The following is a 54,369-nucleotide window of genomic DNA, read 5'->3' as shown; positions in this document are numbered from 1 at the left end:
ATTAACTAAAGTGCCTAAACTGATTTAAATTTTATCTCTTTTACTTTTGAGAAATTGCAACACTCTATTTATAACAGCCTCTTCTTCAAAAAGACGTTATGGCAAATTACTTTAAAAAAATGCAATTTTTGTAAAGAACTTGCCACACGTTTGCTTCCCGGGAAAGAAGAGAAAATCAGTTTCTTAACATACTTTAACCCACTTTCCCCTACCTTATCAGAACCAATACATCATGGAAAACGTCTAAGTGGGAATCTTGTAATTTGGCTCATTGTACACTACGCCTCTCCACTACGCTGGATCTTATTTTTAGTTTCCAGCTTAGCTGTTAATTAGTAGTGGCTGTCACTTCTCTGTTTCATTCCCATAAACCCAGAAAAATGGGTGGAGGACCACAGAGATCTTTGGTCCGAATAAAGTCTATTAGATATCATCAACTTTTTCCTCAGGACAATGCAGACCCAGGAAAACGGAGTTTTCCTTTTCCCACATCCCATTCCCGAGCCTGGACTTCGTTCCTCTTCCTTTCAATCTCAATTCGGGCTCCTCGCAGAGTCGGACACGACTGAGCGACTGAACTGAACTGAACTGAACTGAACTGAACTGAACGTTAGCAAAGCAAGTTCTTTAACGAAATCCAGCGTTCCGCTCCTTTGTCTCCAAACGTGGCTAAGAAGGCCTCAGCTGGCTGAGAGAAGGTAGTAGCAGCGATCCACCCTCGCCGGTACACCCACCCATCACATCCCGCCTCTGGTGCCGAAGCCCTGGCGCATGCTCGGGTGTCTTCGGTACCGCGAGGCGCGCGCTCGCCCGGTCACTATCCCTGGGAAGGGGCGGGACCCCAGAGCGCGTGCCGGGACTGCGGCAGGCGGAAGCTGCTGGCGGAGAAGACGGGCGGTTCCCGCCGACAAGGGTGGGGGAAGGGCGGCTGCCACACCCGGAAGTTGGTCTGGAAGTGGGGTTGGGGGGGTAACGTGTGGGGGCGAGGCTTCCGGTAGCGCAAAGGGTATCGGGAGAGGCTTCCTGTAAAGCTTCTCTGGCTTCTGGAGGGACCACCGTTGCGGCGGCTTCGGCTTCGACGATCTGCGTTCGGGCTAAACGGTCACAGCAGACGCCGCTGCCGGTCTCCTTGTGCCTGGTTCTGTCCGTATTCGTTCCCAGGACACCGCCTCGGTTCCGGCAGCGGCTGCGGCCGACATGTTGTGAGGCGGCGGCGCGGGTGTCTGAAGGATGGTTTGGCAGAGGCGGCGGCATCGGCTGCTGGCGGCGGCAGCGGCGGCGGCGGCAGCGGGGGCTCCGGTTCTGTAGAGCCTTGCCCGCTGAGTGTCCGCCCTGTTCCGCGGCCAGACCAGTGCCCCCGGACCTTGCCTCTGCTCCGCGCCGTTGGGGAACGGTTAGACGACAGCGCACGCCCCTCTGAGGAGACACGAAGGGGGTTTTCTAGTGCTCAGATTCCGGACCACCTTGCCTTCCCCTCTCCGACCTGGGCAGTGCTGTCCCCAGAATCCTCAACACCCCCCCCCCCAACTTTGCTCCCAATCTCGCCTTAAATCTTTCACACACACGGGTGTTCCCCTCTCTCTCCAGCCACCCCTGGCCCCTTAATTTTCTGCACGCTCATCTCAGAGGGACTCCTGGATCGCTCTCCGAGGGCGGCCTTTTGAAAAATCGTCGTGGACCAGAGTTAAGGAGTTTTTAAAAGTCGGGGCGCGAGAGAGAAGGTGCGATGGCTTCCTCATCTGGCAACGATGATGATCTCACTATACCCAGAGCTGCTATCAATAAGATGATCAAAGAGACTCTCCCCAATGTCCGGGTGGCCAACGATGCCCGGGAGCTGGTGGTGAACTGCTGCACTGAATTCATTCACCTTATATCTTCTGAAGCCAATGAGATTTGCAACAAATCGGAAAAGAAAACCATCTCGCCAGAGCACGTCATACAAGGTAAGTGGTATTTGTGGGATTTTGTTTCAAAGAGGGGCCGGGGACATCCTGCTGGTCGCGTGACGCGTTCATGTCAAAGCCTTCAGTTCTGTCTCCTGGTTAGTATTGGTAACTGAAAAGCCATTGCGGGCAAGGAGGCAGCCGGTGCCTTCAGACCTCTGTGTAGTATTCTCGTGGTCCTTTCCAAATACCAAATGCAGGTGAGAGTTGCAGGCGATTAAGTCGGCTAACATCCCCCCAAAGAAAGTAGTAGTAGCGGTCTCAGCTTACAGCCAGGTAAACCTAAGCAACAAGAACTTTGCCTGCCTAAATTGAAACCTGGATCATGACAACTGAGGGAGGAAGCCAGAAGTTCTTGGAGAATTAGAATTCAGACAGGAAGTTCAAGCTTGAGTGGAGAGGGCACCCCTTTCCCACCCGACCTTTTTCACCAGTGTAGAAGAAGAGATCAATTTTCAGAACACGAGTAAAAATATTCTTAACGTAAATGTTCACAATTGTAAAGTTTATTAGTGTTGACTGAAGTGTATTTTCTGCTTTAAAAATGGTTTCATGGTCCCTGCCGTTCATCAACAAGTTGCCAAAGCACTCCAGTTCTATTCTGTAAGAAAGAAGCAGTCAGTGTTCTTTAACCTTCCTTCCTTTCTTCCTTCCTTCCATAGCTTGCATTGTGCCTTAGAGGTAGGTTTTTAAAGCTTGGGTTTAAAGACTGTGAGATTTTTTTTTTCGTGGAACATTTCCCTTTTGTTTCCTGCTGTCGTCCCCGTTTAGATGTATACGCTTAAGCGTTTATTGAACACTTCTGAAAGTTTAACAGTTTCTTCTCTTGTATCTTGGAAAGGATTTAGTTCAGTTAATAGGGCTTTGGGGGACCATATTCTGATGGTTTGTTTCAGGAATGGGGAGACATTTACTAGTCATAATGTTTTGGGAAGCACTTTCTGTGACTGGTACATATAATCTTAGGGGAAGGTTGTGGTCAATTTTGAAGTGATAGCTTGCCTTTTATAATAACCCAATTAAAATTCTAACAATTTCTGGATCGCTTTTGAAGTCAGAAAAAAAGATTAATTTTAATTTAATTTTGGTAGGCAGGCAGTTATCTACCATTTTATTGTTATAATTTAACTTTTTAAAAGGTGACTTTCCTGTTATACTGAAGTAGAGGAAACGTCTTCTCATATTCACCATATACAGTATTTTACAGGAATTATTGACAGAAGTATTTTGTCATGAAATGACTTCTGTAATTTCATTTTTGACTCTTATTGCTACATAAAACATACTTTGACATTTCCATTTCAGTACATAAGGAGAAAAAGAAATCCCTAGGAAAAGGTATATTTGACTTTAAAGCTAGTCTTTTACTTGTTTAGAGTACTCTGGCAAGTAAAATGAAAGCCAAGTTGTCTATTTTTCCTTTTGTGTTTTTATTTTTACATTATATGTGCAGTTGTCACAAATCTTTCACAAGATTGTCCAACACAAATAGCTGTAATTTCCTTTTATAATTCATAAAAGAGAAAACAGATCTTTTATCAACATTGCCTTTCTAATGAAAATTGCAAAAGATTTCAAAAGGATCTGCTTAAACATTTGTTTACACCACGGAAGTGGGGATCTTTCCAAAAATCTAATAACGCCTCACAATCTGTCTTCTTGGGTAGAGTTTATTCTTTTCTAGGATATATTTAGATTTCTGATTGACATGATGGAAGAAAAGTGCAGCTGTAGCTAGCAGTATGCTAGTTAAATAGCTCAACTTTGGAATATGCTAAATTCAGTTTAACGTATGAGTCAGAAAGTTCCAGTGAAAGCATTTTCCTTATGTACTGAGGATGATTTATTAACTAAAAAAAATAATGTATTGACCTGTTGCAGCTTTATAAAATTACTTTTGTTTTCTTGTAACATTGCTGTTCTTAAGTGTTAGATAAGGATGTACATTTTAACCCCAAATTCTCCCGTTAGAGGGATGGATAGACTTTATTTATAATCTCATATTGCTTAATCATTTAAAGAAATTTTTGTCTTGAGTGATTAAAATTCTTTAAAAGAAAATCTTAAGGTGTGTATTTTTTTAGGTGTTTAAAGTGTAATTTTATAGACTGACTCTGGAAAGCTGATTATGACATTTTTTTAATGCTCTTTTGTTAATTTGATTATTTAGGAATGTAAGATACATCCAAGTGGAATAATGTACATTTTAAAGTGATTTGATTCTCACATATTTAAGTTTGGATTTTTTTAGTAATAAGTTTAATGAACTAGACTTTGCTTCAGGACATTTCACTTGCCACTTTGCTTTGCCTTCTCAGAGCAAATTTTGAGACAGTTTTGTAAAGTGCAAGCTAAAGTTGAACAAATTTTATTGCCAGTAAATCTGAAATTGTATAACCTAGTTAAAATTTTTTAAAAATTTAATAACATATTTTGCTTGAGTTTAAGAACATGGACTTGGCATTGAAGATAACATACACACAAATAGAGGGAGTTCTACACTTAAAAGATGTTTTTATTTTGTTTCTGGGTTTCTGTGAACACATTCTTAAATGAGTTCTAACATGTTCTGTTGCATTATGGAAAGAACTGACATTGAGTGTTAAGAACTGCAAAGTATACTGTGAAGGGTTTGGCCTTAGGCAAATCTGTTAACTAAGGTTTCCCCATTTATGTATAAATAATACTTAATGGTTTCAGGTATAATTAGCAATTACTGAGAATCAGTCAGAATTGAGAAACTTATGTGAAATACATGCTACAATTATAATTTAAAAACTTTATATGATACTGATTAAAATGTAAAGCTGAAGGTCTGTTATGTTTAACTTTATGTTATGATGCCATTTGTAAAGAGAAAATGGAAATAGGAATATTTTAAATGATATTATTTTTACTTCTGCACTTTAAATCTGTTGCTACTTTTTCTTTCTTACTTTCGTGAGAATTAGTAACTGCAAGTTAGTGAAAGTTTGAAAAAGTCTCTGAGGATTCACTTCAGCAGTTGTATTGCTCCAATCCCTCTCATGCTGATACTTGGTAAAATACAATAAAAATGAATCACTAGAAAAACAAAATGAAAAATTTTGATACTGCATTCGATAGAAATAAAATTGCTTTCAAATTGCTATGAAGTTTCTTTTTTTCCCCAGCTTTTTGAACTATAATTGACATATAACATTGTGTAAGTTTAAAGTTTACAACCTAATGATTTGGTGTGTGTATATGTTATAAATTAATTATTCACAATAAAATTAGTTAACACAGCCATCACTTCACATAGCTACAGTTTTGCTGTGAAAGCTCTTAAAATGCTTAGTTTGAGTTTCCGTACTTAACTCATTACAGACAATTACATGATGATACAGTTATGATACAGATCCACAGACCACACTTTAAATATCCTTGTTCTAAAGCTTCAACCACAGTCTGTTTTGGAAAGTGGATTTGAAGTAGTTTTGCAATCAGGGGATCTGAGTGATTGCAAAGAAGTTGTATTGTAATAATAGTAATAATAATGAGAATAGTATTGTATTGCCTAGATAAGCATCCATACTGATACTTTTTTCCTGAAGGGACACGTGTAATTTGCATTGAACAATTTATCACACACAGGTACTTTTCAAGTTAGGACTTTACTGTCTTCTTTAAAATCAAAATGTTTTTGTTTTTGTTTTTCTTCTGCCACCCAGCAGTTAACTTTTGAATTGGCACTGTGCTAGATACTGCTAAGGATATAAAGATGAATGATATTTGATTCTTACTCTGCCATCCATCTCTCATTGTTGTCCCGGATTCCTAGGAGTGGTGATACCATAGAGAAGGGATTCCCAACCCCTGGTTAGAACTGGGCCACACAACAGGAGGGTGAGCAGTGGATGAGCAGGAAGCTTCATCTGCCACTCACCATCACTTGCATTACCACCATGGAAAAATTGTCTTCCACAAAACTGGTCCCTGATGCTAGAAAGTTTGGGGACCGCTGCCATAGATGACATGAATCTTAAGGGTGTTTGTTAGGCCGTTAAGCCAAGAAATCGCTTTGGCCTCCCTTCTCTTAATGTATTTTAAGTGAACTACAGCACCTCCCTCCCTTAACGCACAAACAAAAGAAAGTAGAGAAATTAGTTTTGTATTTTAGTTTTTTTAAATGAAAAGCATACACTGTATTTGAAGGATAAAATAATTCACACAAATTCATGTTAAAACTTTTGGGGAGTACATCATTACTGTAAAATATAAGATATGCCTGTGTTAAAATTGTTGTTGGGTATACATTTTTACCCTTTTTTTATATATAATATAACTGTCTGTCTTTTAAAGTGAAAAAATATTGCTAAGGGTTTTTTCCCCTCTAATATGCTGTGTGCTTTTCTGGATACAGTTTTAAGGTAGATGTCAGCAGACCTCTAAGAAACAAGTGATATGTGTTTTATCCACAAATTTTAAAATAGATGTACTATTATTCATTTTATTTATTTTTATTGTTTTAGCTTTTACTCTGAGATCCTTAGAGCCAGGGCCATCAGCAGTCCATAAAATCCCTTTGTACAAATTAGAAAAAAAAACTCCTTCCTTGAAAACCTTTATTACCATCTGCCAGAAAAAGTGCCATAATAAGAATTTAAATCTGTGATGTTTACAGTATGATTGGCTCTCCCAGATACGTTGCTGTTGTGCACTGAACAACCTGCACAGCAAAGGTGGTCCTGCTTAGGAGACATTTCCTTTATCCTTTAAGATTCTCCTTTATGTAAAATGGGGGTATTACTACTGCATGATAACAGATTGAAATATCCCTGTTTAGGAAATGCTGTATCCAGTTAATCATATTTGTTAGCCAAAATGTGTTTAAAATTAGGATTAGCCAGTACAGTTTTGAGATTAAATTTATGGCTGCTGTTGTTGAACCATTTTTTTGAGAGTACAGTGTGCTCAGTGTTGAGAGCACAGCTTTTTCAATAAAATTTAATGTTAATCTTGGATTTACTTGCATTTTCTTTTGAAAGCATTGTTCTCAACCTTAATGATTTTTTAAATATAAATTTATTTATTTTGATTGGAGGCTAATTACTTTACAGTATTGTATTGGTTTTGCCATACATCAACATGAATCTGCCACAGGTATACACGTGTTCCCCATCCTGAACCCCCGTCCCACCTACCTCCCCATACCATCCCTCTGGGTCATCCCAGTGCACCAGCCCCAAGCATCCTGTGTCCTGCATCGAACCTGGACTGGCGATTCATTTCACATATGATATTATACGTTTCAATGCCATTCTCCCAAATCATCCCACCCTCGCCCTCTCCCACAGAGTCCAAAAGTCTGTTCTATAAATCTGTGTCTCTTTTGCTGTCTCGCATACAGGGTCAACCTTAATGATTTTAATAGCGATTCTTTTTTTTTTAACCCAGGCCCTCCATGGTTTAAAGTAGATTGGATTGGAGTTTTTAATATCTAATTTTGAACTCATGACATTTTGAAGAGTTGTCTCTCTATTGCATTGATTCGTTAATTTTGTGAATTTAATATACCTGTTTAGCTAGAATTTAATGAGGTGGTAGTAGCTGTGTGGCTTCCCTGGTGGCTCAGTGGTAAAGAACCTTCCTGCCAATGCAAAAGATGGAGGTTCGATCCCTGGGTTGGGAAGATCCCCTGGAGTAGGAAATGGCAACCCACTCCATTATATCTTGTCTGGAGGATCCCATGGACAGAGGAGCCTGGTGGGCTATAGTGCATGGGTTCACAAGGAGTTGGACACAACTGAGTGACTAAACAACAGCAACAGTGCATATCTGTACATTTATTTGGGTCCTGTACACTTACTAGCGTACGCTTTAAAATGTAAGAGAAAAAACATTTAAAAACTGAAGATGAATAATACAAAGTCCAAGTTAGGTAAGGAACTCCTCTGTGTTGGACATTGTGTTAAATGCCTTCAGTTAATTACTTGTTGATTCCTCCAACCCTTAAAGTAATAAAGTACAATAATATAATAATGAATGCTTTATTTTGCTCCTCTGTGGGCCAAACTCTGTTCTTAGCTCTTTGTTTATATTAATTCATTTATTTTTAGTAACAACATGATCTGATGAAATGTAGGTACTGTTATTCTTGTTTTCTAAGAACAGGGGTGAAGGAACATAAGTCACACAGCTAATCTAAGAGCTGGGAGTCAATTCCTGGCAGCCTTAGGGGCTGCATGCTTAACCATTATAGTGCTTCTGATTGTAGGAAGATATTATAAAATAGACACTTCGTTCTCATTTTAGAGATGGAAAATTGAAGCATAGATTAAGCGACATATCCAAGGTTATACAAATACAGTGAGAACGAAGTTTCAAATTCTGTTTTCAAAAGGGGGAGATTACTTCTGTCTAAAAGCAAGAGAATTCCAGAAAAACTTCTATTTCTGGTACATTAAAGCCTTTGACTGTGTGGATCACAATAAACTGTGGACAATTCTTAAAGAGATGGAATTACCAGACTACCTTACCTGCCTCCTGAGAAGTCTGTATGCAGGTCAAAAAGCAACAGTTAGAACCAGACATGGAGCAGCGGACTGGTTCCAAATCAGGAAAGGAGTATGTCAAGGCTGTATGCTGTCACCCTGCTTATTTAACTTATATGCAGAGTACCTCATGCGAAATCCTGGGCTGGATGAAGCACAGGCTGGAATCAAAATTGCTGGGAGAAATATCAATAACCTCAGATACACAGCTGACTCCACCCTTATGGCAGAAAGTGAAGAACTAAAGAGCCTCTTAATAAAAGTGAAAGAGGAGAGTGAAAAAGTTGGCTTAAAACTCAACATTCAAAAAACTAAGATCATGGCATCTGGTCCTATCTCTTCATGTCAAATAGATGGGGAAACAATGGAAGCAGTGAGAGACTTTATTTTCTTGGGCTCCAAAATCACTGCAGATGGTGACTGAAGCCATGAAATTAAAAGACGCTTGCTCCTTGGAAGAAAAGTTATGACCCACCTAAACGGCATATTAAAAAGCAGAGACATTAACTTTGCTAACAAACATCCATCTAGTCAAAGCTATGGTTTTTCCATTTGTCATGTGTGGATGTGAGAGTTGGACTGTAAAGAAAGCTGAGTCCCAAGGAATTGATGCTTTTGAAGTGTGGTGTTGGAGAAGACTCTTCAGAGTCCCCTGGACTGCAGGGAGATCCAACCAGTCCATTCTGAAGGAAATCAACCCTGGATATTCATTGGAAGGACTGACGCTGAAGCTGAAACTCCAATATTTTGGCCACCTGATGTGAAGAACTGACTCATTTGAGAAGACCCTGATGCTGGGAAAGATTGAAGGCAGGAGGAGAAGGGGACGACAGAGGATGAGATGGTTGGATGGCATCACCGACTCAATGGACATGAGTTTGAGCAAGCTCTGGGAGTTGGTGATGGACAAGGAAGCCTGGTAGTGCTACAGTCCATGGGGTCGCAAAGAGTCGGACACTAGTGAGCCACTGAACTGAACTGATTTCTGTCTAGGAGGATCAGGCAAGCTTAATTTGAAGACAGTTTGATCTGGATTGTGAATGAATTACTGTCAGCATGAATATGGGAAACCAGTGCCTATTGGGAAACACTGAGTGGTCAGGTTTAGCAAAGTATTCAGGGATTTAATGGCAGAAGTAAAGCTGGAAAGGTAGCTGGGGCTAGATCCTGGAGGATCTTGTAGGGCTAAGGAAATAAAACTTTTCTTTAGATTGTAGTGGAACACCATAAGTCATTTACTAGTTTCTTTTGATATTATTTCCAGCCAGTATTATTGAAAATATACTACTATGCTTGTGCCTTTAAAAAGAGAAAATACGAATGAAAAGCTTTGGCTTCTAGCATTAACACTTAAAAAATAATGTCTGTCAATTCAAGTAAAAAATTTAGGCTGCCTAGTTTTCACTTAATTTCCTACTGTACTCCCAGGCTCCTTGAGGCGAAGAATTAGGTGGTAGTTAATTTGGTAAATAGAATTCAGAATAATGTCTTATTGAAATTTGGGGAGGGTCAGAAGATGGGATCTCTTAAGTTAAAATTCAAGTAGTAGCAGTCTACTTCTTGACATCAGGTTATTTCTAAAGATGGTTGATGAAAACAGCTTAACATAACGAAATAATTTAAAACTGTAAATCACTCAAGATGCCTTTAAAAACTTCAGCTTACATGGGAATGTACATTTTAAAGGTATATTTGGTTTCTCCCTGAAAAGCAGATTCAGTGAGAACTTAGGGCATCTTTAGGGAGGGAGTCTGGTTCATCATAACTGTTGAAAATCTGTAAAAATAAGTTCATTTACTATGTTTTTTACCACCTGTATTTCATTGTTGGTTCAGAAGGCAAAATATGACTTTGGGGCATTAGTCAACAAATAGAAAACTATATAACTTTAAATACTGTGAACCAAAAGGAAATTTTATGCTTTGTCTTTCTAGATTACAGAGGCATTATTTTCTTATAAATTTTTCTTTCTAAATGTGAAAAAATAGAATATTTTGTTGATGTTTCTTTTATCCTTATCGTCTTTCTTTATCTCAGTTTTTCTGCCACATCACTTTAAATATTTTTGCAGTATTTCTTGTAAGTTTGATTTTCAGGGTCTTTGAATAAATTCCGAATTTTATAAGTTATTTCCAGCAGTATTTCTTAAACGTGGCAGGTTGAGTGTCTTTGCTAAAAATAGTTTCCTGTTGGTATATTAGACAAAAGAACTTAATTCCTCCTATCCTACTGTAAGTTAGATAAAGCTTATATTACCAGCCTACTTTTTCTAAGCCGTTTTATTAACAAATATATTCCAAATATTTCCTTTTTTGTATTCTTTGAGAAAATCACTGACTTAATGATTTATTTACTATGGTATAGGAAAAAATGTTTTCTTGGTAAAACCACATGTTCTTACATTGGGCCTTTTTTTTTCTTTCCTCACAGGAAATGCTTTAGTTTTTAAAAAACTAAAAAGAAAAGGAAAAGTGAAGGCCTGTGCCTTGATATGTTCCTTAAGTTTTAACTAATTTGCAATCTAATATTAAGAAAGCTGATAAAATATTTTGTCTTAGCCATATGGATGATTATTGTGCACCGTAAAATAGGTAAAATTATTGGAAGACAATAGTCTTCCCCTCCAAATACCTCCCTCCACCACCCCCACCACCCCATTGGCAAGCTTCACAAAATATTCTGCTGGTGAAGAAAAAGTGGTGTTTTATCACTTTCTGATATTTTCATATTTTCATTTTCCCAGCACTAGAAAGTTTAGGCTTTGGCTCTTATATCAGTGAAGTAAAAGAAGTCTTACAAGAATGCAAGACAGTAGCATTAAAAAGAAGAAAGGCCAGTTCTCGTTTGGAAAATCTTGGCATTCCTGAAGAAGAATTATTGAGACAGCAACAGGAATTATTTGCAAAAGTAAGTAACACATATTAACTTATTTCATGTGAATCTGACCCTTTTTTGTACACCAAAATCATACTGTTTTCTAAAATAATTTCCCAAGTCAATATGCATGTCCAAAATTTTGTTTTTGTGGCTGATTGTTTGATCATAGAGTCTGATGTTAGATCTGGCCAGTTTGACTCTATTTGGCCGGCTATTTACTTTACATAAAAGTAAATATTGGCAGCAGCCTGTTTTCTGAGGAGAACAACTCCAAGTGACTACTGAGACTTTACTTTGATGTTTTTTTCAGGCAGAATGACCATTTAATAGCATGAAAAGTATACCTTAACATTTGTAAGATTTAAACTGATGGACTGGTGAGAAAAGATATTATCAAATTTTTAGACGAATGGCATATTAAAAAAATCTGACTAACGTTTACTTTTTAGTTAACTTAGGTCTTTACTGCACCTTTAAAACACTCTGATCTTAAAAACTTTGAAGGGCCAGTGGAACAGAGAAAGGCAGAAAATTTTTCTCCTTTTTCGCTTGTTCTAATGTCCAGTCTGTGGAGGATTAGCAACAAGAACTATTTGTTATTTCCCTCTATTTTTAAAGAAAGGAGACCACCGGGAGCTGGAATTGAGTGGAGTTTGTGACTAGCCTCTCAGAATTTCTCCAGTGTTACTGCTCTGCCATCTTCTTGGCCTGCCTTAGCCCATTGTCAGAATCCTGGGTGCCTTCTTCATTCCCTTCCAGGTCCCTTGGTGACAATAGAAACAAGCTCTGTAATATATTTTGGATCATCCCTCTGTGGAAGATCATATTTTCCAAAGATGACCACTATAGTATCTCTTACCCTTTGTCTCCATGACTCACTGTGCCTTCGTATTACAGCAGAGGCAACAAAGGCTGGCAGCCTTCATTATCTGATAAAAATACCTAGGGATGAGGATTAGGAGATGAAGAAGCCCATGCAGCATGCAACATAGTTTCCATGTGGAGTGAATAACCCAACAACCAGTATGCACATATACCCCATGCTGATGCAAAGAAAAAGCTTTCCATCAGTCCTTTCCACTCAGGCATGGGATGCACTGGGCCTGGTCCAGAATACCCACAGGCAAGAGCAAGAAGAAGAAATTGAGAGGGAAAAATTGGCCTTCCCTCCTCCTCTGCCAGGTTCCTTGAAGCTGGGGAGCAGGTAGTTACAGTGTACAACGGTTCTTTTCTTTTAAAAAAAAAAAAGTATTTATTTATTTATGTTTGGCTGTGCTGGGTCTTCATTGGTATGTGAACTTTTCTGTAGTTGCAGTCAGCAGGGGCTACTCTCTAGTTGCAGTGCAGGAGCTTCTCCTTGCGGTGGATTTTCTTGTCATGGAGCTCGAGCTCCAGGGCGCACAGGCTTCAGTAGTTGCAGCTCCTGGGCTCTACAGCACAGGCTCAGTAGTTGTGATACACAGGCTTAACTGTTCTACGGCATGTGGGATCTTTCCGGGTCAAGAATCGAACCCGCGTCTCCTGTGTTGGCAGGCGAATTACCACTGAGCCACGAGGGAAACCCTACAGTGATCCTTGAATGACTGAATATTCACTCCATGTAAGACTGAGAGCTTAATAACCTGGTTGTTAAGAATGCAGATCACTGACCCAGGCTAAACTTATCATCAGGGACTGAGATATCTTAATCATATTTTCACTTGCTCTTCTCTGTACCTTCTTCCTGTTTACCCTACAAAGGCAGGAGCAAGGAATTACAAACTTGAAGATTTACAAGAACAGCTTAAAAAATAGTCCATTCCATTTCTGGGTACTACTGAAATGCTCAGATTGCTCAAGCAGACTGTCTATAAGTACTGTCTATAAGTATAATAAAGCATTGAACTCACTTTCCAGTGGGAAGATCTTGAAAGTTAGACCTAAATCATTGGGTCAGAGGTGATTCTCTGGTAAAGAGGATGTAAAATACAGTGTTTCAGTTCCGTAGAGATACTTATTTCATCATAGGAATAGTGCTTTGTGGTCCTTTATAATTGTCTGTCCCTGCCCTTAGTTTGTAAGCTCGCTGACGGCTGGACCTATTATTAATTGTATCTTTAGAAAATCCCATGGACGGAGGAGCCTGGGGTTGTTGAGGGTTGGACACGACTGAGCAACTTCACTTCCACTTTTCACTTTCATGCATTGGAGAAGGAAATGGCAACCCACTGCAGTGTTCTTGCCTGGAGAATTCCAGGGACGGGGGAGCCTGGTGGGCTGCCGTCTATGGGGTCTCACAGAGTCGGACATGACTGCAGTGACTTAGCAGCAGCAGCAGCACCCATCTAACATGGTAACTAGCACAGGGAGAGTATTCAATAAATATTTGTTGAATAAATGACTGAGTTAAATTGATGAGTCAGGGAAGCACAGAACTCTAGGGGTGGAACAGACTTTTGAAATCATTTACTTTAACCTTGATCTTCTAAATTATGATTCTGAAGTTTGAGGAGGTTCAAGAATCTATTCACCATTATGAAAAAAAAAGGAGGTGGGGAGAAGTGAGGCTGTTTTTTCCCTACAAAGTTCTGGCTTCTCACTTGAAAATGGAAGACAGATTTGGTTTGAATAGAAGAGGTGAGAATTGCTACAAGTTACTATAATTACTATTAGAACTAGGAAATACCATTTTAGGTCTTTTCCAGATTAGCTCCATAACTGATGTCTTTATAGTCATTAACAACCAGTTTGGTTTAAGTATTTAAATTTTAAGTTATCAAACACTAGACACCAGATACCATTTAAACTGATAAGGAAGATAAAGCTTACCAATGTTTATTGAGTTCTAACTATGTGTTAATCATGTGCCAAGTGATTTACCAGTATTATTTAATCCTCACAACACAGAAAACAGGTACTTAAGTAGAAAAGCCTTTGAGGCAGGCACGACCACATGCAAACAGTGTTGTAATCCATATGAATAGGAGGTACCAATGGAGGATTGAAAGTTTTTTTAAAAAGCTAGTGGCTATTATTTATTGAGTCTCTACTATGGGAGATCACCTACAGGGTGCCAACGTAAATATTTGATAAAGGGAAAGATGCTCTGCTAAATACTTTATATACTTTGCAGAGTTTTTAATGAACAAAACAAATTTTACTGTACCCATTTACACTTTAAGAAACAGACTCAGAGATGGAGAGACTTTCATGAGATCATTTGTTCTACAGATATTTATTATTAAAGTCTTCACTATTTACCAGATACAGTGCTAGTTGCTAATCTTATAATAGTGTAAAAAAAAGACGGGGTTATGTCATCATGAAGCTTAGTTTACTGGGAAGGATTGACTTAGACAAATGAAATGGGTAAATATCTTCTGACTTCAAAACCTGTGCTCTTTCTACAATACTGTGCTAATACTCTAGCCACCATTTTGTTTACTTAAATTTTATTTTGGAACTTTTAAGTGGAATGAATGTACTTTATCATTTCTATGACAAAAAATTGAATGAAGGAAATAATCTACTGGCTGCAAATTCTGTCTTCACTTTTCTGCCCTTGTCATCTGGTTTTTTTTTTTTTTTTTTCCTCCCTTATCTCCTTTCTGTCTTGCCCTGACCTGTGGATAAAAAATACCCTAGTATTTCTTTGCTCTTGTGAGAAAAATCAGAAGAGAAGTAAAATTATTGTAGCTGCTTAGTACTTTTCCTAGAGCGCATAGTATTAATACTTTAGTCTAAAATATGAATGGAACTGATAAATTATTGTACCATCTTTTTCTTAACTTTTATTTCACATAATCATTTAGACTTTATTTTACATACTAACAAAAAGCAGCCTCTTTTGAAGCTTTCAGTGCTAGCAGCAAATATTTGAAAAGGAGGTACCACTAATATGTTGAGGTTAAAGTTAACTGTAAATTGTAAATGAATCATATTAGTATGTGGGAGTGGGAGTCTTAAAATGTAATGAAAATTTCCAGAAGAAGTGGGTTAGCAAGTAATGCCTATTTACTTCTCTTTCACTTTTCCATTTTAGAAGGAAAACACTTTGGATGGATTGGGTAAGAAGCAAAATGGAAGGAAATAAGAATAAATACCACTGAAAATTTTAATTTATAGACATGAATACAAATAATATTTATCAATCAGTATTGATTTTAAAGGTATCAGAGTGCTTTGTGAAAGTATGGGTGCTGATATGGGGCAATGGTACCTAAAAAAGTCAGTTAAATTTTAAGTATAACCAGTACATGTCTTTGCAGATCATTGAACAAACTAGAATATAATGAACAAACTGAGATAAAGCAGCTTTGCAATAAAACCTGTGTAGAGACTTGAGATTATTTGAATTTTTTTTGTGCCACAAAATTATACCTATTTATAGTTGATTAGACCACAGAGTAGATATTCTTAAGTTGATTAAATTGATATATTTGGTTTGCCCTATAATTTTCAAGTATTTTCTGTGAAGTATTCTTAGTCTGTTTTGAATTCTGGGTATTCCTGCCATAATAGTAAATATACCTGTGTATTATGGAAATATTTTCCATATTTCTTTATTAAAATAGGTAGAAGTAGTTACTAGAATACCTGGTCTTTAATTTCCTAAACAAACACAAAAAACATTTTTGTCCCAGAGGGGAGGTATAATATAGATACCTTAACATCTGTTATATGAGGTTGACTACTCATGAGGAAGGTATAAAGAGATCCCCAAGTACAGATTTTAATGTAGAAGTGTGCCAGTTACTAAGCAGTTGTTTCAGCATGAAACCCCCTTCCTGTGCTAGCTTTGAGAATGGACCCAGTAGTCTATAAACCGTGTTTCTGCTGTTCTAGCTGACTTCCCTAGACTCTGCTGCTAGTGGGGGCCTCTGAAGGGAGATTACATGGCCGGGTGGAAGAAGGCACTTGTTCCTTTCTTTTACTTCCAGTTGGCTTCAGGTTCCTTTGAGCAACACAGCAATGCTTCACCCTGGCTGCATCAGTTTTTTCCTGTAGCAGCAACTGAATCTGGTTTGCAGTTTCTCTAATACTTACAGAACCAACCCGAACATGCATCCCCTTCCTCAGGTATGTGGGTCTCAAACCTTGGGGCCCTCTTCTAAACTTAAGAGATGGTAGTACCAGCCAAATACACTCCTTCTTCAGAAGTCTGAGTTTCAGTTCTGTGGTTGGCTCCTCAAACCTTCTAAGTTTTAAAAATTTCAGCCTCTTCCCTTGTTTCAATTTTAAGGTTGATGGTTGCTTCCTGTAGTTGCCACACACAAATCTTAGTGTTCGTTTCTTGCCTCTTCAGTTACCTAGTTATCACCTTTATACTTGGTTAATGATCTTTTATATTTATATTCTTTCTGTTTCCCTAACTAGTGTGACTTAGTCTATCTCCTTCAGTTCAGTTCAGTTCAGTCGCTCAGTCGTGTCCAACTCTTTGCGACTCCATGAATCGCAGCACGCCAGGCCTCCCTGTCCATTACCATCTCCCGGAGTTTACTCAGACTCACATCCATCGAGTCCGTGATGCCATCCAACCATCTCATCCTCGGTCGTCCCCTTCTCCTCCTGCCCCCAGTCCCTCCCAGCATCAGAGTCTTTTCCAATGAGTCAGTTCTTCGCATGAGGTGGCCAAAGTACTGGAGTTTCAGCTTTAGCATCATTCCTTCCAAAGAAATCCCAGGGTTGATCTCCTTCAGAATAGACTGGTTGGATCTCCTTGCACTCCAAGGGACCCTCAAGAGTCTCCTCCAACACCACAGTTCAAACGCATCAATTCTTCGGCGCTCAGCTTTCTTTGTAGTCCAACTCTCACATCCATACATGACCACAGGAAAAACCATAGCCTTGACTAGACAGACCTTAGTCGGCAAAGTAATGTCTCTGCTTTTGAATATACTATCTAGGTTGGTCATAACTTTTCTTCCAAGGAGTAAGCGTCTTTTAATTTCATGGCTGCAGTCACCATCTGCAGTGATTTTGGAGCCCAAAAAAATAAAATCTAACACTGTTTCTACTGTTTTCCCATCTATTTCCCATGACCAGATGCCATGATCTTCGTTTTCTGAATGTTGAGCTTTAAGCCAACTTTTTCACTCTCCACTTTCACTTTCATCAAGAGGCTTTTTAGCTCCTCTTCACTTTCTGCCATAAGGGTGGTGTCATCTGCGTATCTGAGGTTATTGATATTTCTCCCGGCAATCTTGATTCCAGCTTTTGTTCCTTCCAGTCCAGCGTTTCTCATGATGTACTCTGCATATAAGTTAAATAAGCAGGGTGACAATATACAGCCTTGACATACTCCTTTTCCTATTTGGAACCAGTCTGTTGTTCCATGTCCAGTTCTAATTGTTACTTCCTGACCTGCATACAGGTTTCCCAAGAGGCAGGTCAGGTGGTCTGGTATTCCCATCTCTTTCAGAATTTTCCACAGTTTATTGTGATCCACACAGTCAAAGGAGTGGAGTCTAATCTCCTTATTGACCCCAAATAATACTGGAAGGAATCAGGAACAAACCTACTGGGGAAAATAGTATTTCAGAAGTACTTAAAGAAAGAGAGGGATTACAGTAGGTGAAAATCAGATTTCAAAAAGATTGACTATCAGCATGAGTAAAGGTAGCAAAAACAGGAGAGTATGAAATAATTGGAAAACATTTTATGTTCTAGGTGGGGTTTTTTTTTTTTTTTTTAGCACTAGGGAAATACTTTGAAAGAAGATTAGAGAAAATATAGTGGAGCAGACCGTAATTTGGAGGGTCTAAATTCTAGGCTGAGAAATTTGGACTTAATTGGTAACAATTAAATGATTTTTTTATGTATTATAATTACCCCCAGGGAATGTTTGGATAATAAATTCATAACATTATTAAGAAAAGTTAGAAATGTACATGGTAAAAAAAATCTTAAGGTTATGCTGAGCATTATTGTTTTCCCACAAAACATTCATTTATTCAGAAATCCTTGGGGCCTGTATGTTGGGAAGGCAGCAGTGAATATGGAAACGTTTTCTATTCTCAAGTCTAGAGGAGAAAAAAGATAATATACTCAGGTAACTAGAGAACAAAATAGATAGCTATGGGAACGCATAGAGAATTATAGACTATGAAATAGAGCGGAGAATGTGACCTAGAAAGATCAAGAAAACTGATGTGTCTTTTAAATACTGGCAAGCAGTTGGAATCAGGCTAAAAGATTAATTCTGAAAAAAGGCAGAAATGGAGAAACAACGTTGTTTTGGTAAACTCTTAATGGGAAATTATGTGATTTTTTTTTCGAGAACAGATTCATTTTTCCCTTCTTGGTGTGGTTTTTCTGCTAATAGATGAAATTAAGTTGGAAAGGAACCATGTAATGCATGTGGATGTACCTTGGTTTCTCAGATCCAGTGGTGGTTTTTATAGAAGTTATTTAAAATGAATGGATTTTAACTATCCTACTTAAATTCAGTACTAGATAAGTAGTTTCACTAGTTTGTATGTGGGAAGGGTATGTTCTGATGTGTGTGTGTGTGCGTGCACGCATACATATGTGTGCATTTATAAAGAGGGGAAAGGGACAGAGGAAGAAAGAAATGTATCCATAGGGTAGGGAACTAAGATAGAAACTTAAAAGAAATATCAAGATAGGTATTGCTTTCATGTTCATTACTTTTCTGTAGCAGAGGTACTATACTAGTGAAATTCTAAACCACAGATAAAATTTTTAGATTGCAAGTATTTACGTCAAAATTATAAGTTGAGAGGGCAGAAGAGTCAGGTGAAACAAAAGAGAGACAGACACAGGGAAAAGAAAACTAAAGAGAGAATGTTGCGATTTTTCTGTGAACTTTTTTAGGTTCTTCAGTTGAACCATTATGTGACATAAAAGAGAATTGAGAAGAAGCAGTCTCTCATTATATTTTCTTACAGAGTTCATGTTGTCCTGATGTACAAAAACTACAGTGGTTGGAAAATACCCAATTTAGTAATGACTAAGTTTATGGTTGGCTTAATATACAAAGTGTGCATGTTACAGGTTTAAAAAATTTTTTTTTCTATGTTTTTTGTGTTTAGGCTAGACAGCAACAAGCGGAATTGGCCCAACAGGAATGGCTTCAAATGCAGCAAGCTGCCCAACAAGCCCAGCTTGCTGCTGCATCAGCAAGTGCATCCAACCAGGCAGGATCTTCTCAGGATGAAGAAGATGATGATGATATCTGAAATTCACCAGCTGAGTTTCTGTTTCCTTTAAAATGTTTTTCCCTGCACAAGAAAACAGTGAAAAAAATGCTTATCTGTAATTTTGCATCTTGGTGGACTTGCCATTGGTATTCTAGGGATATCTGCTGTTAAGTTTCATCTGTTGTGTGCTATTCATGTAAAATCTGTCTCTTTGAACTGTTGAAAATTTAAGGTTCAGTATAATATCAATTTTGAATTTTTAATGGTGTTTATGAAATTTTAGATAGCAGTGAGTCTGTTTGATCAATAAACAGTGTTACAGAAAACTTCAAGTTTATAAAAATACAGTGAAATTTATACAGAAGCTCTAAATCTTCATTTGCATTTCCTCTGCCCTTTTAACTAAACTAAAAATTGGGAATTTTAAATTATTTGGGGGAGGTGCTGCGTGATATAGTAGACATTAGATCAGGTTGGTGAAAAAACAAAGCTCAGTTTTGCAGTATCTGGATTTTCTCTTTTAAAATGAGTATATGCATACAGGCAATAAACATACATGCTCAGATAAATATACTTGTTTAAAAAAGATCTCAAAACAAGGCATTCAAAAACTAGAAAGGAGTATGTTCAATAGTAGTTGTAAAATTTGGTAGGTTATTTTTTCAATTTTGTTTTTATTTTATTTAGAGCTAAAAACTCATTTTATTATAGCATAATTCATCTTCAGCTACACTATTACATTTCAAAGACTGCCCAGTTTTGAGGACTGTCATGATTCTTAGTATTTCACTCCAGTAATCATTAATAGTATTACTTGCTTAGTCCATCTTGTGAAACAATTGCTTAGGTTGCATTGGTTGGTTCACGAATATTAAGACCTTTCCTAGGGGAAAGAAATGACAGTTAATGAGCATGCTTGTTATAAGAGGGGATTCTTTTTGTAATTTAACTTGTAGTTATAGTTTCCTTGTTGTTTGTTTTTAGCATTACTTTTACAGTTTCTTGACTAGATGGCCTAGAATGTCCAATACTTCCTTTGAAATGGCATCATTATCTCCATCATAATTGAGTGATAGCTTTAAAAAATGTTTTGTTCAAGAAAATGTGTCATAATTGATTAGCCCTATATGAAACATAAATAATTTTAATCTGCTTATTAAAAGGGAAAAGCTTTAATTTGGTTCTAATAAGTAAAGTATGATAGTGATTTTTATAGGAATCCAGTGTTTTGAAGAACTGGCCTATTGTGTTTATATTTTGAAAACAAAATGGAAAAGCCACTTAAAATAGTATGAAGTAATCTAAATTACTATATCAGTTGCCAAATCATTTAAATTTGTGTATTCACCAGGTCTAAAGATAGATTGTGGCTGCTAGAATTCCAGTTTTAATTGAAGAGCTAAAAAAGTCAAATCTTCAAGTATTAGATTTCTTAATGATCATATTTTGCAGTTTTATAAAAAGTGAAATATTGTTATACATTTATTAAATACACTTCTTCCATGCCACAAATAGGTTAATCCTGCTGAACGTTTGAGTTAAAGTTGATACTGTACCCATGAGTGCGTTTGAACAAGATAGAAGGGATTGTTTTTTTAAAAGTTTAAGTACCAAAGGTAGTCTAGTCTAAGAAATAATAAGTTAATAAGTGTTGGCTTTTCTAATTTGTACTGTAACATCCTTATACTTTCTATTTTAAGTGTATCTGTTTCTTAGGAAAAAACGTAGATATTTTCCATACCTTTTTTTTGATGCAGAGTTCAGGTTAATTAATATTTACTGCATCTGATAATGTATTATATGTTCAAATCCTAGTGACTTTCATTTTGACATTCTTGTGATTTTCATATGCTGTATTCTTCAAGCAATAAAATCTGATGTGTTTTATAAATTGTTTTATATTTAATGATCTGTAAAGATTAATGGCATGAGATTTCTGTTATTACCATTTTTACTAGTTTCAAGAATCTTAGTCCCCCCAAAACAATTTTGATCTTTTGGTATATACTACTTGACTTTCTCCTTTGTTTACTGGTTTCTTAGAAAATATGGTTTTACTTGTATTTTTGTAATTTACAGTCTTAGGATGCAGGCATAACAGAGCTAATTCAGCAGTGTTTTAGTTGATTTTTTAGCAGTTAAGTATTATATTCTGTCTTTTGTTGAGATTTTTAAAATCTTTTGGAGAGAGAAACAAAATTTTTAGTATTCTTGAGAAATAAAGTTATTGTTTGGTAAGTATTTTCCCCACCTCCTTGAATATGTCTGTCTTTTTCAGCAGGCTATCAGATTGATAAGTGTTGAAAAGGCATCAGTTTTTAAAATTACATATACCATACATGTAGAAGAGTACATAAATAAGGGTTTTCACAAATTAAATGTATTCATTTTGCCACCTTCAGATTAAGAAACAGTATTGTGAACATCCCAGAAGCTCTCCTCTTGCCCCTATCTCCACACCTTCTTCTTCCTCCCCAGAAGTAACTACTATTCTGACTTCTAAAATCAGTTTGCCTGTCTTTTATTTTATGTAAATGCAGTTATACATAATATACTCTTTTTTTTTGCTCATTGTTTTATTTTTGAGTGTATTGATTTCCTGATGCCATTGTAACAAAATACCACAAACTTAAGGGATTTAAAACAACACAAATGTATTCTCTTGCAGTCCTGAAGATCAGAAGTCCAAAATCATTAGGTCAGAGGCAAGATTGGTTCCTAAATGTGGAAATTGTAAGTGGAGAATCCATTTCCTTATCTTTTTTCAGTTTCCAGTGTCTGCCTATAATCCTTGGCTTGTGCCTTCTTCCCCTGTTCAAAGCTTCTGCTTTTATCATCACATCATCTTTCTTCTGTAGTCAAATGTTCCTTTGCATCTACACTTAGGGCCCACCTGGATAATCCAGGACAATCCCCCATCTCAAGATCATTAATTTAATCACATCCACAAGATCACTTTTGCCATATTAGGTAACATTTACAGGTTTCAGGGCTTCAATCCTAGGTATTTTAGGAGGTAGGTACTTAACCTGCCCAAGTGAGGTTCATTCATATTGTTGCATGTATTTGTAGTTCATTCATTCTTATTGCTGAATAGTATTTCATTAGTTTATTTTTATTATATGCAGAATTTATCCGTTCTGTCATTGATGGACACTTGCATAGTTTCTAGTTCTGGACTAGTGTGAATAATTCTATGGAGAACATTTTTATACCTGTCATTTCGTGAGTATATACATACATCTGTGTTGAATCTATACCTGAAAGTGGAATTGTTAGGTTAAAGCGTGTGTATATATTTGGTATTTAGTATGTACTGTCAGTTTCCCAAAGTGTTTGTAAAAAGGCACCATTTTAATGTGTACTATGATAATGAATTACTATAATGGTCCAGTGACCTATAATGTTCAGTAGTTTCTTGAAATTTCTAAATTATACCAAATGAGTTATACTTGCTATAGCAGGTCTGATATTTAGTATGATACAAGAGGAAAATAAAAGCAAAAGTATTTGAGTATCTTGTTACTGACACAGTAGTATTACACATTCCTTAGATTATTGCTCCTCAGAAGAAATGTAAGTTTTAGGTAATTACAAACATTATGTTGAGTTTAAAAGTAGGATCTTGTAGAAAGTCCATGATTTAAGTTTTTAATTGAATTAAAAAATGTTTTGTTATAACTTTATTTGGATTCATAGATATTTCCTCTTATCCAGTGGCCACTGGAAAGAATTAGCCAGTCCACATGGGATAGGCACTGCCTTCCACTGGTTTCACTTGGATTTTTTTTCCCCCTTCTTCTCTGTCTGTAACACCTTGTCCCTTCTGTTTTTCACCTTGTCCCATGGCATAGAGTATCATGGTAGGACTGGCCGGGGTAAGAAGAATGGTAGCGTAAATAGCCTCTCACCTACCCCCACTTGTCATAAACATAACCACTGATCCTTGTCCTGTATACTCAAAATAAAAGACCTACCCTTAGCATATATGCTGAAACTAGCTTTTTCCTATAAAAGATGTAAATGAAAAGAGAAAGTAGGGAATCAAAGGAGGTAACTTCCATTTTAATCAGTTTCTACCAGAAATCAAGCAACTTAGTAAAACCTTAGAATAAGATCTTAGAAGAGGGTTTCCAACCCACCACTATAGGCATTTTGGGCCAGTTAATTTCTTGTTGTGAGAGACTATCCTGTGTCTCATGGGAAGGTTAGCACTATCCCTGGCCTATACCTACTGGATGCGAGTAGCAACCCCTGCCCCCCAACCCCATTGAAAGAACTTAGAAATGTCTCCAGACATTGCCAGAGGTCTCCTGGGAGGCAAAATCACCCCTGTTGAGAAGCATCACCTCAGAACATCCAGGTTTTTACTTTTAGGATAGAGTACTAGGGGAAAGACTGAAACTGAACCTCTGTTGGAAGCAAAACATGCTGTCAGAAAAGACCAAAAGAAACAGGGTAATATGGAGAGAATAGGCCCAGGATTAAAATGTATTTCTAAAAAAGTCAAATCTTAAAGGTGGCTCTTAACTTCACATTTGCAGATCCTTTCGCCCCCTAGAACCCTAAGTCCAGTTCTTTGAAATCTACCTCCTTGGTGCTTTAACTTCGAGATCGTAGCCACACCCAATTTAAGATAGATCAGGTATACCATCTCATTACTATATATATATATATATATCTTTTAACAATCATGATTTTATTGTAAACACCTGAGTGCTGTTTGTGTATTTTTTAAAATTTATTTATTTGGCTGCACCAGGTTTTAGTTACAGCATCTGGGATCTAGTCCCCTGATCAGGGATCGAACATGGGCCCCCTGCATTGGGAGGGCAAAGTCTTAGCCACTGGACCATCAGGGTAGTCCCCAATCATGAATTTTTAAAAAAGTTTTTATTGTGGTTAAATATACATATAAAATTTATCATTTTAAGCGTTTTTAAGTGTCCGGTTCATTGGCATTAAACACATTGTTATTGTCGTCTAACCATCACCACTGTCTCCAGAACTTTTCCATTATCTCACTAAGCTCCATTCTTCTCTCCTCCAGCCCCTGATAAGTATTCTACTTTCTCTAGATACTTCATAGAAGTGGAATCATGCAGTGCTTGTCCTTTTGTGCCTGGCTTATTTCACTTAGCATAATACTTTCAAAGATCATCCATGTTGTAGCATGTATCAAAACTTCCATTGTGTATATATGCCGTATTTATCTATTAATCTGTGAATGGGTTGCTTCCACCTTCTTGTTACTATGATTAATGCTGCTATGGACATGGTTACAAATACCTGTTGGGTCCCTAAAATGTTTGAGTGTACGGATCTGTATATTGAAAACTGAAAGAAGGAAGGCAGTGTAATACGAATGCACATATAAAGACAATTTCAGTTCAGTTCAGTTGCTCAGTCATGTCCGACTCTTTGTGACCCTATGAACCGCAGCATGCCAGGCCTCCCTGTCCATCACCAACTCCTGGAGTCCACCCAAACCCATGTCCATTGAGTCGGCGATGCCATCCAACCATCTCATCCTCTGTCGTCCCCTTCTCCTCCTGCCCTCAATCTTTCCCAGCATCATGGTTCTTTTCAAACGAGTTAGCTCTTCTCACCAAGTGGCCAAAGTATTGGAGTTTTAGCTTCAACATCAGTCCTTCCAATGAACACCCAGGACTGATTATAACATGATAAATGTGACATGAAAAAATGGGACCAACATTTTTCTTCTAGATATTTACATATGTTACTTTGTTTTCTCATCATCTCTGTGACAGTAGGTAGCGATAGTTCATAGTAGCAAACTGGTAACACCGCTAAACCATTATATAAAGTAGACTTAAAAGATGCAATATTTTATTTTATTTATGAAACTTCATATCTTAGAATATGCCTGCTGCCTGCTCAGTCACTTCAGTCATGTCCAAACTCCTTGCAACCCTATAGACTGTAGACCAACAGTCTCCTCTGTCCATGGGATTCTCCAGGCAAGAATACTGGAGTGGGTTGGCATGCCTTCTGCCAGGGGATCTTCCCAACCCAGGGATTGAACCCGCATCTCTGCATCGCAGGCAGATTCTTTACCCACTGAGCCACCTGGAAAGCCTGTGCATAATATAGTGAGTGTGAAAATAGTTCATGGCTGTTTCCTTTCAATTTCATCTTATCTAGTTAAGTTTCTTGCTTGTTATATTTTTATATGAATAACATTTGTCATGGACAGGGAATTAGTGAAGCTAGAAAAGTTTGTCAAAAAAATTTTAGTATGATTGAGAGTTTTTTGTTGGGAATTGAGGGTGGAAGGAGATAATCGATTATGCCTCATGATGGAGGAAAAATCTCTGTGTGCTGTTCAAGCAGCTAAGGCTCCTGGCTGCTTGGGGAAAATGTGACAAAATCAAAATGTCTGGTTGTGAAATTATCAGTTATCTTCCAGTAAGTTTGTTGCCTTTATTGTGCCTATGAAAAATACCATTCATATTTATGTCATTAATAAACTTCTAGTGGGAGTAGTAGTATATAGTATAGTTAAGATCAAAAGAGACAACTGGTATTTTTTTGAGAAGTATTTGTTTGGTATATTACTAGAGTATGTTTTATAAGCCTAATAGTATTAGGTTTATATATGCAGTTGAATCATGCATATACTTGTAGCCCTTATGAAATTTGATCTGTTTTTATTATAAACATTTTATAAGTAAGGAAAGAACAACGTTTAAAAGAAATTAAATAATACAATAACATCTAGCAAGTGAAGACATCAGAATTTGAACCCCAATCTAAGTAGTTCTGAGGATTATGTTTTTTCTGTTGAATCATTCTGCTTTCCCCCCAAAAGCATTCTGGTGACACTAGGGTAAATCTTTATACCTTTATTTGAAGGTCATTTTAAAAATTATAAGTCTGCCTGAGGATAGCAAACTTGTGTGCTATTGTGAGATAATTGTAGAGACCATTCTAAGGAAGCCAAGGTAATGTCTAGTAATATTTTTAGCATCCTTTTTCTGCACACTGTTGTCCAAATGATTCACTTTGTGTTATGCAGAATATGAAACATTGTTACAGAAGCTATTTTAAGCTGATTTATGGTATAGGCTTATATAGAACTTTTCCTTTGGTCAGAATACTTCGAAGCCTATAGACATATGTGACCTGGCACCAGGTTTCTACAATTCCGTCTTAACCAAATACTGCAACATTTTGAGTTTTTTGGAGTAACCGCTAAAAAACCAAGTCCAAATTAAAAATTTTAATTGCAAATCCCCTATATATCCCAGTAACATTCTTGTGCACGCTCAGTTGCTCACTGGTGTCCATCTCTGCGACCCCATGGACTTTATAGCCCGCCAGGCTCTTCTGTCTGTGGGATTTCCCCGGCAAGAATACTGGAATGGGTTGCCATTTCCTCCTCCAGGGGATCTTCCTGACTCAGGGATTGAACCTGAATCTCCTGCATCTCTGGAGAAGGCAATGGCACCCCACTCCAGTACTCTTGCCTGGAAAATCCCATGGATGGAGGAGCCTGGTAGGCTGCAGTCCATGCGATGGCTAAGAGTTGGACACGACTGAGCGACTTCACTTTCACTTTTCACTTTCATGCACTGGAGAAGGAATTGGCAGCTCACTCCAGTGTTGTTGCCTGGAGAACCCCAGGGATGTGGGAGCCTGATGGGCTGCTGTCTAAGGGGTCGCACAGAGTGGGACATGATTGAGGTGACTTAGCAGCAGCAGCAGCAGCAGCTCCTGCATCTCCTGCATTGGCAGGCAGATTCTTTACTATTGAGCCACCTGGGAAGCCATAACATTATACAAATAGGAAACAGTTATGCAATCAGAAATATCCAGGCATTGTCAGGAGTAGTCTTGATTGTTCCTCTGATCAAAATCCTTCAGTTGCTTCCAAACAGATTTTGAGATCATGTCACTTTATTTCAGTATATATAGGCCCTTCATCTAGCTTCTACTCCTCACTAGCTTACCTGCCCTCCTTATACCACACAGCTCCTTGATTCTAGGTTCATTAAAATGTTTGTAGTTAAACAAAGGTGTGGTAGTAATTTCCAGTCATCACTGCCTTTCTGCGTGCTGTTTATGTAAAACACCATTATCCAGTCCTGCATTTTCTCTGTTTAATTGCTTCCCAGAAACTCAACTCCAGGCTTGGCTTTCAAGATGCTGCAATCTATTCTATTTCCCCACTACCCCATGCACATATCTCTAATGTAGTATTTGTCTTGCTGTCCTGGAATTACAGGTGTATTTATCTTTTTATTCCATTCATTCAAGAATGAATTCCATTCATTCATCCTCCTTGAGGATGTGGACTATGTCTTTGATCTTGGACTCTCATTTCTATCACAGTACCCAATGTATAGCAGATGTTATAAAATATTGATTGAAGCAAGTGATGTAAATCAGTAGATAAAGCGGTTGATGAGTTTTATTAGTGATCTTCAGGAAACATTTAGGAATTGTAGCAGATGCTATTAGTTGCTATTGAACAGCCATCCCTTCTTTTTTTGTTGTTGTTATCAATACTCAAATTTTTGTGTGCCAGTGTACTGCAGGGTATGTATCTTGATAGCTGTAAGGCAGTCATGGCATCCTCTTGTCCCCTGTGCCAGTGATCCATCTGGGTTGGACGTGCTGGGAAATAGGGGGAAGCTTTCTTCCCTTATAGGAAACACATTTTTTTCCCCTCTTCTCTCTTCCTGCAGTGTTTACAGTTCTCTAAGGGATGTAAAGCCTGGAGCTGTCCTGTAACTATTAATGTAAGGTGGCAAAATTATAAATAATATGCTGAGAATTGTGGAAGGGGAAAGATGGAGAGTCAAGGACTTTGAAGAGGTCATTGAGCCACATCAATCCTAAATTGGTTGTTATAAGCAAACTTCTTTTTATATAGCATGATTTAAGTGCCTTTGTTGATTGAGCCACTGTGTAGTTGAATGGTAGCCCTAATAAAAAGATAAATCTATGTCAGAACCCCCAGAATGTGTGCATGTGACCTTCCTTGGAAAAAAGGATCTTTGCGGATGTATTTAGTTAAGGAACTTAAGCTGAGATCATCCTGGATTATGTGGGTAGGCCCTAAATCCCATGACAAGTATCCTGTAAGAGTACTTATGCAGAGGAGAAGCGAAATGGACACTGAGAAGACAGTGTGAATCAAATACAGGATTAGAATTCTGCAGTGACAATCCAAGGAACATCTGGAACAACCTGAAGCTGGAAGAGGCAAGGAGGGGTTCTCTGTCGCCTCCAGAGGGAGAACGGCCCTGCTGACACCTTGCTTCTGACATCTAGAACTATGAGAAAATTTCCATTATTTTAAACCGTGTAGTTTGTGGTAATTAGTTAACAGCAATTTCAGGAAGTAATACAAACCATAAGTCAATTCTTCTGTTGGTTGCAGGCAAAAATATCTTACTATAAGGATTTTAAGAAAAGTTTTCAAACTAAACATATGAAATGTTTGATAATAATTGGTAATAATTCAGGAAGAGATCCTAGAGTCCCTGAAAATTCTTTCTGTAAGACTTAAAAACTAAGATTGATACAACATTCAGGTATCCTGGGGGTGGGGTAATAAGACACTGTCTGCACCTTTACATAAAATCCGGGGCATACCTATTGAAACCAACTAAAACAGGGCAATTCCTCTAGGATTCCATTCCAAAAAAATAACCAAGTGCCCAAGGATAGACATAGATAGATGTAGATACAATTGTTGTAGTAAACATCTGTATAACAAAAATTTAGTGACTGCACTCATTATTTATAGTAGATGTTCTCTTTTCTAATTTATATTAGTAGGAGACTGGATAAACAGTGATACTCTGTACCACAAAGTACTATGTGATCTTTTGTTTTCCAGCTTCATTCAGATATTATTGACATAATAACATATATAAACCTAAGGTGTACAACATGATGATTTGATCATGTATGTACTGTGAAATGATTATCACAGTAAGGTTAGTTAACACTTCTGTCCTCATGTAATTAACTTCTGTGTGTGTGTGTGTGTGTGTGTGTGAAGATAACTTTTAATATCTACTTTCTTAACTTCCAAGTGTATGATGCAGTATTGTTAATTATAATCACCATGCTATACATTATTAGACTCCAGAACTTATTTATCTTGTGCTGGAAGATTATACCCTTTGACCAGCATCTATTTTCTCCCACCCCTAGTCCCAGGCAACCATCGTTCTACATGCTGTTTCTCTGAGTTCCCCTCTTTTAGGTTTCACATATAGGTGAGAACATACGGCACCCGTCTTCCTCAGCCTGGTTTACTTCACTAGTGTAACTCCCTCAAAGTCTGTCCATATTACTGCAGAAGGCAAGATTTCTTTCTTTTTTACGGCTGAATAATATTCCTGTGTGTATCTTGCATTTTTGAATCCCTTTATCCATCAATGGACACTTAGCTTGTTTCCATGTTTAGTTCTATGTGATCTTTTAAAAGTGGAAAATCAGTGTGGAATTATCTATAATTTATTTTTGAGAGAAAAAGCAAGATGCAGAATAGAACATCTACCATGACCTTCTATGTATAAAAACAAACCTAACATTTGTATATGCACAGGATGAAAAGTCAAGAAGGCCTAAAAATGTTAACATTTCTAGAAAGTGGGAGTGCAAAGGAAGACACTTGGCTTTCTACACTTTCGTATTTGCACTTTGCTTTTTTTTAAAAAAACATTGCCTTTAAGTAAAACCATTGAGTATCAACACCTAGAACAGTGTGAGTGATCTCCAGTTTAGGAAGGACTCCAGGGAATAACTGTAGAATTAAGGCTTGGAGAAAAGTAATTAGAAGAACAATAAGGCAAGAAAAGCAGCTTCACAATGAACAGCCTGAGGGCCTTCTTCAGCCAGGACAGATGTGAACCCAGTCTCAAAATTATGAACACTATGATAGTAAATATCAAACTTACTAAATGCCAAAATACTGGAATAAAAGGAATGCGTTTTGAGGGAAAATACAATATGGGTTCTGTTTGGGAAGTACTACTTGGCACAATGAAAAATTACCTTATATAATTAATTTAGATCTGGTTGACAACAAATAGACTCAACCAAGATTTTAGCAAATTGACAGATGACAGGTCCTTCAATAGCAACCAAGAAAGAATGCCATATGTGTAATATATGCTGATGATTGTAAGTAACTATCTGCTGGATACTTACTTATTTGAACATTTTATATGTTACTTATGTAGTCTTCATAATTCCCTGTAAAGTAGATGTTGTCACCACTAAGAGGAAAGTGGTTAAGCTCGTTAAGTAACTTGTCCCAGGTCATACTGGTAGGAAGTGGCACATCTGGAATTTAAGGCTATCTCTACCTAACTTCACTTTCCCAACAGCATCTTCAGGGAGTAATGGCCGATAGCAAAATTATGCCTTCCTTTAAGACCACTTTTGATAATGATATCCAAGGTCAAGCTCATGGGAATTTTTGTTCCTGTTTTAAAATATAGTCAAAAGTGATTGGGATTTGAGATAGCTTCAGAAATACATATACTTAGAAAAAAATATATAAAAATTTAAATATCTGAAAAAGAATGATAAAACCAAGACCAGTAAGAATTTCAGAATGAAGATATGGAAGTTATCAGATCTTAAATAATTAAAGTTGCAAATTTGAAATTATTAGGGGCCAAACAAAACAAAAGATGGATCACAACAAACTAGAAAATTCTTAAAGAGATGGGAATATCAGATCACCTTACCTGCCTTCTCAGAAACCCTTATGTAGGGCAAGAAGCAACCGTTAGAACCGGACATGAAACAACAGACTGGTTCAAAATTGGGAAAGAAGTACATCAAAGCTGTATATTGTCACCCTGCTTATTTAACTTATATGCAGAGTACATCATGCAAAATGCTGGGCTGGATGAAGCACACGCTAGAATCAAGATTGCCGGGAGAAATATCGATAACCTCAGATATGCAGATGACACCAGCCTTATGGCAGAAAGCAAAGAGAAAAGAGGAACTAAAGAGCCTCTTGTTGAAGGTGAAAGAGGAGAGTAAAAAGACTGGCTTAAAACTCAACTTTCAAAAAACTAAGATCATGGCATCCAGTCCCATCACTTCATGGCAAATAGATGGGAAAACAGTGGAAACAGTGACTAGACTTTATTTTCTTGGGCTCCAAAATCACTGCAGGTGGTGACTGCAGCCATGAAATTAAAAGATGCTTGCTCCTTGGAAGAAAAGCTATGACCCACCTAGACAGCATTAAAAAGCAGAGACATCACTGAGCGACCAAACAACAACAAATAGGCATTGGTTGTGTTTCCAAGCAATTAGACAATTAAAAAAAAAAATCAAAGATGTTATTTTTAGATTTTCCTATTTTAAAATATCTTGCCTTTTTTCCTTTTTTTCAGTTGAAGACAAGCTGTTTCCTGTTTATCTGTTTTGTCTATTTCTGAGTTAATCAGAAGAGACTAGATTTTGCTTCAGTAGTATCCTCAAAATTAGTGGCTTAGAACAGTAGTGTATTCCTCACTCATGCTACTGTCCGTGGGCTCTGCTCCATGTTGTTCTCACTAAAAGATGCCGGTTGGCAGAGGCTTCACTCTCTGAAACATCACAGAACTACAACCAGGGGAGGGAGAAGGTCAGACTATGCAGCAACTCTTATAAGGCTTCCTCCTGGAAGTGACACTCTTCAATTCTATTCAGTTTTATTGACCAGAACAAATCACATGGCCACTACTAGCTTCGAGCAGGCAAGCAAGTGTAGTCCCACTGTGTGCCTGGAAGGAAGAAAATCAGAAATACTAGGGAATAGCAATATTTGCTTCCACTCTTCTGGTCGTTAAATATTCATTTAATCTCCCTTCTTGCTTGCAAAATACATCTATCTCCTTCCCAGGGTAGAGACACCAAACACATCATCTAGTCAGGACATCTAGTTCAAAACCCAGAATCTGAGAGTTACATGTAGTGATACATTAGGTACAGATGTGCCTCCTTTTCTGTGTAGATCAAACAATCAATACCTATTGTTTGGTCACTCAGTGATGTCTCTGCTTTTTAATATGCTGTCTAGGTGGGTCATAGCTTTTCTTCCAAGAAGCAAGCGTCTTTTAATTGCATGGCTGCAGTCACCATCTGCAGCCAGAAGACAAGTTATCTGTCCCTATGGATGAAATAGTCACAGCAAAAATTCCTGTTTGAAAGGAATAACGGAAGTAGAGGCTCATCTGTGGTAGTTGTGAAATCCTGTGGGCCACTGTGTTGAGGACCCTTTATCACTGGGGAATGGGGAATGTTCCTTCATTAAGCCCTAGCTCTGCTCCTTGTAAGTGGCTCCTTTGTTCACTGTTCTCCACTACTCATGATTGTTTCTGTGACTGATTCTTCCTTTTCTGCTATCCTTTGTGGCTACTTCTGGAATAGGTTTTTGGGGGAAGTATGTCCTCCTTAGGGGCTGAGCAGCTTTCTTAGTCTGCTTTGTGCACATAGATGGAGTTCTAAAGGTGAAAAGACATTTAGGTTAGTGGTTATTTTGGAAGTACAACTCTCTCAGAGACATAACCAGGAGGGGGGAAAAGTCCAAACTAGTCATTTTCATCAGCTCCATACTTCCTTCAAGATGTAATTCTCATTTGGTATGTAATTTGTTTTCTAGCCCCGGTTCATCCTCCTATCTCTCTCTCTCCCTCTTCTTCCCATCTCCCTCTCTCTCACAGTGATTACATAGGTTTACCAAACTTTGATGAAAGAGTTACTTTCCCTTAGTCTCTTTTCCCTAAGCCGTTGTGTCCAAACGACTTTTATTGGTTGGATCTTTGATCTGGGACCTATTAGTCCACTCGTTAAAAGTTTTTAAAAAATGGGTGAAAAAGCCATTCTTTTAATTTGATGCATTGCCTCCAGGCTGAGCTTTAGGCGTCCTTTATCATTCCAAACATTTCTCAATTGTATCTTGAACTATTTGGGGTTGAGAAGTAGTTACCTATTTCAACTCTACACGTTACAAACTGGTCAGCTCTCTTCCCACTTTATCTCTTTTTTGTAATATCTTGCCACATGTAGCCAACAGCAATGAACACACAACATTTTGTTTTCCAATCTTCCCCTTAAGCTATAGATTTATTACATGATCTGTCTTCCAAGTTAGCTGTGAACAACAGTTTTATGAAATGTTTCACCACTGTAGATCTTAGATTACTCTCTCTCCATCCTCTGAAAATGGTTTCCTTCCTGCTTGCCATCTCTTAATTATTTTAGGTTCTTGTTATGGTAGCACCTCACTTCAGATAACAGTTTCTACCTTAAATGAAGATGATGTAGATTTTGCTGCAGTAACAACCTGAAATTCTCAGTGGCTCAAAACAATAAAAATTTATTTATCACTCATGCTACTTGTCTTCACAATGTGGAGCAGAGCTCTTCAACTACCCCAAATAGACAGGGAACCTCTCTACCAATGTTCCCAAAGACAGAATGCTTACCCTGGGGGACACTCCAGACTCTTAGGGTTCACAGGAAGGATAATTCTTAAGGACTCAATATCTGGGTCCTCAATTAACATATACACTTAAAAAAATTGATCTGGCTTATTTTTAAAATCAATTTTTAAATCTCAATGGCTGAAATAGAACTTTCTGATTCATATAGAAGTCTAATAGTTGGTAGGGAGATAGGTGCTTAGTTACTCAACATCTACCTGGTGGAAGAGGGAGGAAAGAGAGCAGCTTGCAGATCATGCATTGGTAATTGTTACAGACCAGACTGGGAAGCAACATAAATCACTTCCATTCATATTCTGTTGTCCAGAATTCAGTTTACGTGGCCATGTCTAACTTCAAGAGGTGCTTTGTGCCTATGAAGGAGAGGAGGTAGGTAGGTTGGGTAAACAGCTAGTCAGTCTTTGATATAATGGTGGATATCAAATTATTAAACTATTCAGTTTCATTTTTTGCACACGTAAAAGAGAAAAGTCACAGTCTGTTTTTAAAGGCAGTATTTAAAATGCCATGGAAAATGTCTTTTACAACTATTTTAACTTATGATGAAAAATTTTATATTTCCTTCAAAAGGAGCAAGGACCAGTAGCAGTAAGAACTGCCAATACCCAATCTTCATTTCTAAATACTGTTCTCTGGATCCTTGTATACATATGGCTGAGTCCCTTCACTGTTCACCAGAAACTAGCACAATATTGTTAATTGGCTATACCTCTATACAAAATGTTTTTGGTGTTGAATAAGCAAATACCATTCTCTAACACACATTCTCTACTGAAACGAATCAGGACTCCTAGGAGAAATGGCTGATTCTTGGTTGGGGCAGGGAAACACAAGATGAGCTTATAGCATCTTGTGGTACCAGGAAGTCTGAAAGTGCTAAAAAATTAATAATAATTGAGCATGTCAAAGAGACACAAGCATCAAACTGAAGGAACTCTCAATGGCCAAAGCTGGAACAATTTGAGCAACAAAATAATGTGGTGTTAGGTTATAACCCAAAGTATAAAGTACATGTCCACAAGGCCATGGTGGTATAGATAAATGATTGAAATAAATGGGAGAGAAGAGAAAACATTCCTTACAGAAGAATTCCACATAATTTATGTAGATATTGCCCCCTCCTAAAGTAGACCTTAGTAACCACCTCTCTTGCTTTGGAATTAAGCTGGACTTAGTGACTCATTTCTAAAGAACAGAGTGTAGAATGGGGAAAAAATGGTAACTTCACAGTGAAGAAACCTGCAGGTACCATCTTAACCAAGTGACTAAGGTTAACATTACTGGTGGTGTCATGTAGATATCATGTATACCCTAATATGGTGTAATAAGAAAGGAATTTCAGTTCTGTGGCATTCTTCCCCCAAACCCATAATCCTAGTTTAATCATGAGAAAAATCTCAGACAAGTATAAATTGAGAGACATTCTACAGAAATATCTGACCTCAGAATTGCCAAGGTCATTAAAAACAAGGAACATCTGAAAAACTAGAGAAGACTAAGAAGAAATGGCAGCTAAATGCAATGTGGTATTCTAGATTGGATGATGGAATAGAAAAATGTTGTTGAAAAAAGCTAATGAAATCTGAATAAAACATGTAGTACAGTTAATAGTGATGTCCCAGTGTTGGATTCTTAGTTTTGACAAATGAGCCCAATGATGTAATATTAAGGGAAACTGCAACTGAGTATAAGAGGACTCTCTGTACTGTCCTTGCACTTTTCTTGAAATCTAAAATAGCATCAAACAACTGTTTAGTCTTCAAGATTTGTTTGGAAAGCATCTCCTCATTCTGTCCACCAATCTTAACCTATTATGTCATGAACTTGTCCACTCTGAACAGTGTCCACTTGTCCACTCATGAACTTCGCACTCCCACAATCAAAAGACCAGCCTTAAACATGACTTCCCCAAACCCTCTATATATCCTGTCTTTGCCTTCCCTCCTCTGAAATGCACTTAAAACTTGATATTGGAAATGGTGATTTTTTTTTTCCTTTACCACAGTATATAATAACCTCTGCTTTGCTTTCTCCATAGGTTCTTTTGATAGCTCTTCAGTAGGAGCCATTGTTTTAAAAGAGCAAACGTTAAAGACATCTTTTCTGGAAATTGTATGAATCAGGAATTAGATGATATCATAAATTTCTTAATAATTTTCTTTGGTGTGGTAGGGAGGTTATATATATAAATATCCTTTCTCCTAGAACATGCTTGCTAAATTATTTAGGGGTAAAATGTCTATTTAGCAGTAAACTAGGGGTAAAGTGTCATGGCACCTGCAATTTATTTTTAAGTGGTTTAGGAAAAAAATACACAAAAAATATGACCAAGTGTTGACAAATATTAAGTCTATTCTAGGGAGAAGGTAATGGAGGGTTTCAATTTTTTTTTTTCATTTTTCTATACATGTGGAATTTTTCCTAGTAAAATGTTAATAAAAATGATAAATACTTATAAATTTCAAATTAAAGGCCATGTAGATCTGTATAATAGTTGTCTGCAGATTAAACAACACAATAGTTATGACAGTGGCAATTGCATGCCATTTGAATGGTAGGTAGTTCCACTATACATATTAAAATATTAATACTGGGATGCACATGTCTGGAATACAGAAATCCCAATCTTTGTTGAGCTGGTACAGTAATGGAAAGAATGCTAGGCTGGGAGTAGGGAGCATAGAGTTTTCTAATCTTGGGTCTGTTACTATTTAGCAATGAGACCTTAAAGAAATCACTTATCTTTTCTTGATCCTAGTTTCCCTATTATGAAAAGACAGAATTAGGTAAGTGCATAGTATTGGATGTTCTAGCTAGAGTCATTAGGCAAGAAGTAAAAAGCATCCAAATTGGAAAGGAAGAAGTAAAATAATCTCTTTTGAAGATGATATGATCTATAGGTAGAAATCCCTAAAGATTCCACAAAAAAATACTGTTAGAACTAGTAAATTCAGCAAAGTAGCAGGATATAAGGTCTTTCCAGATGGTACAGTGGTAAAGAATCTGCCTGCCAATGCAGGAGATGCAAGAGACATGGGTTCAATCCCTATAGTTTTGTAGTGTTGTCTGAAGTCTGGTAGGGTTATATCTTCAGCTTTGTTCTTTTTTCTCAGGATTACTTTGGCAATTCTGGGTCCTTTATGATTCCATGTAAATTTTAGGATTGGCACTCTTGTAAAGAGAAAAAAAGACAACCACTTGAGCACATTCTTGAGGGCTTATTTCTTGATTTTCTATTCCATTGGTCTATATGTATGTCTTTATGCTGTTACTGTGCTGTTTTGATTATTGTAGCTTTGTAATAAGCTTAAAAAATCAGAAAACATGAGTCATCCATTTTTGTTCTTCTTTTTCAAGATTGTTTTGGCTATTTTGGTCCTCTTGTCATTCCATATGAATTTTAGGAGAGGTTTTCTATTTCTGCAAAAATGTCATTGAGATTTTGGTAGGGATTGCATTGAATCTGTAGATCACTTTGGGTAGTAGTAACAGCTTAACAACATTAAGTCTTCCAGTCCATTAAAAAGAGATGTGTTTTCATTTATGTATATCGTCTTTAAATTCCTTCAGCAATGATTTATAGTTTCCATTGTACAAGTCTTTAAACTCCTTGCTAAGTTAATTTGTATTTTGTTCTCATTGATGCTATTGTAAATGAAACTGTTTCCTTAATTTTCTCTTCAGATTGTTGTTAGTATACCGAGATTTACCTGATTTTTGTATATTAACTTTATATCCTGCCGTGTGCATGCTCAGTCACTCAGTCATGTGTGACTCTTTGTGACCCCATGGACTGTAGCCCACCAGGCTCCTCTGTCCATGGAATTTTCCAGGCAAGAGTACTGGAGCAGGTGGCCATTTCCTACTCCACCATCTTCCCGACTCAAGGATCAAACCCCCATCTTCTGGAGCTCCTGCACTATCAGGAAGATTCTTTACCACTAACGCCACCTGGGAAGCCCCAGTAGAAGATCACTCAGCCATAAAAAAGAATGCAAGAATGAAATAATGCCATCTGAAGCAACATGGATGGACCTAGATGTTATCATACTAAGTGAAGTAAGTCAGACAAAGACAAATATCATATGCCATCACTTATATGTGGAATCTAAAAAAGATACAAATGAACTTATTTACAGAATAGAAACAGACTCACAGACATAGAAAACAAATTTATGGTTACCAAAGGGGAAACAAGGGGACGGATAAGTTAGGAGTTTGGGATTAACAGATACAAATGACTGTATCTAAAATAGATAAACAATGAGGTCCTTCTGTATGGCACAAGGGATTATACTCAATATCTTATAATAAACTGTAATGGAAAAGAATCTGAAGAGAATATATATATATATATATATATATATATCTCCACAAAAAAATGGGTAAAAGACTTGAATCGACATTTCTCCAAAGAAGGTATTCAGTTCAGTTCAGTCACTCAGTCATGTCCAACTCTGTGACCACATGGACTGCAGCACGCCAGGCTTCCCTGTCCATCACCAACTCCCAAATTTTACCCAAACTCATATCCATTGAGTCGGTGATGCCATCCAACCATCTCCTCCTCTATTGTCCCCTTCTCCTCCCGCCTTCAGTTTTTCCCAGCATCAGGGTCTTTTCCAACTAGTCGGTTCTTCACATCAGTTTGGCCAAAGTATTGGAGTTTCAGCTTCAGCATCAGTCCTTCCAAAGAATATTCAGGACTGATTTCCTTTAGGATGGACTGGTTGGATCTCCTTGCAGTCCAAGGGACTCTCAAGAGTCTTCTCCAATACCACAGTTCAAAAGCATCAATTCTTCGGCGCTCAGCTTTCTTTGTAGTCCAACTCTCACATCCATACATGACCACTGGAAAAACCAATAGCTTTGACTAGACAGACGTTTGTTGGCAAAGTAACGTCTCTTCTTTTTAATATGCTGTCTAGCTTGGTCATAGCTTTTCTTCCAAGGAGCAAGCATATTTTAATTTCATAGCTGCAGTCACCATCTGCAGTGATTTTGGAGCCCAAGAAAATAAAGTCTCTCACTGTTTCCATTGTTTCCCCATCTATTTGCCATGAAGTGTTGGGACCAGATGCCATGATCTTCATTTTCTGAATGTTGAGTTTTAAGCCAACATTTTCACTCTCCTCTTTCATCAAGAGGCTCTTTAGTTCATTGCTTTCTGCCATAAGGGTGGGTGTCATCTGCATATCCGAAGTTATTGATATTACTCCCAGCAACCTTGATTCCAGCTTGTGTTTCATAAAGGCCAATAAGCACATGAAAAGACATTTAACATCGAGAATCATAATGGAAATGCAAATCAAAACTACCCTGAGATACCACTTCATATCGTTAGAATGGCAATCATCACAAAAACAGAAAATAACAAGGAGAGGATGTAGAGGAATTAGAATATTTGATCACTGTTGATGGCTTGTAAAATGGTCCAACTGCTATGGAAAACAGTTACGGTGGTTCCTTAAGAAACTAAGCATATACCCAAAATGACTAAAAGCAGGGATCATGATTAGCTATTTGTATACCCACAGTCATAGCAGCATTTTTCACAATAGCTAAAATGTAGGTGCAGTCCAAGTGCCAATATACAGATAAAGGGAAAGGTAAAATGTGGTGTATATATATACAATGGAATAGTCAGCTTTAGAAAGGAAGAGAATTCTAATTTCCTTCGTACCGTCAGGACATTATGCTAAGTGAAATAAGCCCATCACAAAAAGACATACTATATAATCCCACTTATATAAGTTACTTGGAGTAAGCAAAATCGTAGAGACAGAAAGCAGATTGAAACGGGAGTGGTTTAATGGGTATAGAATTTCAGTCTTTCAGGATAGAGTTATAGAAACAGATTGTCATGGTTTCACAACATTATCAACATATTTTTTGATAATTCCTCATTTTCTCAATGTATTTAATACTACTTAACTGTACTCTTAAAATCGCTAAGATGGTAAATTTTTTAGGTTTATTTTACCGGAAGAAAAGAAAATTGTCCACAGGGAAACTCCAAACTAACAGAACATTTTCACATATTGACTCTACCTACTTATTTAGGGTGAGAGGAGGTAGTTCTTTCCTCCCAAGATGGGTAAAAGATTGACTTGTGTAACTAAATTATGGGTCCAGGGAGAGAAAACCTCAACTCAGTAACCAATATAAATGTTTTAATTATTGTTCTTCCTGTTTGTCTTCTTTAAAGTCATCCCATAGATAAAACAAAAATGCTTACTTCCCTGCACCCCACACCCCCCGAATGTAACAAAAAAACTTCTGGGTCAGGAATGTTTTGACTACATGCTTGCTTTATACATTACAATTCTATTTGTTATATGTGTGCTTTAATACATAGTGAAGCTGAATATTCTGATAGTTTCATGCTCAGTTTTCTATTCTGGTTTTATATTTTTGGCTTCTCTTTGTTACCTTAGGGTTTTTCCTTATATACAAGTCCCTCAACACATTTCAATTTATCTGACCTTTGAGGAAGAGTTTTTACACATATTTAGTTTCTACCCGACTGGAATTGTTAGCTTGGATGGAAACAAAACAAAAAACAGAACTGACGGGGACTTTTGCTTCATGCCAGAATGTGATAAAGAGACTGGATTCACACTGTCACGTTAAACAAACAAACAAAAATAGACAAAATGTATGAAAAAAAGGTGTATCCCTCTCCTTTGTATGCTGTAACAAATTACCACAAACTTTGTAGCTTGAAGTAATGCCAACTTATTTTGCATTTCTGACAGTCAGAGTCTGAAATGGATCTCACTGAGCTGAAACTGAAGTGTTTGCAGGAAGATTTAGGGGAGAATCTGTTTCCTTGATTTTTCTAGATTGTGAGGATGGAAAAGTGGCTTATGCATTCGTTAACATAGCTCCCTTCCATCTTCAGACAGGTCTGCTGCTGTCTTCACATCTCCTTCTCTGACTCTTAACCCTCCTGCATCTTATTTCACTTATTAGGATGCTTGTTATGACCTTGTTAAATCAATATTTCCTAATTATAGCAAAAGGTGTGCAGTGGTGAGCCACAGTTCAGCAACAGGCTACCAGAGAAGTTGAAATAGATCTATTACTTCTCTAGGAAGTACATGAAATCCCTTGAGAAGCTACAGGTTGAAGTCGAAGTGAAGGTGGGGAAGGCAATAGGGCCCGGGGCACATGCTTCGATTTTAGGATCTGTGGATGGAATGCTTTGGGCTTTCTGGCTCAGACCAGAGTGGTCAATTCAAACCAAAAAAAGCTGAGTTCTCATAATCTTTTTAGAGGTCTCATCTAAAGGGCATTCGAGACGGCCATGAGAGGTGGGGGAGAAGTTGGGGAAACTCATATCAAGGACTCACATTTGTTTGTGACTCTGCGGGGTCTTAAACTGATACTAGCCTCCCTCATGCAAGTGCATGCCCTGGATAACAGCCTGCAGCAGATTATTACATAGAGAAGAAGAAAGATGGAAAAACCCAAGAGATTTCTTTTTGGAAATTATACAAAGTAGAAGGTGGTGAAGTACTGTATGTGAGACACTAAAAGAAAAAAAAAATCCTGTCAACCTCGCCTTCTAATCTCATTGAAAATATCTTTCAAAAAGGAAGGCAAGATACTTTGCCATATATACAAAGCTGAAATAATTTAATGCCTGCAAAATTGTGCTGCAAGAAATACTAAATAAATCCCCTAAGGAGAAGGAGACTGATAAGATGAAAACCTAAAACTACACAAAGGAATGAAGAGCACTGGAAATGGTGAAAATGTGGGTAAATATAAAATATTCTTTCCTTCTATTTAAGATATTAAAAATATATATAATTGGCTGGCCAGTCTCAAGAGACTACTTCTTATATGAGTCTGTTTATCTGAAATGGCCAGAAGAGGTATATCTGTAGAGAGAGAAAGATTAGTGGTTGTCAGGCACTGGCAGGGGGAGGGCAGGGGATAGGGAGATAATGGAGAGTGACTGCTAATGGGTATGGGGTTTCTTTTTGGGGTGATGAAAATGTTCTAAAGTCGACAGTGATAAAAACTGCACAACTCTATAAATATACTAAAGACCACATATATTGTGTTGCTGCCTGATATTTGCTGTACTAAGTGGGCTGTAGTATGTAAGGACTCTAAAATATGGCCAAGAGAAAGAGTAAAAATTATATAGGGTGTTAACTTCTTACACAAAGAAATGGAAAATTCTGTTATATGTCAGACAACACTCCTAAATGAATGTCATATTTACCTCATGTCCTGATATATACATATCCTAATATTGCAGTTAATATTTACATCTAATGCAAACATTTATCTGATATTTGCTGATAAATTGTACAGAAGTAGCAGTCCTGAAAATTGTAGCCAAGATCAAGGTTCTTTTGCTCCCTGATTGTTCGCTTCTGTGTAGTGCAGCATTCTTGCCATTAGGTGGCAGTCGAAATCAAGACAATGATTAAACTGTTTCCTTGTGGCTCAGCTGGTAAAGAATCCGCCTGCAACGCAGAAGACCTGGGTTCGATGGCCTGGGTTGGGAAGATCCCCTGGAGAAGGGAAAGGCTACCCACTCCAGTATTCTGGCCTGGAGAATTCCATGGACTATAGAGTCCATGGGATCACAAAGAGTCTGACATGACTGATTGACTTTCACTGTCACCTTAACGTGTACTAATGACATTATTTATATTATTCAGTGGACATGTTTCTGAGAAGTCCTGTGAAAATTGAAAGACACTCTAAATAATACAACATTTTTGGGGACCAGAGTTATTTGACAAGGCAAATCAGCACCCATAAGAGATAAGTTCTTTTTTTAAAGAAAGAAGCTTTCTAAAAACTGAAGTATCATATACACAAAATGCATAAAGCTAAGTACTGCCAATTGGAAGTATCACTATAAAGTGAAAACACTTGTATAAGCATCACCCAGATAAAGTGAAAGAACACTACCAGCATCTCAGAGGACCCCCTTGAGTTCCCTCCCAATCATTACCCTCTTCTCCCGAGAGTTAAACATTATCTAGACCTCTAACATTATATTTAGTTCTTCTTGCTTTGAGAAAATATACAAATGTAATTGTGTATTATATATTCTTTGTGTCTGGCTTCTTTCATTCAATATTTTTGTTACTTTTACTTGATGTATTTCATTCTTTTTTTTGGTAATTTATTTCATTATATTAATGTACTTCTATTTATCCATTCCATTACTGAAGGAAATTAGGGTTGTTTCTGGTTAGCTATTAGAAATAATTGCTGCTATGTACATACTTTGTAGATGCCTTTTGTTGCACATATGAATGAATTATTTTGAGCAGATATCTAGAAGTAGAATTATTGGGTCATATAGCATGTGATAGCTCATTGTTCCACATTTTTACCAACATTTGGTATTATCAACCTTTTAAATTTTAACCGTTCTGATATACGTGTAGCAATCTTTCATTGTGGGGTTTATTTTTATTTTTATTTTTTTTTAAGAAATGAAACATTTTTAATCTGAAAGTACAGTATCTTGAAAAGCACAGTAGGACAGGACAACAGGGGCTGGCATCGAGCGAACAGGCAAGAGTTACTGACTAGAGAGGGAGGGGAGGTGGGAGATGGTAGAGCTGAAGGGGCATCAGCAACAGGAGACAGGGCAAGCTGCGATTTCATACCTGCAGTTAATGGCACAGGCTCTGGTTCCTTGCTGGATTCAATTCTGTCTACCTTCTTGAAAGAACAATCCAGTAATGTCTGAGTGGTGGCTCTTTTTTTCTCATCATAGACGCCACAGTAGCACTGGATTACATTCTGAATGGCTGCTGCAGCCTTCATGTTCCATCCTACATTCGGGTCCTGTGCCTCAAAATCTAACAGTGCCTCCTCAAACAGAGCTAACTTACGTGATTAGGGGAAAACACATGCTTACGTCTTCGAACGTTCACAACTTGAAGGTTCATATCTAGAGATTTACAGTAGAATAAACTGAGTGAAGTCGCTCAGTCGTGTCCAACTCTTTGTGACCCCAGGGACTGTAGCCTACCAGGCTCCTCTGTCCATGGGATTTTCCAGGCAATAGTACTGAAGTGGATTGCCATTTCCTTCTCCAATGAATGAACTGAACAAGTACAGTAATGCAGACTAGAGGAGAACAAAGGTATATTTCAGGTCCCTGAAATGTGACAAGGACAATCAGAAACAGCATTAGAAAGCAGAGCTCATGCTCAACATTGGCAGGCAGAAGGAACAGGACAAAAATAAAAGTGAGCTGTCACAGAAAAGCCAGCTTTCTACTAAGTTAGGTATTGTGGGAGACTGTTAAGTCACATATTACCAGTCTCACCATAAGGTGACCACATCTGCGATCAGAATTTTCAACAATAAAATTATTTACATATGTATAATACAGTACAAATATTTTTCTAACCTTTAATTTCCCAAGCATGTTCATTCACATCTGACTGACTGATAGTATGTAATATTCTTTTGCAATAGGTCAGTCAGGACATCTGTTATCCCAGTTATACAAAAACAGATACAAAATGGTGTTGGGATTTCCTTGCCTGAAATTACTAAGCATGTGTGCATGTATTTTAAAAATCTCTTTATTTCCATTCTGCCCCTTTGGCTGAACTTTATTAATACAATATCTGCCCTTCTCTTGTATCCCCCTCTTCTGTGGAAGGCATCACTATCCAGTCACCCAAACCAAATCTCCTTTGTCATCTCCCGACCAATAGTCATCAACGTTAACAAGACATCTTCCCAAATGTATGGGATTGATTTCTTCCCCATCAGAGTTCCTTTTTGCAAGTCCATTTCTTCCTCATAAGTCTGACAGGTGAGCTCTTAATTGCTCTGCCGCAGTTTTCTCTTCTTCAGTCAGTGGTAACAATGCAACTCAAATAGTGACAAAATTTCCCTCTTCTATCTGAAAAACAGGAAATGATATTATTCTGGCAAGACTTTGTTCTCCATGATTCCATGTTTCTCTTTGTGATCTCTCCAGGTCTGTTTCCTTCTGCAGTTCCTGTATCAAGGTCATAGTCTTGTTGAAAGTAGCACAAATGCAGCTCTTAGTCTCTTTCTGCTCCACAGCAATTGGTTTAAAGCGAACTTGCAAAGTTTGATATCGAGACTTTATTGCTGACAATTCCTTTAAAAGTGTAACTGGATTTTTCTTGCCTGCTGAATCAGGATAATTAGTCTTGATTTCATATTCCAGCCTGTACTGAATGTAGTCCAGATCAGAGTCAGCTTTCTGGAACTCTGAATAGCAGATATCCCGTGATCTTATTGAAGCAAGGTTCTATAAATCCCCTCTTGATATTTGGCAATTTTATGTATATGTCTACATTATTCTGGTGAGATGAAGCTCCTTTAAGGATCCATAGCCATCAGTTCCAGCTTATCGACCTCCGCCTCCATGTTGAATAGTCCATTGTGGGGTTTAATATGCATGTCTCTGGTGTCTAGTAAGGTTAAACACTTTTTAATGTATTTATAGACTATTTGAATATTTTCTTAAGTGAAGTGCTGATCCAGGTATTTTGCCATTTTTTTATTGTGTGGTCTATTTTTATTGTTTTATAGTTCCTTACATAGTCTAGATATGAGTCTTTTGTTGGGCGTATATATTGCTAATATATTCTTTCATTCTAGGCTTTTCATTGTCTTAGGAGAACTTTTTGATAAATTTTAATGTACTCTAATTTATCATTTTTTTCCTTTATGGTTAGTGCTTTTTGTATCCTATTTAAAAAATTTCCACCTATACTGTCATGAAGATGATCTTATATGGTATGTTCTAGAAGTTTCATTGTATTAATTTTCACAGATCAAAAGTCTACCTGGAATTGGATTTTGTATATATCATATGAAGTAGGGGTAAGATTCATTTTTTTTCCATGTGGCTATTTAGGTGATGCAGCACCATTTGTGAAAGAGGCTGTAGCTTTTCTACTCTGCAGTGCCAATTTGGATGTTTGATGTTCAGATTTTTTAAAGCTGTATCAAATTTGTGTAAAATAATGTTCATATTTTACAAAGTTCATCATTTGGTAGAGCTTTCTGGGGAAAAATGTCATTAAAATCCTTTAATATGTAGACAGTTGTACAACTTTGACAAAACCTGAGCACATTTGATTATAATAGGATATAGTTTCATCATTATCCAAAATGTATTGCATTTTCTGGGGAGTTTAAAACTCTCCTTTCTTGAGGAATTTAAAGTAAAGGATAAACAATTTTCTTGAAGTGAAGCAGATTATATAGACTTAGAGATGAACCTGTTGACACTTTAAAATCAATTAATTAACCTCAAAGTTTGCATTAAACTTTCTTGTTAACTGTTCTGATACAAACCTTTGAAGATTTTAATTACCATGAAGTTGGGGGAGTATGAACAGATTCAACCATTAGAAAACAAACATAATAATGTAAATAATATATATTAAAAGTAATATAGAATCAAATGTTTTCACTCCTACCTCTTCATAGTAGGCTTGGTAAAGAATGAAGAAAACAAACCATGAATTTTGTCCCCAGATGTTTAAAAAACAAGATTGTGTGGTTTTAAACAAGAGGTATTATACTCTAAAATTATTTCTGTACTTTATATCTTTTATTCTTTAATGTAGATTAATTCATTTACTATTTCTTGAAATTTATGATTATAAATTTTCATAGATGGCCTTATCTGGCTGTCTTTCTATTTAAGCCTTGCCAAATTATCTCTTGTACTTAAATACATTTAAATATATATCTGCAAATATACTTCCTTAGAAAAGCAGCAATGGAAAAGATAACATGTTTAGATTAGAAATTTGGGATTCATAGTTGAATTGACTTTCTCTATACTTAAAAATAATCAACCTTAAGGTTGCTTCCTATTTTTTTTTGTTTTGTTTTGTTTTCTTCATGGTTAATAAGCACTTAACTCACCTCTGCTGAACTTTTGCCAGGAATGTGGAAGTCATTGTTGCTTTCATGGTCTTTCTGAATTCTTTTCATTAATTTTTAAACACTTTCTTTTAATCTGGATTTCTGAACAAGTTTTAAAATGGTAACAAACTGATGTCATTTTCACATGCTATTTAAAAAAACTTTCAAGTTTGAGGGAATTTATTCATTTTTTAAAAATCTACATTTCTGTGAATTTCACAAAGCTAAAATAATTAGCTCTTACCAATTCTTTTCCTGTACAGAAAAGTGCAATTAGGAACATTATTTCATAAATAACTTTCACTTTAAATTTTCTTTTAAATCATATTTTAATTTCAGTTTATTGGTAATTTGAAAGCAAACAAACTAAGAATGAGATAACAGTTGTTTGACATAAAATAATCTAAAAATCAGTGCTGGAAATATGACTTACCTATATCTACAGGCAACTTTAAAGCTTATTTATTCTTTAATAATGGATTCTTATTTAATCCATTATTTAACTTAATCTTATTATTCAATCCATTATTATCTGGAACCTTTCATATCCATTTATTAATGTTAATTGAGTACCTATTCTGTGCCGAGAATAAATCTGTCCTCAAAGAAGACAGATACGTAAGAAGACTGAGTTGTATTCTGCTTAAAGGACGGTAAGAACATACAAAGAAGCATCAAGTTCAAAGTCAGGAGAGTAAAAGAAGAGGGCAAAGGAGATTCACGGAAGACGTCTCAGAGTCATCACACGTGAGATTTGCCCTTTAGATCTTGTAAGAGTTAACCAGATGGAGAGGGACACATGCACAGAGGCTTGATAGGGTACCCAGGCAGTTGTGCAATTACCCGCAGCTGGGATGGCTGGAGTTTAGGAATAAGGGCCAAGGAAAGAAGGAGATGGGCAGAGGGATAGTTAGAGGCCATATATATCATGAAGTTTCTTGAATATTATCATTCTAGAGAAAATACAAAATTCACAGTTCTGTAAATTTTTTTTTCTTAAAAATGTGAACTTAAGGGTTTTAGTGTGACTATCCTTCCTGTGTCTTTTAACCAACAAAATATTTAGGATCCTTCATGGGAAAATTTGGATCACTGTCTTCCAAAGAATAAAGGAAATACTACCCATAATGACCTCAGAAAATTAAATATGAAAGCTGAAGGATAATTTGTAAGAATGCCCAGGACTACTGTCAATAGAAGAATACCAGACACTATTTTCTAGGGCACAGGTTCATAATAAGGTCCACAGTTGTTTTTGTAAATGAGTCAAATGCATTGCATACACTGTGGTACAGTCATGTAATTTATGGCATTCCTTTCCTCTGGGCATAGAATGCTAACAAAAGGGAATAAAAATTATTTTTTTTCCTCAGCATTTGTGTTTGCCAATTTTGCTGAAATGGAGAGAGCAGGGATAAAGAAGAGACACCATTTTTTAAGGCTGATTTCAGAAGAATGACCCAAGTAGTGCTCCAGCACACTCACCTGGGGGCAGTTTTCTCTTTGCAGATTTAATCCTGAAAACTGAAGTTGTTCCTTCAATATTGAAGAATATCTGCTATGTAGTGGGTAGGAGGAGGTTGTCAAAGGTTGAGAAATAACCAAAGAAAACCCATGAATCACTGAAGTAGTGATGAGTAAAAGGTTATTGTGCACATACCGAAAAGAACAGCTTGCAAAGTGGGAGCGCTCAAACCAAAACATGGAATGAGGCTCAGGGGTATGTTATCATAAAGTAGCTTACATAGTGAGAAAACAGGACCATTTATTCTTCACAGTGGTTGGTTATCATATTAGAATTTTCAGTGGTTACATCATATCAACCTTGGATAACAGTACAAATTCTGGTTATGATTTCCAGAGGCATAAGCAAGAAATGACCCAGGTCAGGTAAGTCTCCCCCAAACAAGCTAAATTAAGCTTTATTTCTTTGTCAAAGGGATTTTGTCTGCTCAGAATTTTCAAGGCTGATCTCCCTTTTTTTAAACAAGATAAATTGTGAACAGGCGGGCGGTTGCTGATGCAGGTTCCTGATGTAGAGAATTCCTGTGATTCCAGAACACTAGCAAGGGTTTCAGAAATGGCAGATTTTGGTAATCCTGGCCACAGCCACTAGAACTGAAGAAAAGGCAAATTACTTAACAGAGGAGTAAGCAACTCCTCAATTACTCCATGTACTCTAGTAGCCCAAAACATTAATTCAGAGTCTTAAATATTGAGCTGTTTCCTGTCTCACCATCCAGAGTGTGGACTGATTTGACTCACCTGTCAGTTCTACACAAGTACCCTTCAGCATAGCTAAAGTGAGTCATTCATTTTGGGGGTTTTTTCCTTGGAAATACAGGGGATGGTATGTGTGTGAGAGTGGAGTGTGTGTATTTGGATTTGTTGTTTTTTAGCAAATGCCATAGAATAGCGTGTGTGTGTGCACGTGTGATTTCAATGTATAATCAAAATACATTGGGGAGTTAAAAAAAAGAAACACAGACAAACATTATGGCTCAACTGCTGGAAATTTAGAAATTCTGACAATAGGCCTAGTGTGAAGCCTTGGCACTGTTGTTATTTTTGCAGTTTTAGATAGATAACATGTGGATAATACAGTAAAATTAAATAGTACAAAAAATTAATAATGAAAAATAAAACATCTTTCACCAGAGTCTCCAAGTTCCCCTCTCCTTCAGTTTCTTGTGTGTCTTTCCAGAGGTATTCTCTGCATATAAATGCATATTTTAAAGTTCCTCCCTTTAAACAAAAATGATAGCATCCTTTTACCAATGCTCTCAACCTTGTCAGGCACAAAATTTTAAATAAAATCTCCAAGAGATTTTGAAACAAATTCTTCATTAAGAGCCACTGAAAAAAGCTATGCTTTTGTTCCTCAGAAAAAGCTATAGGCAGTTATTTAAAATCTTTTATGTCCCATTTCAAGTGTTTACCAACTCCCTCAAACCCATGGTCCAAATTCATCTGGTTGAGACTCCCCGACCTAGGTTGTTTAGGATCAGCCTGTGTACTTAGTATTGCCACCAGATAAAAAAGAGGATGTCCAGTTAACCTTCAATTTCAGATAGACAACAAATATTTTTTTGTTTTTTACTGTAAGTGTATCCCATGTAAGAATTGCAATATCTGAAACAAATTTAACTGGGAGTCCTATATTTTTGCTAAATATGGCAACTCTACAGAAAATTTTGATCTACTGGAAGCTATTTAAACTAATTCTCTGTAGATTTTCCTGTATTAGAGATGACCTAGATTATAACTACAGGACCAGCCTCTTCAGGCTAAAGCCAATCCTCAGAATTTAACCAGAAATTGGATAGTTTTTGGTTTATTTTGAAATATGTGGCTTTAACTTGCTGTTTTTTCTAATGAGATAAAACTGTATTATACAACAAAGTGGTCACTAAAATAATTCTATAATTTATATATAGTAGATTATTTTTCTTTCAAAGAATTTAAAATATCTAAAGACTGAGATATTTTGGTATTTAAAATAAGCATTAAAATCTTAGCTAATTGGGTTTGGACAAGGATGAAGAGAACCAGCCTAGAGGTGTTTTTTTTTAAGTGTAACTGACAATGTTAGTTTCAGGTATACAGCCTAATGATTTGCATTTGTATACATCCTGAAATGATCACCACTGTAAGTCTACTGAGAAGTAACTTTTATTGATTAATTAAATAATCTTTATTATGAAAAAAAGTAATATTAAGTCAGTGCTTAATATTAAGCACTGACATAATATTATTTGATTAAGCATAAGTTTGAGCATTCTTTGGCAATGCCTTTCTTCGGGACTGGAATGAAAACTGACATTTTCCAGTCCTGTGGCCACTGCTGAGTTTTCCAAATTTGCTGGCATATTGAGTGCAGCACTTTCACAGCATCATCTTTCAGGATTTGAAATAGCGCAACTGGAGTTCCATCCCCTCCACTAGCTTTGTTCATAGTGATGCTTTCTAAGGCCCACTTGACTTCACATTCCAGGATGTCTGGCTCTAGGTGAGTGATCACACCATTGTGATTATCTTGGTCGTGAAGATCTTTTTTGTACAGTTCTTCTCTGTATTCTTGCCACCTGTTCTTAATATCTTAAGCTTCTGTTGGGTCCACACCATTCTGTCCTTTATCGAGCCCATCTTTGCATGAAATGTTCCCTTGGTATCTCTAATTTTCCTGAAGAGATCTCTAGTCTTTCCCATTCTGTTGTTTCCCTCTACTTCTTTGCATTGATCGCTGAGGAAGGCTTTCTTATCTCTTCTTGCTATTCTTTGGAACTCTGCATTCAGATGCTTATATCTTTCCTTTTCTCCATTGCTTTTCGCTTCTCTTCTCTTCACAGCTACTTGTAAGGTCTCCCCAGACAGCCATTTTGCTTTTTTGCATTTCTTTTCCATGGGGATGGTCTTGATCCCTGTCCTCTCTACAATGCCATGAACCTCATTCCATAGTTCATCAGGCACTCTATCTATCAGACCTAGTCCCTTAAATCTATTTCTCACTTTCACTGTATAATCATAAGGGATTTGATTTAGGTCATTCCTGAATGGTCTAGTGGTTTTCCCCACTTTCTTCAATTTAAGTCTGAATTTGGCTATAAGGAGTTCATGATCTGAGCCACAGTCGACTCCCGGTCTTGTTTTGGTTGACTGTATAGAGCTTCTCCATCTTTGGCTGCAAAGAATATAATCAATCGGATTTCGGTGTTGACCACCTGGTGATGTCCATGTGTAGAGTCTTGTCTTGTGTTGTTGGAAGAGGGTGTTTGCTATGACCAGTGCGTTCTCTTGGCAAAACTCTATTAGCCTTTGCCCTGCTTCATTCCGCATTCCAAGGCCAAATTTGCCTGTTACCTCCAGGTGTTTTTAGAAAAGGCAGAGGAATCAGAGATCAAATTGCCAACATCCGCTGCAACATGGAAAAAGCAAGAGAGTTCCAGAAAAATATCTATTTCTGCTTTATTGACTATGTCAAAGCCTTTGACTGTGTGGATCACAATAAACTGTGGAAAATTCTTCAAGAGATGGGCATACCAGACCACCTGACCTGCCTCTTGAGAAACCTATATGCAGGTCAGAAAGCAACAGTTAGAACTGGACATGGAACAACAGACTGGTTCCAAATAGGAAAAGGAGTACGTCAAAGCTGTATATTCTCACCCTGCTTATTTAACTTATATGCAGAGTACATCATGAGAAATGCTGGGCTGGAAGAAGCACAAGCTGGATCAAGATTGCCAGGAGAAATATCAATAACCTCAGATATGCAGATGACACCAGCCTTATGGCAGAAAGTGAAGAGAAACTAAAAGGCCTCTTGATGAAATTGAAAGAGGAGAGTGAAAAAGTTGGCTTAAAGCTCAACATTCAGAAAACGAAGATCATGGCATCCAGTCCCATCACTTCATGGGAAATAGGTGGGGAAACAGTGGAAACAGTGTCAGACTTTTATTTTTGGGGCTCCAAAATCACTGCAGATGGTGACTGCAGCCATGAAATTAAAAGATGCTTACTCCTTGGAAGGAAAGTTATGACCAACCTAGATAGCATATTCAAAAGCAGAGACACTACTTTGGCAACAAAGGTCCGTCTAGTCAAGGCTATGGTTTTTTCAGTGGTCATGTATGGATGTGAGAGTTGGACTGTGAAGAAAGCTAAGCGCCAAAGAATTAATGCTTTTGAACTTTGGTGTTGGAGAAGACTCTTGAGAGTCCCTTGGACTGCAAGGAGATCCAACCAGTCCATTCTAAAGGAGATCAGTCCTGGGTGTTCTTTGGAAGGAATGATGCTAAAGCTGAAACTCCAGTTCTTTGGCCACCTCATGCGAAGAGTTGACTCATTGGAAAAGACTCTGATGCTGGGAGGGATTGGGGTCAGGAGGAGAAGGGGATGACAGAGGATGAGATGGCTGGCTGGTATCACCAACTCGATAGATGTGAGTCTGAGTGAACTCCGGGAGATGGTGATGGACAGGGAGGCCTGGCGTGCTGTAATTCATGGGGTTGTAAAGAGTCGGACACAACTGAATGACTGAACTGAACTGAACTGAACTGAAGCATAAGTAGTATAAAATCCTGAAATGGAAGGTGAAAAATTGTGATTTATGACTTCTAAAGTGAATCAATAACAAAATAATAATAAATATCAAATGAAAAAGACTTACAAATTTTAGAATCCTAATATGAGACAATAGAAACAAGGGTTACCATAGTGGGTATGATTCTGTTACATAGGAAATGAAGAAAAAATTATGATCTGGTTATATCCTGAGTATTCCAAATACGTTTGAATTGGACTCAGGAAAATTAACTTTTATTATTCCACTTAGTAGCTAATAGTTTATTTTCATTTCTTTCACTGTTAATCCACATTGGATTTAAACAGTGGTGTGCTGATGTTTAGTAATTAGTTCTCCAAGGGAAAAAAACCCCGTGATTTATAATATTTGCCAATTTCTGTGGCATAAAGACTCTTACCATGACAGATGCAAATCTAACATTTTAAACAACCTGTTTGCAAAATTCCTGAGAACTTAACAAGTGTCCCTTATGAGCATACAAAAGCTATTTCTATTAGTGCATATGATACATCTGATTGGATTTTATAAAAAGAAAATAGAGTTAACTGATGTGTATATCTTGTAATTTTGTCAACCAGCCCCCTCCCAAAAGAATCCTACAACAACAGCAAAAAGGGAATACTTTAAACATTTAATTAATGGAAATTTTGAATGAGCTTGCAAAGGTTTAATAAATGCCTGAAGAAATCTGTTACTTTTGTTCTATCAGGTTTCCCAACTCTAAGGAGAATTTAACTGAAATGAATACCTAAATGCTTTTTGTTCAGTTGCTAAGTGGTGTCTGACTCTGAGACCCCAGGGACTGCAGCACTCAGAGTTACACAGTTCTATAATGACCAGGAAGAAAGAACCAGTCACCACAGAAAACTGGAAATGAGTTACCTCTTTAAGCAAATCCATTCCATATGATTTATGTAGAAATTTCTTTTACTTTTTGCCAAGTTTCATTAAAGCAGTTATATAAAATGATTTAACTGGATTCAATAATGGAGAGCAGAATACCCAAAGACAAAATAATTGGTGGTTTTCCCTCTTACTCTTCACCTTAAACTATGCTCTTGACATTTGAATTTCTTCCAATTTTTGTTTAGGAAAACTGTTAGTGTAGAAAAGTAGTGATTGCTGTTAACTAGCAAGTACCATTATTCATTTGGCTGTGTGAATCAGTATTCTAGTATGATCACATCTCTGGTGTGCTGCTACATTTGAAGCATTAAAACACAGGTGTCAAGTACATTGCCTTGATATTCTTCCTAATGGTAGTTTTAGCTTGATCTGGCCATCCTATGTAGGTAATAATTCTATTTCTGGACACTGCCTCTATATTTTAAGTTTTAAGACATAGTCTTAAGATATTTGAATGACAAGAAAGGAATTGCTACTGTTCATGCT

The 54,369-nt window shown here is 37.2% G+C and overlaps 2 protein-coding genes across 2 annotated transcripts; one reads left to right on the top strand and one right to left on the bottom strand.

Annotated features, from left to right (window-relative positions):
- The first annotated feature begins 1,046 nt into the window (after positions 1–1,046).
- Positions 1,047–21,669, top strand: DR1 (down-regulator of transcription 1). The gene is made up of 3 exons (XM_068964497.1): positions 1,047–1,946; positions 11,205–11,368; positions 19,372–21,669. Exons 1-3 carry the CDS (start codon positions 1,727–1,729, stop codon positions 19,516–19,518), a joined length of 531 nt encoding a protein of 176 aa, XP_068820598.1. The 5' UTR covers positions 1,047–1,726; the 3' UTR covers positions 19,519–21,669.
- A 23,106-nt stretch (positions 21,670–44,775) lies between these two features.
- LOC138095618 (spindle and kinetochore-associated protein 2) lies at positions 44,776–45,377 on the bottom strand. Its single transcript, XM_068991611.1, has 3 exons — positions 45,345–45,377; positions 44,954–45,216; positions 44,776–44,845 (listed from the first exon to the last, which is right to left on the bottom strand). Exons 1-3 carry the CDS (start codon positions 45,375–45,377, stop codon positions 44,776–44,778), a joined length of 366 nt encoding a protein of 121 aa, XP_068847712.1.
- Positions 45,378–54,369: the final 8,992 nt, after the last annotated feature.

Source organism: Capricornis sumatraensis, chromosome 2 (genome assembly GCF_032405125.1).
Source record: "Capricornis sumatraensis isolate serow.1 chromosome 2, serow.2, whole genome shotgun sequence".
Taxonomy (NCBI): domain Eukaryota; kingdom Metazoa; phylum Chordata; class Mammalia; order Artiodactyla; family Bovidae; genus Capricornis; species Capricornis sumatraensis.
This window is presented reverse-complemented; position numbering and strand designations above follow the sequence as displayed.

Bases quoted from the DNA above. Each gene is read 5' to 3' on its own strand.
- DR1 (XM_068964497.1), top strand. From the start codon at position 1,727: ATGGCTTCCTCATCTGGCAACGATGATGATCTCACTATACCCAGAGCT. The intron at 1,947-11,204 runs GTAAGTGGTATT...TCATTTTCCCAG, and splicing joins GCCAGAGCACGTCATACAAG to CACTAGAAAGTTTAGGCTTT. The intron at 11,369-19,371 runs GTAAGTAACACA...TTTTGTGTTTAG, and splicing joins AACAGGAATTATTTGCAAAA to GCTAGACAGCAACAAGCGGA.
- LOC138095618 (XM_068991611.1), bottom strand. From the start codon at position 45,377: ATGGAGGCGGAGGTCGATAAGCTGGAACTGATG. The intron at 45,217-45,344 runs GCTATGGATCCT...TGCTATTCAGAG, and splicing joins TCGATAAGCTGGAACTGATG to TTCCAGAAAGCTGACTCTGA. The intron at 44,846-44,953 runs GAGATCACAAAG...TATTTGAGTTGC, and splicing joins CAGAAGGAAACAGACCTGGA to ATTGTTACCACTGACTGAAG.